The following is a 72,089-nucleotide window of genomic DNA, read 5'->3' on the forward strand; positions in this document are numbered from 1 at the left end:
TTTTTTCAGAGGCACATAGAGAATTACGATATTTTATAATGACACATAGAGAAAAGTCTCTAGAGTGATTGCCTGATTGGGAGACCTGTGAAGGAACGCAATGTGACAGATTTTTTATGCAAAATTGCAGACAACAAAGGGAGTGGACAAAGAGCCAGTAATGGACAACAAAAACTATTCCGTGACCAAACACCAAAGTTGCCATTTATCATTTTTGTATGTACATATATGTATAATTTATATGTGTTCTATGCGCTTTCAAATTTGAGTAAAGTCGATTTATCCCTGGACTAGTTGCTGATTTTAAAACACCCCTCAAACTATAATACTGGATAATATACCTTTTTAACTTTTAAAATCAAACAAAGTACCTCCGACTATTTTAAAGTGGTTATTTTGCTGGCACTCACCTGCCATTTGGTCTTTTTTTCTTTTTTATATATAAAATAAAAGATCATAACTTTTTATATGAAGTTGTATGAGTAAAAACTTTATATCACAGTTGTAGGCCTCGACATGATTTACAACTTTATAATTTATAACTTTTCTAAATTTTAAATTTTAAAATGACCTTATATGTTGACAGTTTACCTAATTAAAGTTGTCACTATCAGTATGATCTATAACTTTATAGTTAACAACTTTTTTATCGAGATTGCTTAGAGTCCAGAATATTTGTTTTAAGTTCTCTAGTTTTGAAATTCATTTTTTTGAATTTTTCAAAGATCTCTGATGTTGACGTAGTCTACACTCAACATATTCTATGACTTTATAGTTAACAGTATTTTTTTATCAGGGGTCATTTAGAGGCCTAAATTTCATTTTTAAATTCTTATATTTGGAATTTAATTTCTTGGATTTTTTTTTTCAAAAGACAAAAAATAAGTATCTAAATGAAATCAAATAAATAATTACAAAATTATAGATCACGTTGAAATCAACTAACTCTGGTATAGATTATGTCAACATCAGAGATCGTTTGAAAATTTAAAAAAAATTCAAAATTAGATAACTTAAATTGAATATATAGGGCTCTAAATGATTTCAGATAAAAAATTTATCATCTAAAAAGTTGTATATCTTATTGAGAATTACAAGTTTGATATAGACTCTGTCAACGTCCAAGATCTTTTGAAAATTTTAAAAATTTGAATTTCAAAATTTAATATCTTTTAATAAATATTTGAGCCTCTAAATTTATTAAATAGAAAAGTTATCAACTACAAAGTTGTAGATCGTGTCGATATGTACAACTTTAATATAAAGCCTATATTCCAATGACTTTATATGAAAAAGTTATGCCCTTTTATATATAAGAGAGAAAAACCAAGTGACGGGTGCGCCTCACTACCAAGTCAACAAAACCACCCAAGAAACCACTTTGGAGTGGTCAAAGGGGATACTTTGTCTGGTTTTAAAAGTTAAGGATGTATATTGTCCAGTATTATAAGGAAAATTAAAAAAAGTATTATAGTCGAAAAGATCTTTCAAATCAGCGACTAGTCCGAAGGGATGAATACAACTTTACTCTTCAAATTTCCGCTAACATAGATTCCACCGAACATAGCTCTCACTGTGACGTGAAACGTGATCAGCGTGCATGGGATAGGGCATAGAATTGTATGCCAATAGGCAACAACAAGCAATGGTTTTCCATAAAAAGCATTTGTTGTACTGGAAAAACACTAACTTTAAGACCATCTCCATAAGTTTGGTATAATTTACTTGCTAAGAACTTCAATTTTGTCCTTCTCCAATATTTTTTTATAGGGACAATTGTCTGGCGGACATCCAAAGTGATGGTCCTTTGCTCGCGGACACCCACTTTGGAGTATTTTGCCAGAAGACACTCTGGTTCGGTGAAATTAGGCCACAGGACACCGCGGACCGGTTGCAGCCGGTTGAGGAGAGAGAACAACGGTGAAATGACATTCTTGCCCCTGCCACTTTCTTCTTCCTCTCTCCCTTTTCTCTTTTTCTGTTTCTTGTCCCCGCCACCCTCTCCGCCTCCCGCACCCGCCCCCTTTCTTCTTCCCCTAGCTCTTTCTATTCTTTCTCGCCAGTGCCCTTGCCATAGCCGCGAGTTCAGAGCTCAGAGCTCGCCAGTGGCGACGCCTTGCGCCTCCTTGGTCTGCCTCCAGCCCCGCTCTGCCGCACCGCCGACGGCCTCAGTCTGTAGCCGCCCGTGTCCACCCACAGGTTGTGCGTAGGTCCGCAGCCACCCCCGCCGGTCTACAGGTCGCCCGCATTCGTAGCGGTAAGTTGCGTCCGTCCGCGCGCAAGTCGCGTGCCCGCTCGCACACCCGTAGGTCGTCGCCGTACTCAGGCCAAGCCTCGCCATGGCCACGAGCTTGGAGCTCGCGGGTGCCTAGCCTGTGAGCAGCAGCAGCGCACGCAGCAATGGAGACGCGGCGCTAAAGGTAGGCTCGGGTGTAACACCTCGGTGTTAAGCATGCACTAACATTCCATCCCATGAACATAATCATCATCACCTCATGCATAAGCATCATTCACGCAGTTCATTTCGAAAGAAATGAAGTATCATTTCATGTGATGCTTAAGTTGATTGAAAATTTATTCATGTTTCAAACAATGTGAAATGCCATGCTCATGTTTGGATGCCATGATTATTGTTTTGATCACTAAGATAGCTTATAAATGTTTAGGATACAAATTGGAGCCAAGTTCATATTCAAAGTTTTGCCAAATTTTGCTTTTAAACAATTCTTCAAAATTAGGGTTTTGAATTAATATTGATGTTTATTTTGTAATTCAAAATCTATTTGGAATTGGACTGTGGTCATAAAAGCAAAGTTGTAGATCTTAAAAAATGGAACAACTTTCATTTTTACACCAACTTTTAAAACTGCTTTGAAATTGCTCAAAATTTGCATTGAAGGAAATGGGGATAGAAAATAAATTAAAAAAAATCACATTTCACTACAATGGGCCGCAGCCTCGCTTTTGGCCCAGCCGCTCACGCCGGCCCGGCCTGCCTCCGCGCTGGCCTGCTCACCCAGCCTGCCTTAGCGCGCGCAGCGCCTGTTCCCATGCGCCGCGCCCGACCGCGTCAGGGTGCGCTCACGCGCGTGGCCGCCATGCGCCGGCGACGCACGCTGCGCGGCAGCCCCGGCCTGCCCAGCGCCCTCCTGTCGCACCTTCACCTGCCCGGCCGTGCTGCGCTCCTTCTCACTCCCCACTTCACTCTCTCGCTCGCTCAGCAGCAGCAACAGACACAGCAGCGCTCGCTCTGCCGCGCGCCATCGCCGGCGTAGCCGTTCCGGCCACGCCTGACCACCAGAGCCCGCTACGTCTTCGCTACGCCTTCGCCCTGGTCTCGCGCAGCTCGTGCTCATCACAGTTCGGCATGGTAAGGCCCGAGCCGGCTGCTATTGCTCGCCAGAGCATGGCCGAGCTCACCGATGAGCTCCGCTTCCTTGCCCGCCTTTCTTTCTTGCGCACGAGCACCGCACTACGCCGTTGAGTCTCCCGAGCACCTCCTCTCGCCCTACCATGGCCGGAGATGCTCACCGGCGATGACTCGCGCCGCCACTCCACCATGCATGGCAGCGGCCGGCTTCCCGTGCTCTTTGGCCCATGCCACGAGCACCGTAGGGTTCGCGCGGGTGTGGGGAGCACGCCGGTCACCTTCACCGGACCAAAGACCTCACCGTCGGCGAGCTCTCGCCGCCGATGATCTCCTCTGTTTTGGTTCGGCTGACAGGTGGGGTCCCGCTGAACCCCGGACCCGTTTTGTCTGTCCCTGTGTGTGCACACGCATGTTCAGATCCGGGTGCACCTAGCATTTTCGTCGGCTGGTTTTAAAAAGGATTTAAGAAATAATTTTTCAGAATTCTGTTAAATGCTTTGGAAATTTATAACTTGCTCAAAATTTGTTGAAACAAATTTTGTTGTGTTCCTTGTCACCAGATCTACATGATAAAAATATTGCATGTCATTTTTGAGATACTTTTCTGTAGAGCTTTATTTAATCCTTGATATTGCTGATATCTTGTAAAATGTGTAGTAAAACCTATATGTATCAGAAAAATATGCTTCCAAGTTTGTTACTCTTCTTGTGTAATGTACTTCCTAGGAAAAATATATGACATGCATGTCCTATAGAAAAATTGTGAGATGTAGTTCAAGTGCGTTTAATGGCTGATTTTTGTTATTTTTGCTAGAGAGCAAAATTTGTATAAAACATGCATGTGATAATTTTTGTACAGTGATTATTTACTGTTTAGAACCTAGGAAAAATACTAAGTCTATTGTTTTACACTTTTCATAATACAAAGTATTCTCATGCTCATAATTAGGTCCAAACTTGTCACTTTTGTGTAGGCTATTCCACTTATCTAAATGCCATAAAAATCTGATGGTAGACTACTTAAGGTAGTACTGTGCTATGATAACTTTCTAAGATTTTTCTAAGCTATAAAAATAGATGTTGCTATTCAAACCTATTATTAATTAGGATTTAATCAAATGTTGCTTTATGCATGATTAAGAAATTAGTGAAGCTTTGGTGTATCTCTGAAGCATTTAATGAGATGTGTTGACTTAGCATATTAGTAGTAGAAGAGAATGCAGTAGATGACATGTGCTTATAGTATATCTTCTTGGATGATGTTAACTACCTTGCATTCAAGCATATCCATTGTGCTCATTTCATTCGATGCACCTTTTGCATAAGCACTTACGCACATGCACCATACAGGATCGTAAACCGAGAGCCCAGTCGTCATACCCGAGGAGCCCGAGGAGTAGCTCGAGGTGCAGCCGCAGGAAGTGACCGAAGCAGACGAGAAGGACGTTGAGGAACTTCTGGAGTGTCTCGATCACCGCCCGAGCTCCTTCGAGAGAGGCAAGCCCTGGAGCATTTTTCTCCCTGGTTTGCAATTATTAATTAAATGCTTTACTTTAATTGATGCATTACGTTCAGGAGCTGTTTGCAACCGTTGCTGCATTATACCTTGTCTACCTTTGTTATACTATATCCTTGTTACCCTGGTATCCGTAGTCGAGTCAATGCTTAGCTGGCTTAGACCGGTAGAAGTCGGGTGATTTCCTATCACCTGCAAGCTATAGGTGGTTACCTGGATCTGCTTGGATAACTATGTAGTCATGGTATAACTAAGTGTTAATTTGAAGTTGAGACCGGACGGAGACTTACAGAGTTTTAGACTATAGTGCTTTCTGTCTGTATCGATTAAAGACCGACCGTTGTTGGGCCTCAGGTCATGTTGAACGCATGCCTTACATTTAGCTGGCCGAATAAAGTATCTTTCGACCGCGAAGCTGGGAGATTATTTGGTCTGAGTAGATTGCCCGCAGCGCACTGTGCCGAAGCAGGTGTGGTAGGACACGGGAGCGCGAAGATAAGACCAAAGAGCAGTCGGTCGGCCCCCCGGGTACATGTGGTTCCTGGTAAACTCAAGATTCCTGGATAGTTGACTCGGTGACCGATACCTCACTTTAGCGATGAGTGAGGTTTGTGTAAGGAATAAATCACCAGCTGGTTAGGAATCGATTCGAATCGCCATCGCTCCTGGATAGTGAGCACTTGACTTGAGTGACTTCATCGTAGTAATGTTGATGGAACACTTGGACAGTTATAATGAATATGACATTATGGAAGTTGTTAATAATCATTGGTTATCATTATTTGCTTAATCACATACTTGCTCTAGTATAGGTGCAAATATAGTCGACAGGTTAATAATAATTAACTGGACAATAATGCTTTTGGAAAGGTTCTTGAAATACTAAAAATGTCTCTTTTCACAAATGAGTCAGCTACCCTACTATAAAGCCCTTCATAATCCTTGGTGTCACTTTATTTTCGGTTATGTCGGGTAAGTCTAGCTGAGTACCTTCTCGTACTTAGGGTTTTATTCCCACTTATTGCAGATAGGCAGATGTATTACGGCTATTGTATCAACTGTCTTTATCCTACGATGGGTGATGCTTAGGACCATGGGCATGGTCATTCTGTATGTCTCGTCTGATGCTTTTGTTGGAGATGATCATTAGCTGGCACTATATTTGAACTCCGTGTGAGTGTGTGTGGTTTTGAACAAATGGCTTCCGCTACTTCTATTTGAACTCATTTTGTAATAACTATGTTTAAACTCTGATGTATTTGTGATGCGAACTTTTATGTAATATGTGATGGTGACCGCTAAACTTATTACGATCTTGGCTAGTATGTGAGTTGGTTTGAAATTCTTCATGATTTTACAGACTACCGGGTTATACGGGCTTAAGTTTGCTAAATCATCTGCTCTGACGGATGATTTTCTTACTTAATTTCGTATAATTGGTCGGTTCTGTTACATCGGGCGCACAACTTGGTAGTCGTGACCGCACCAAAGTCGGCCCACGGTGGCCCCACCGCAAGAGTCGGCAGCCATGGAGGACCCAAGCCGGGGCGTGCGGGCGGGGCTGTGCGCGCGCGACAGCGACCAAGGCGCAAGCACGCTTCGGCTGTGCGTGGGGCCGCAGGTCACGGCGGCTGCGGGGCATGAGGAGGCTACGGCGGCTCGTGAGGCAGCAAGGCGTGGGCGGCAATAAGCTAAGGTGGCTCGTGGGTCCGCAGGGCACACCGGCAGCGGGCCGTGATGGCACAGGCGATGGGAGCTCGGCAATGGTGGTCCTGGCACAGTGAGGGAAGAGGGTGCGGCGCTAGCACGACAAGTGGGGAGGGGAGCTCAACCAATGGAAGAAGAGAAGAGGAGAAGAGGAGGAAGAAGAAGATGACAGGTAGGGCCCGCGCGTCGGTGAGAGGGAGAAGGGCGGACCCAACTGTGGTTCAAGGGCATCGGATGTCCAAAACGAAAATTTCTCTCTCCTCAACCGGCTACAACCGGTCCGCGGTGTCCTGTGGCCTAATTTCACCGAACCAGAGTATCTTCTAACAAACTGCTCAAAACGGGATGTCCGCCAGCAAACGACCATCACTTTGAATGTTCAACAGACAATTATCTCTTTTTTATAATAGCTTTCTAAATGATTTTAAGAAGCTCTTTTACCAAATTGACTGAGGGCACTTTTTTTTCTCTTTTTACTAAACTCCTATACATGCTCTAAGGCCCAACTACCTTATACGTAATTGAGCTCAACCTCAGCCAGAAAATCATAAGACCAAACCTCAATCTTGAGGCTTGGGCGTCAGCGAATAAACAAATCAAGTTCTTTGATGTTGCTATCCAGTGGAAAGTTTACTGTCATCAAGGGTCTACTTTGCTGCCTCCTTTGCCCGCGCACTAGGAGACAAAACATAATGTGTAAGAATATCTCAGGCCTGTTTGGCCATTGAAATTGAAATTTATTCTAATAATCATAATTTAGACATAGATCAATAAAGTTAACATGGCTATTGAAAGCATCTAGGCCCCTTGTTGGGTTTCGGTGATTAATGATAATACAAAATTACTATGACTAACGTGTGTTTTGCAGAAGTAATTAAGTTAGGTCATGGTAATGGAGATTGATTGGGCAATCGAGGTGGTCATGCCCCTACGATGAAAATCGTTTTGGTTTTCAAAGGATGGACGACAAGGTTAAGGACGACTAGTTCTAAGTGTCTATTGGAGTTGGAGAGACACTTAGAGTAGTTTAGGACTTTGTTTTTCCTTTGGCCGTACTACTAAGGGGATATGGACGGGTAGCTTGACCTAGGTGAGTTTAGTGAGTTAGGTGTGATGTACACTTGTTAAAACTAGCACTAGGTAGCTCTACAACAGCCCTATGATCATATGGAGCAAACTTCATTCACATATGTTCGAGACTTGGAAGTGAATGAAGGGTCAAATGATGACCGGACGCTAGCTTCGGTGCGACCGGACGCTGGCCGTAGGGTCCGGTCAGTACATTTGATCAAGGAGATTGCGTTCGGTGCGACCGGACACTGGAGTGGTCAAGTGACCGGACGCTGAGAGGCAGCGTCCGATCGACTCCAGTAAGGTTTCAGAGAAGGAAATCTACGACCGGACGCGTCCGATCAATACTGACCGGACCTTGAGGATCCAGTGTCCGGTCGAGTACAGTAAGCATCCAGTGAGGGTTTAATGCGACCGGACGTGTCCGGTCAGTGGTGATCGGACCTTGCCAGCGTTCGGTCAACACTTAAACACTGGTGTATGGGTTGAACTGACCGGAGCATCCGGTCAACATGACCGGAGCGTTCGGTCACCCCGCAGAGGCACATAACAGTTCGTTTTTTAGGCTGCCTTATAAATAGAAGCTCCACTCGTGTGTGGAGTCACTTTAGATCATTTCAACAACTGAGAAACACGTTTGTGAGTACCAAGAAGAGCAAGGTTCTAGTGAGGTGATTGAGATTTAAGAATCCAAGAGAGTAGCCTTATTAGTGAATCATGAATAGCAAAAGTGTGCATCCACCGTTCTCATTAGGCTTCGAGTGGTCAAGTGAGAGTTCGTGCTTGTTACTCTTGGTGATCATCATCACCTAGACAGCTTGGTGGTGATTGGGAGCTTGGTGATCACCCGATGGAGCTTGTGGGTGACCCAACTCAAGTTGTGAGCGGTTTTGGGTGATTCGCCGCGACGGAGTGTCGAAGAATCAACCCGTAGAGAGCACTTGATCCTTGCGCGGATTAAGAGGGAGCTACACCCTTACGCGGGTGCTCCAACGAGGACTAGTGGGGAGTGTCGACTTTTCAATACCTCGGCAAAACATCGCCGCGTTCCTCTCTCTCCATTTACTTTGAGCATTTACTTTGAGCATTTACTTTGAGCAATTCAATACTTGTCTTTACATTCATAGAATTGTCATGCTAGAGTAAGTTTGGAACATAGGTTGCAAGTCCGTTGTGCGTTAGATTAATAGAAACATTTTTCCTATGGCACAAGGGGTTAATTGGGCTAACCGTAGGATTTAATTATTGCAAGAAAATTTAGAATTAGCCCAATTCACCCCTCTCTTGGGCATCTTGATCCTTTCAGCTATATGTAAAACTTACTTAATAGTTGAATACTGTTGTTGACCACATGTAGAAGACACTTATAGCGTGTTTTGATTCGTCGATGAGGAGAGCCTAGGTCGCATCTGAATCTAGGCTCCTGCTGGACAAGTCTATGGGGTGCGAGCTATTGTTTTTTTTTTGTCTACATGTATAGAACCCGACTAAGAAGAGGTGGTGTTTGCCGTACCATATGAAATAAAATACCAAGTCAAAACAACATCAGAATTAAAGGCCTTGTTTGGATATTATAGTATTAAGAAAACATAGTATTAATAAAGTGCAGGTTTAGAACTCATGGATGTGTAAAATCATGATTTAGAAAAAGGTATAGAGTAGAGTTTTTAAAACACTAAAACCACTACAATTGTAACAATACCATGGTGTTTTTAAACCATAAAATTGGTTGCATCCAAACACTTCATGATACTCTAAAACCAAAATATTTTACAAAACCATGATATATGTTTTTTTTTCTTCTAAAACCATAAAAATGCCTTGCATCCCAACAGGGCCTAACGGTGCAACCACAAGGGATTACTATACAGTATATTTTCCTTTTTGTAATTGGGCAGTCACATTAAGTTGACATAGTTGGTTTTTGATTCATAATGGCAACCAAATATAACACATAAATACATGATCATCTTCTCGTCGCAACTCATGTGCACTCACCTAGCTGAGGAGAAAAAACACAGAGAGGTGGTTCACTATAAGAGAGTTGTCGTATCAATATCCTGTAAATAAGGCGTTTGTATCTCTATATTGTTTAATGAAAACAAATATCATATAATTAGTCTGTCTACTACACATCTATGTGTTTTATGTAGTTTCAACACATGAAATTTTTTTCACCATAGGATTAAGATCTAACAGGCTCCACCATTCTTCTACCCCAGCCTCTAGCTTTCTTCTATCTCCAGACAATCACAAATCACAAGATCACAGATTCACGGATCACAAGAAATAATTTTCTTTCTATGAAAGGACAAATCGCAGATCGCAGAGGAGGCCACCGCCACCGCCGCCACTACCATGGCTGGCGCGGGCACGAGGAGGCGCGCCGGGCGCCGGGGCGATCTTGCCGGTCGCTGTCGCCGGCGCCGGTGGTCGCCGTTGAGAAAGAGAGAGGGAGAGAGAGAGTGAGAAAGAGTCGGGCGGTGAGAGGGAGGGTGTTTATGTGTTCGTTATGACATATGGGCCCCAGACGTCATAGATAAAAAAATACATGTGTGTGTGTTTTTTTACTAAAATACATGTATGTTGTATAGCATTTTTGTAAATGAATCTTGTAAGATCCTGGTTGAATCCGCAATTCGGAAGCCGCTCCCCAACCTGGCCCTGTGCTCTCTGATACCCTATTACAGTACCTTGTTTAGTTACCTCCATTTTCTTACCACCTTACTCATCGGTTACTCCTCACGGTAACACGCCGCAGCAGCGAAGGTGTTCGCTGGTCTGAAGCCGTTCAGCCAGCTGGCTGGTTTCAGGCATGCGGTACTGTTCATCAAACCAGCCGAACAGTGTTTTTCTCTCACAACAAACCAGCCAGAACAGTGTTTTTCAGCCAAGTTTCAGACCAGCCGAAACTTGGCTGAGAAAGGGAGAGGGGGAGCGTCAATCGGAACCGAATCTTGCGCCGCACGCCGAACTGTACAAAAATACAACACAGGCGGTGGTCCAACCAAATACCAATCGCTAAAATCTCCCCCTCTCCCTTTCTCTCTCTCGATCGGAATAGCGCAGGCGGAGCCGGAGCAATGGTTCATCCTGGGCCGCGTCGTCCTCGAGCAGGCACGGCGCCAATGCCTTGGTTGACCCTAACCTTGACCTCAAGCTACCGCTCGACAGGCCGCCGCCGCGCATCACCAGCCTCACCGCGCTCACGAGGGTTGGCGTCGTCCGCGGCCAGCTCTCCATCGTCGCCACCAGCAACAAGGACCTCCTCCTCCACGAGCTCGAGAGGCCCTCGGAGCCCAACAACCCGAACATCTTCTTCCTGGCGGTCGGGATCGACTTCATGCCTGATGAGCGGGCCGCCGCCGCCGGACGCAGCGTGTTCGACGTCACCGCCACGCCCCTCCTCAACCGCACCCCCGGATTGCCCCACTTCTCCGGCGTCAGGAACGTCGGCTTCCTCAGTCGCCGCGGCGGCAACGGCACGTACGTGGTCACAGAGCTCCAGGCCACCGATCGCCAACCGGACAACACCGTCCCCTTCATCACCTGCCGCTCTCACCAGGACCCGGAGAACGACACGTTGGAGTGGGAGTGGAACCAGACGTATCTCAACTGTCCCGTCCTCGACGACGAGGCCAACCCGCAGTGGAGTACCCACGACGTGATCGCCCACGACAATAAGCTCTGGTGGGTCAACCTCTCACGGGGTCTCGTCGCCTGCGACCCGGCCCCGGTCCAACAACTACTGCCGACGCTGGAGTTCGTGGCGCTCCCGGTCCTCGCCGGGTTCGAGGACAGGCACGAGCCGCCGGTGCAAATCGACAGGTACCGCATCGTGGGTGTGAGCGCCGGCGGGATGCGGTTCGTGGACGTCGCTCGCAGGCGCAACGATCCCGAGGGAGAGACGCGGGTGGTCGTCTGGACGCTGGACTTACCACAGCTGGATGAGTTGATCATCAGCGCCAGGTGGGAGGACAACCCCAGGCAGACGACGCTGGCGAACATCTGGAACAGCGCCAACTACGTGCCGATGCCGAGGGGGATCCCCGTGGTCGCGCTTGTGCACCCCAACGAGCCCGCCGCCGTCTACTTCTTCCTGGAGCAGTACGTCTTCTCCGTCGACGTGAATCAAAGCGCCGTCGTGCACTTCGCGGTGATGCCGGAGGACGGCGTGCATTTTCCACGTGTTTTCCATCCGCCTGTCCTGGTCCGAGCTTTACTTGCAATTTGAATTTCACATGAGATGCCTGATGCCTTCGTATGCACGGATGACCTAGCAAAACGTCATGTAGAGTAGTATATCTGTTTGCATCTATGGTATTGGTGCTTATCATGATAACGGTCACCTTTGATCCCCTTGTTAGTTACCACTGAGATACGGAATCTTTCAGCAATTGCATGACTACTACTCTACTGTCCATGTTCATCTTCAGTTGGGAGCAGGGGAAATTAAGGGAGACTAGTTCTGCGCTGATGAAATATGAATGATAATTAGTATAAAAAGTTGTAAAGCATGGAGCCCGTGACGTGTATGTTGCAATTTAACTTCTAAACAGGTGAACAGAACTCTCCAATTTGAAACTTGAAACCTTGCCTATCCCGTTTTTAATTTGAGCATGAACAACTTGCTACAACAAATTTGAGCTTAATAACGAAGCCCAAACTAAGAAGTAAACGACTGCATGCAGGTACAGAGAATGCTGCTACTAAATCGTTTCTGAGGGGATTCATGAACTGAAACATGTTTAGAGAGGCATTCCATCAGTTTGACTGTGTTTTCTGTTCCAGAATTTCATGAACCTGAAACCTATTTAGAGAGGCATTCCTTCAGTTTGACTGAGATTTCTGCTCCAGAATTTCCTCGCACATTTAGCGATTCTTTTAGTATATACTATTATCGTATTCAGTAACTCTTGACTGACACGTGGTGTATTACTTCTTTGAAGGTCCCATTACAGGTCGTATACGAGGAAACGGAACACCTGGCCCAGCATGGATGAGGATCCTGCTGAAGGATGAAATCCCCATTCACGGTGCGGTTATACTTCTCTTGGGTTGACCGCCTAGCTATATATATATATACCCGCACTATATATCTTTCAGTAGCAAACATGAAGTACTCCTCTTTTGTGCAGGTCGTGACCAAGTGTGAAGGTCGTGCGCAAAGCCGGCCTTTGTTGTTGTTTCATGTGTTGGCTGTGAGCAGACAAGAGTGTAGACAGGGATTCAAGTCTTTTCTGGTCACAAACTATACAATTCTAACTGTCACAAACTAACTATACAATTATAACTGTCACAAACTATACAATTCTAACTGTCACAAACTATACATGTAGCCCCGTTCGGCTTGCTGAAACTTGACTGAAAGTGGCTGAAAAACACTATTCTGGCTAAAATGTTGTGGGAGAAAAACACTGTTCTAGCTGAAAAAAAAAGCCGAACAAGCCGAATATAAGGTAAGCCGAACGGGGCTATCCATGCTTTCTACTTCTCATAAGTATTTGTTACCTCTATCCATGCTTTCTACTTCTCTTAAGTATTGTATTCAGTTTTGTTGATGCGTTATCTGTTGAACATTTGGTCAATTTACGATTTATATTAATCCATAAATATGACTTAAACAATAGTAACAGTACCACTAATCATACTTTAACAGCACCACTACTGCAGATAGTATTTAACAGTGCAGCAACCAAATGCGCTAAAACCGCTAACAGAATAGCATATGAACAATAGCGCACAGTGGGATTAGATTTATACCCTAGGGTGGGACTGCCGGTACCCGACCCTAGGGTGGGACTGCCGGTACCCGCGGACAGTGAGCCACCATCTTCTCCGTCGTTGGTGTTGGTGCGGCCACCAGTCCTCCTCGTGTCCATCATGTTGCAGAGGAGGTCGCGCCGGGAGACTCCTGCAGGTGCGGTGTCGGAGCAGTGGCATGGGAAGCTCCTGCAGGTGCGGTGTCGCAGCAGTAGCACGGGAAGCTCCTGCAGGTGCGGTGTCGCAGCAGTAGCATGGGAAGCTTCTGCAGGTGCGGCGTCGGAGCAGTAGAACGAGACTCTCCCGTCAGGAAGCAGAAGCCCCCGAATAGGAAACTGCAGACGGGGCAGCAGTCGCACCGGGAAGCCGGCGCTCCCCAAAAACTTGATTCCCCGCCTACCCGTGCAGGTACGCTTGACGGGGGAAGTTCCGGAGGCTTGCTACTGAAGTTCCCTGTGCGCGTAGGGAACTCCGGTCGGAGATGCAGACGAACAGCTCAGCGCTCAGATGTTGCGGAGAGGAGGAAGAGGAAGAGTCGGGTCTCGCACACCTGGAACAGGGGCGCCCTCCCCTCATTATAGCCGCGCAATTCCCCATCTGTCCGTTAGGCCCTGTCGGGGGAATGAACCTGGACAGGGTGGTTGGGCGTTGAGAAGCCAGGCCACGGCCCACGGCCACGGCCAGGCGCGTCGCGTCGCGCGCGCGCGGGCGGCGCGGCTCGGCTCGGCGGCGGCGGCGCGCGCGTGTGGCCTCCCGGTTCTCCCTCTCAACTTGTCTATATGAGAGTCCTAAGACTCACTATTTAAGTTGATAACCTTTTTAGTGAATTTCTCATATGGTACTAATCACTTTTCCACTTAACAATAATTGTGGGCCTTTAAAGTTTATTTGATTAATTAGAATAAATAATGGGCCTGGCCCAAATTAATCTAACAATCCCCACCAAACTTCAAAAGTCCACAGTTAATGTCTTCAGATCTGAGCTTGTTTGATATACCAGTGTTTCGATGGAGACTGTTAAGTTGAACATCCATCTAGAAAAGGAGTTTACACTCATTTACAACTGACCAATGGACTATGCCTTGAATTGACAGTTTTGTGCAAAGTGAGGCTCACTCGATTCCTAAACTGATACTAGGCTGCCTGTAGCATCCCCTCTGGTTGGAGCATATAAGTCATACTCCTGGCCTATTCATGAGTATCTAGATATCACCAAAATCTCATAGATTGCGACTAGCAATCGAACTCACATAGGTGTGTTCCTTTAAGATGCCCTGTAGGCCGACATCTTTGCTTCTCATTAAGCCACTCGGATCATATTGAGGTATTTACCATCCTGCCATACAGATAGGAAGAGAAGTACATTACTCAAGAGATTGACCTTTATTAAAAAGGGTCTCTTCCCTCAGTCTACCCATAGCTTGTTTCACCATCCTAATTCACGGGATCTCCGATCACATAGGACAGGTTGCCACCACGATAGAACTTCATGTGGGTCTCAGTCCCATCTCACTCGATGCACTATCTATCACATTACGTGATAGTCCCTTAGTAAATTAATCTGCCAGATTTTTAGACGTATGGACATAGTCCAATGCTATTACTCTGGAGTTTCTCAATTTTCTGACAGATTTTAACCGCCGCTTTACATGCCTAGTGGTCTTCATGTTGTCCTTTGAACTATTTATCTTGATAATTACTGTTTGGTTATCACAGTTCATAGAAATTGCGGGCACAGGTTTTTCAACCACCGGCAAATCCATAAGGAGATCACGGAGCCATTCAACCTCAACAGTAGCGGTATCAAGTGCTGCAAGTTCTGCTTCCATTGTTGACCTTGTTAAGATGGTCTGCTTGCAAGACTTTTAGGAAACAGCGCCACCTCCAAGTGTGAATGTATATCCACTTGTGGCTTTTAACTCATCAGCATCAGATATCCAATTTGCATCACAATAGCCCTCGAGTACCTTCGGGTACCCCGTATAGTGAATGCCAAAGCTCGACGTTCCCTTTAGATAACGCAATATTCTTTCAAGAGCACGCCAGTGATTATCTCCTGGATTTGAAATAAACCGGCTTAATTTGCTCACAGCAAATGAGATGTCAGGCCTCGTTGCACTAGCCAAGTACATTAGCGAGCCGATGATTTGGGAGTATCTTAACTGATCCCTCATTATTCTTCGGTTCTTTCTCAGGATCACGCTTGGATCATAGGGAGTGGACACGGGCTTGCAGTCACTACAACCAAAGCGACTCAGTACCTTTTCCACATAGTGAGTTTGTACAAGTGTTACCCCACCATTTTCTCCCCTTAGAAGTTTGATGTTTAGTATCACATCAGCCACTCCCAAATCCTTCATGTCAAAGCTCTTTGACAGAAAGTCCTTGACTTCCTCAATCACATTGAGGCTTGTCCCAAAGATTAGTATGTCATCCACATACAAGCACAGGATTACTCCTTCTCCCCCACCATAGCGGTAGTACACACATTTGTCGGCTTCATTCGCAACAAAACCAGCAGATGTCATAGTTTTATCAAACTTTTCATGCCATTGCTTAGGTGCTTGTTTTAGGCCATACAAAGACTTCAATAATTTACACACCTTTCCTTCTTGACCTTCTACTACGAAGCCATCAGGCTGATCCATGTAGATCTCCTCATCTAGCTCCCCATTTAGGAAAGCCGTCTTAACATCCATCTGATGAACGAAAAGACCATGAGACGCAGCCAGGGCAAGCAGTACTCGGATTGTGGTCAATCGGGCCACTGGTGAATAAGTATCAAAGAAGTCCTCGCCTTCTTTCTGGGTATAACCCTTAGCCACAAGCCTTGCCTTGTACTTTTCAATCGTACCATCAGGCCTAAGCTTTTTCTTGAACACCCATTTACATCCTACAGGCTTGCACCCGTAAGGACGATCAACAATCTCCCAAGTTCCATTGGTCATAATTGAATCCATCTCACTTCGCACTGCTTCCTTCCAGTAGTCAGCGTCGGGAGAGGAAAATGCCTCAGTAATGGTGCTTGGAGTGTCATCCACGAGGTATATAGTGAAATCATCACCAAAAGACTTTACAGTCCTCTGTCTCTTACTCTTTCGAGTAGCTCCACTATTACCCTTCTCTGGATTCTCAACACATGTTTGTTCAAGATGTTCTGTTGGCGCCATGGGGGAATCAACAGGTTTTTGACTAGATGTGCTAGGTTCATTTCCTCTCATAGGAAATTCATTCTCAAAGAATGTAGCATCTCTAGACTCAATCACTGCACCAACATGCATGTCAGGTACTCCAGAGCTTACAACTAGGAATCTATAGCCGACGCTGTGTAAAGCGTAACCGAGGAACACACAATCTATAGTTTTTGGTCCAAGTTTGCGCTTTTTGACGATTGGCACATTCACCTTGGCCAAGCATCCCCAAGTGCGTAGGTATGAGAGAGTCAACCTTTTCTTTTCCCATTCCTCGAATGGTGTTACTTCTTTATTCTTTGTAGGAACTCTATTCAGGACATGACATGCCGTCAATATAGCCTCACCCCACCATTCGTTGGAAAGTCCCGCAGTGTCTAACATGGCGTTAACCAAATCAGTTAGAGTGCGATTCTTTTGTTCGGCAATCCCATTGGATTGGGGGGGAGTATGGAGGCGTCCTCTCATGAATAATTCCATGTTCCTCGCAGAATGAATCAAACTCATGTGAAAAGTATTCTCCCCCACGGTCAGACCTCAACCGTTTGATTTTTCTTTCCACTTGATTCTCTACTTCAGCTTTATAGATTTTAAAATAATGCATTGCTTCATCCTTTGTTTTTAGCAAGTACACATAGCAAAATCTAGTGCTATCATCAATAAGAGTCATGAAATATTTCTTTCCTCCTTTGGTCAATACACCATTCATCTCGCACAGATTAGAATGAATGAGATCTAGCGGTGCCAAATTTCTCACCTCTTTCACAGCCTTGTGAGGCTTGCGAGGTTGCTTCGCTTGAACACAAGCATGGCACTTAGACCCTTTGACCAGATCGATTTTAGGGATTAATTTTAAACTAGCTAAGCGCGTCATACAACCAACATTGATGTGACAGAGTCGGAAATGCCAAACATTAGACTCATTATCATTTCTCACATGGTTCACAATTTTATCATAAGAATTCATCAAAGAGAAGCGGAACAAGCCTCCGCTTTCATAGCCTTTTCCAACAAAGGTTCCATACTTGGATACAACATATTTATTGGACTCAAATACAAGTCTAAAGCCATCTCTACATAATAGAGATCCACTAACGAGATTCTTCTTGATGGAGGGGACATGCTGCACGTTCTTTAGCTACACGATCTTTCCCGAAGTAAACTTCAGATTGATCGTACCAACACCAAGTACAGCAGCATGCGTACCGTTTCCCATCAGCAAGGAGCAACCTCTTTGTTCCTGATAAGAAGAAAACAAAGAAACATCAGAACAAACATGAATGTTAGCACCCGTGTCAACCCACCACTCAGGCGAGAGACAAACTAAAAAAACTGTAGGTAGATGATTACCGTACCCAGATCCTCCAGATTCGCTAACAACCATGTTTGCGGACTTCTTCTGCTTGTCCTTGCGGTCAGGGCACTCTTTTGCCCAATGGTCAGATGCACCGTAGACAAAGCAAAGGCCCTTTTCTTTTTCCTTGCCCTTCTTCTTAAAAGTTGCAGCTTTAGGTTTGACTGCAGGCCTATTTTTCTTCTTCCTCTGTGCGGCATAAAAGTTCTTCTTTTGCACCAGATTGGCGCTAGAACTTTCCTCATGCGCTTTCTTGCCATGAGTGTCCTTTGCCCTAGCATTCTCCTCCACACCAAGAGTAGCAATGAGATCAGTCACAATGAACACTTGCCTCCTGTGCTTTAGAGTAGTGGCAAAGCTCGACCAAGTAGGTGGCAGCTTAGCGATGATACCGCTGGCCACAAACTTGTCAGGCAACTCACACTCATTGTTCTAGAGTTCCTTTATCAGCATCTGTATCTCATGAGCCTGCTCTACTACAGATCGGTCATCGACCATCTTGTAGTCATAGAACTTCTCCATGATATACAATTCAGTGCTAGCATCGGCAACACCGAACTTGGCCTCAAGTGCATCCCACATGTCCTTGCCAGTGTCCATATCCATGTACACTTGCACCATGGTTTTAGCTAATATGCTGATGAGACCCCCCTTGAACAAGTTATCTGCCTCATTGAACTTAATCTCCTCCTCGTGAGAGAAAGGAGGTTCAATGCGCTTTCCCTTATCACGTGCTCACAACGTATACTAGTGAACCACAGCTTAGAGCGGACACGCCACACTTTATAGTTAGATCCATCATCTTTCAATGGTGATGGTTTTAGTGACGCAGCAAAACTAGCAGCCAAAAATGACCTATCAAGTTTTTGGATTGTTGAACATTTGGTCAATTTACGACTTATATTAATCCATAAATACGACTTAAACAATAGTAACAGTACCACTAACCATACTGTAACAGCACCACTACTGCAGATAGTATTTAACAGTGCAGCAACCAAGTGCGCTAAAACCGCTAACAGAATAGCATATGAACAATAGCGCACAGTGGGATTAGATTTATACCCTAGGGTGGGACTGCCGGTACCCGCGGACAGTGAGCCACCATCTTCTCCGTCGTTGGTGTTGGTGCGGCCACCAGTCCTCCTCGTGTCCACTATGTTGCAGAGGAGGTCGCGTCGGGAGACTCCTGCAGGTGCGGTGTCGGAGCAGTGGCACGGGAAGCTCCTGCAGGTGCGGTGTCGGAGCAGTAGAACGAGACTCTCCTGTCAGGAAGCAGAAGCCCCCGAACAGGAAACTGCAGACGGGGCAGCAGTCCGGGAAGCCGGCGCTCCCCAAAAACTTGATTCCCCGCCTACCCGTGCAGGTACGCTTGATGGGGGAAGTTTCGGAGGCCTGCTACCGGAGTTCCCTGTGCGCGCAGGGAACTCCGGTCGGAGATGCAGACGAACAGCTCAGCGCTCAGATGTTGCGGAGAGGAGGAAGAGGAAGAGTCGGGTCTCGCACACCTAGAACAGGGGTGCCCTCCCCTCATTATAGCCGCGCAATTCCCCATCTGCCCGTTAGGCCCTGTCGGGGGAATGAACCTGGACAGGGTGGTTGGGCGCTCAGATGTTGCGGAGAGGAGGAAGAGGAAGAGTCGGGTCTCGCACACCTAGAACAGGGGTGCCCTCCCCTCATTATAGCCGCGCAATTCCCCATCTGCCCGTTAGGCCCTGTCGGGGGAATGAACCTGGACAGGGTGGTTGGGCGTTGGGAGTTGGCTGCGGCGGCTAGGGTTTTGGTTGGGCCAAGCAACAAAACCAGGCCAAACCAAGCCAGCCCACGGCCACGGCCACGGCCACGGCCACGGCGCGTCGCGCGCGGCGGCGGCGGCGCGTCGCGCGCAGCGGCGGCGGCGCGCGCGTGTGGCCTCCCGGTTCTCCCTCTCAACTTGTCTATGTGAGAGTCCTAAGACTTACTATTTAAGTTGATAACCTTTTTAGTGAATTTCCCATATGGTACTAATCACTTTCCACTTAATAATAATTGTGGGCCTTTAAAGTTTATTTGATTAATTAGAATAAATAATGGGCCTGGCCCAAATTAATCTAACATTATCAGCTGTCGTTGGATATACTTGTGTGGTTTCAGAGCTTGTTGGATATATTCATATTCATATATAAGGTGTTGATGTTGCCCATATGATTGAATAATTGTTGCTGGGTGAAAGAATTTTCCAACCCAAACAGGAACAATCCCCACTGGTGGTTTTGCTGAGTGGCCTCGTCTTCTTTCTCCTCCTTTTTTTTTTCTTTTCCAAAGACAATGAATATATTGATAGAGATTCAGGTTGGATCTTGCCATGGCAACTGAACATCAATCCAACATAAATGACAGCAGGATTTACTACGTGATTTCCTGGAGGTGCTACATCTTCAGCGTAGTCACAGCACTCTGCCTGCAATTCAGAAAAGCCCCCAAAAGCTCCAGCCAGTATGATGTAAATCTCGCTCCATAAATCACTTTTTTCACCTTACTAACTCGACATCAGTTCATTACTACAACATTAGGGAAGCCAGTTTTGATAATGTCGTCATTACAGTTACTAAATGGCTTCATCAGTATGCATGTCGTCGCGGGATGTGCGTGTCCAGTAATTCTGTATCTCTTCTATCTACTCCTAAAAAGCCTATACAGGAATCGTCAACATCGTCCCTTCGCCCCGCTCGCTCCATCGCCCACACGCCTACGATCTGCGTGCCCTGACAAGTGAGGCCCACCTGCTCGACCCCATGCCTCCCAAAAAAACGCGCTTCTTCCTCTCGCCAGCTCAGGCTTCCTCCTCCGGCCGGCGCGGGCGTGGGGGGCGCGGCCGGCGCAGGGCGCTCTCGACCAGGTCGGCGGTGGGGCGCCGCCGCGAGTGGAGGCGAGCGTGCGTGACGGTGGCCGCGCGTGGAGGCGAGCCCGGGGGTGGCGGCGGCCATGGCGCACACGGCCGTAGCCCGGGACGGACGCGGCGGGGCACCGGGCGCTTGCGGCACCGAGGCGAACGGCATCGGGGCGGGGGCGGGCACTCAGCCGCGGCCTGAGCGCGCGCTCGTGGATCCCGTGTGGCCGGAGGCTAGCCGGGCTGGGGCGTCTCGCCGGCCACGGTGGGGGCGAGGGGCAAGGCCGGCCACCGGTGATTGCTCGAGTTTAACCATCTAACTCTTGGTGTTCCGGCTAGCCTCTGGCAGTCCCGTCATCCTCGTTGACTCATCTTAGTTGTGCATGCAGCAAGGATGACGAGCCGTCGGGCAGGGCGGCCTCCCGAGCGGCCTGGGCGCGCGCGGATGGGGCCGACCAATTAAAATGTAAATTTCTTTTTATTTAGTGCACTGTATGAAATATGATGCCATTTATGAAGGACTCCATCCAATAAATTGCTATCTTAGATAGCGAGGGCACTGTATTAACTACAGAATTCTCATATGGGTGCTTACATGATGAATGGAGAGAGAAGTTTGCTTCATCATGTCACATTAGCATTATCACTCTAATTTTAGCCTGCTCAATTCCATAGAGATCATTTTTGGATGCTTAATACTGAAACATGTGTGAAAACATGGTCGTATGAGCCATAAAACTTTAGTCATTTAAATATTTAATTATTTATATTTTTCCCTTTGTTCAGCTTGAGTTATTGCACTTACATCGTCTCGAATCATTCATGTTTTCAACTGTCTTAATGTATGTGAGCAAGAAGTAGAAAAACTTTTGTGCTTTGAAGAGCCTATGGGTAACAGGCTCATAGTGCTGTTACCCTTAGAAACTATCCCGTAACAATGAGATCACAAGTGCAGTTCTAAAAGTGTTGCTTTGCAACTGGAGAGAAAACCATAGTGGCTAGGTAGCTAGCCAGGACTTGCTAATCATGGATTCTATCAGCCAGTGTTTTTTTGTTCCTGAACTTCCTCCTTCAAATCTCTCTTTATTTTATCATGAGATAAGGATGTAATAAACAGAAAGTTGATGCAATCCCAAACATCTTCGGTCTGCAGTATGCAGGAAGGATTATGCACTTCTATTGCAGTCTCAACCTCCCTAGGTGTTGCCTGAGTCCCTATCATTAGAGTGACACTTATGATTCTGATTTAATTTGCCTTTATCATTCTGATTCTGCTGACCTAAATATACACATGCATTTAGTATATTCCTGGGTGTATTTTCCTTAATATAGTCAACTACTCATGTTAGAATTGCTTGGATTATTCTTGAGTTAAGTTCGGATTAGTCATTTTTACCAATTATATATGATGTCCATGAACAAGAGTCTAAGGTGCAAATTGGATTATCCGAAGTCATGTTTATACTACACATGTGCCGTGTCCCCTAAAAATGCAAGTGCTTGTCTGTGAGGCACCAGAAGGAGCTCCTGCTTCCTTTCCTACCAGCCATCCCTTTATTGCCATCAAGTATTAGATTGCATCTGAAAGAACACAATCCCTCCCTCCCTCATGTAGGCATTGCATTAGTACTAAAAAAGTCAAAAATGCATTGATCATTGATTTAATGATGGCTACAACTGATATAGGAGCTATGTCTTCAGACAATTACATTGATCCAATCTCCTCCTTTTTCTTTTTTTTGTTCAGGCTATCTGATCCAACAGGAACTCTGGAGCCACTTCCAAGCCAGGACTCGGCAGCCACAAACATGAATGCTAATTTGAACTTCAAGCAGATGAAAAGTGCTATACTGGAGCATTTTCCTTTAACTTATTTGTGTAATATTTTAACCTTTAGTGTTATTTTTGCATTATGGGTTCTACCTTTGGCTCTGGACCAGCAAGAGGAAGCTCATTATCCAAGAGGCAGAGGATACTTATTTTGTGAGCTGTTTAAGAGAACCAAATAGCAGAGGGGCTCTACTCGCTAGCATTCACATACATTGATTTCTATTTTTTTCTCTACCAAAATTATTGTCTAATTTGAAATAAATATATATTTTTGGTGCTTTCATCATAGCTGTTGATTTAAGGCCTAATATTGAACCGAGTTATTTGTTAGTTAGTCTTCTAAATCATGGGCTGGTGCTAAATGGTTGAGTCGATTCTTTGTGCAAGAGTTGTGTTGTCTGTATATGCAATCAAGCAAAAAGACAAGTTTGTACTAATTATTTGTCCGTTGATTTCAACTCACTTTTTTTTTTCTTATTCTATTGAGTTGAAAACACTTTTTTTTTCTTATTCTTATTGAGTTGAAAACACTTTTTTTCTTATTCTTATTGAGTTGAAAAATTTTTAGGCTTGTAACTACTCTTAATGTGTTTAAATTTTTGAGACTCCCGTAGCAACGTACGAGCCTGCTAGTCCATGGGAAAAACCTCCACCGAAACTGCTCCCCATTCCTTCACAGTTTCATCGCGCAGCAACCCGAGGTGGCTTTGTAATTTTGCCATTTTCAACATGAGCTTCACAAACACAGCCACCTCCGTATTTTGTTTTTGTTTTTTTTTCTAATTTCAGCCTTGTGCTCCTGACGGTCTGACTGCTCTGATTGGCTTTCACAGCTCCTGAGGAAGTTTGTGGTCGCCGAGGGTGGCGACGACGCGGACGACCCCACCAGCCTGTTCACCTTCCGCTCGGACGCCAACGCGTAGGCGGTGGGTCAATTTGGTGCATGGACTGCGGAGATGTCCGTCTGGACGCTGCTCCAGCATCTAGCGCCCAAGCTTGCTTGTCGTGGGAACCACGGTGCCGAACACCACGCTGCTTCATCGATAAAGATGAGCTTGTTGCAAAGGTTACCCCGAGTTGGCGCTGCTGCACTGAGCATAGCGAGGTTGTGCATTCCCTCTCCGCGGTGTTGGCCGGCCCTCCTCCATTCAGCTGGCGACACGTTACCCCTTGGATGCTCGCATGCATGCTGCCATATTCGCTTGAGCATGGTATGATATATACCACCGGTTTTGACATATTCTGCGTTTCGTCTACATCATTCCTCTACGAATTTAGCAATTTTCTCGAGCAACGACAATAGGATGTGAGAGGATTAAGATGAAATTTGCCCCTCCTACGTAACACGGGAGATATCTCTGGATCCCTTGGTGTGGTTGGATCAAGAAAGTGTATAGTCATACCAATGTGATTAAAGACTTAATCATGGTGTGACTAAAGAGTTAGGGGGTGTTTGGTTCTTTAGTCGCTCCTAAAATTCATGTCACATCGAATGTTTATATACTAATAAGGAGCATTAAATATAGATTAATTATAAAACCAATTACATAGATGTAGGCTAATTTGCGAGACGAATTTTTAAGCCTAATTAATCCGTCATTAGCACATGTTTACTATAGCACCACGTTGTCAAATCATGGACTAATTAGGCTTACAAGATTCGTCTCGTAAATTAGTCGCTAAGTTGTGCAATTAGTTTCGTAATTAGTCTATATTTAATACTTCATACATGTGTCCAAACATTTAATGTGACAGGAATTTTAGGAGGTACTTGTAGAAACCAAACAGGTCCCTTAGTCACAAGTTGTAATCCGTAATAAGATCAAGTGAAGTGTTGAACTATCACAGGGGTGGGAATCTTGTCTTGGGTTCAATTGCTATCGTATCACAAAAGGATTGGGACACGTGCATATCAATGTTTAGCCAATTTGATCTTTATATATATGTGAGGCCCTGTTCGCTTGAACTACCTCAGGCCCTGTTCGTTTCAGCTGAAATTTGGCTTATGTTAATTTGTTGTGAGAGGAAAACATTGTTCTTTCGCTGAAAAATACTGCTGACGTAGTTCTAGTGTACTGCTAGGTGCCACTACTGATTAATGATTGAAAAATGGTTTTTGATCGTGGCTGTCTACACATGAACCTAATGGGCCACACACTTAAGGAGTTAGAACAGTTGCCTAGATGATTGACTCTAATGCAGGTGGAAGATTGTTTGTGATGGGTCTAAGAGTCAATCATACCCGTTGTGGGTTGGATATGTAAGTGGGCTAAAACATGATAATGATTCATTAATATATTATTACTAATGGGTTTTTAATGAGAGGCAACTTTAACGTTTAAAGCTCCATCAAGGTGGAACGTACAACATCAATTTAACCATACTACTGCTTAATGCAGAGATATATAGTTCTCCCTATACGAATGTATCAACACCCCATGTGAAAGATAACTTGTCTTTCCAAGGGTTCCATCTCCGCACGTGTGGATGCTGCTGCTGTTGTTGTGGCCTTGATTAGCGACGAATGGATAAGGCAGGTGGATGTGTTGCTACTTCCACTACATTGACACATAAATGGTATCTAACGACGTTAGACTAGGCTACTTCAACTCTTTTTTGGCATACGATAACAATCTATGATCACCTGCTCGCACGTTGTATACGGTAACAATCTATGATCACCTACTCGCATGTCTTGATAAAATAAGGTAGATAATTTTTATGCTAGGATAGCATACCCATTACTATTACCCTACAGATAGTGTTCCATAGTTCTTCCAATGTATCAAAGTTGCCGAAGATCGAAGTGTATTCCATAAAAATTATATTTCGCCTTGTAGCTTAATCACTCAACGGTTCATTGCAATTACACAGGCATTGAGGAAGCCAGTTAGTATATTCCATAGAAATTATATTTGGCGTTCTAGCTTAATCACTCAACGGTTCATTGCAATTACACAGGCATTGAGCAAGCCAGTTTGATAATTTACAGAGTATAACACAATATGCGAAAAAAGGTGGATCCAGACAGAAGGAAGCTACAAGTAGGCACCGAGGGTGCAGCATCTCAGCACCACAAACTACAACAAATCCAAACAGTATCTCATCAGTTGAGAACTTGGCCTTGCCAGGAGCTTCACTTTATCAGGTGTTGAAAATCCCCGGTGGCATGTACTTGCTTCACCTGTTTGTCATACTCGTCCTCTCCATCGTATTCCTCATCCTCCCCATCCTGCTCGTCATCCTCAGGTTTCTTGCCATCTTCCTGCTCTTCTTCCTCAGCCCAACCAAAACCAGCCACCGGAGTAGATGATTGGGGATGGCGTGCGGGCCTCCTCTACGATCTTCATGATCTCTTCGACGGTTTGATCAGAGAAGGTGGGGGCACTATTGTCCTTCTTGTAGTACTTCGCTTGTGCAGCTTCTGTAAGCTCTCTGGGCAAATTCTTCAGGAACCAGGGGTGATTCCTAATCTCCCTAATTGTTATTCTCTGAAGAAATGAGACAATATGGCATTAAGGTGGTGGTAAACCATAGTAAAATGATCGAGGCTTTGAAGGATTCACTGCCCAACAGTACCTTCGCAGGATTTGAGACGAAGATCCTAGCGAGGAGCTGTCTGCAGTCTTGGGATATGTGGACGTACTCTGGTATCTGGTACTGAATGGACACTATTCTCTGAAAAAGGATATGGGTGCATAAAATTTTAGAAGATAATTTCAAGGTGCAAGAGCCCAGGATTTAGGGTGAACTGTTACCCCAATCGTTTTTCTGAAATTCTTGGGATCATCGGGGTCCTCAAAAGGGTATGCACCAACCAGCATCACGTAAAGAGTCACTCCACAAGACCAAACGTCTGCCATCTGCAGCACACATTACAAAATGTAATGAACCCCATCATGAGAAGGAGAATAACGGGGTTTGACTTGGGTCATGGTTTCGACTACTTATGGGAGCGAAAAAAATCCCCTCCGTGCCATGCCAAAGCACAGGTCTAAGACCCAGCTCAGATTCTCACATGGACAACGGTGCCACTGTGTGTGGGTGAGGCAAGGGTTAAGGGGGTTTCTCGATCTGCGTGAGAATGTCTTCTCTTGAGTGTTTGGTTCCACGGACTAAATTTTAGTCCTTGTCACATCGGATGTTTGGACACTAATTAAGAGTATTAAGAATAGACTAATTACAAAACTAATTGCACAGATGGAAACTAATTCACGAGACGAATCTATTAAACCTAATTAGCCCATGATTTGACAATGTGGTGCTACAGTAAAAAAATGTGCTAATGATGGATTAATTAGGCTTAATAAATTTGTCTCGCAAATTAGTCTCTATCTGTGTAATTAGTTTTGTAATTAGCTCATGTTTAGTCCTAATTAGCATTCGAACGTCCGATGTGACAGTAGTCCCTGGATCCAAACACCCCCGGAGGCTGTCTTGCCCCCTGCAGGTCGAGTTTTCTTTTTGAGAAGGAGAAGATCACGAACAGCAGTTTCAAGGAAGTAGGTGCCCTTACAATAGTATAGATAAAAATGTGAGCTCAAATATAAAGGAAGCATGCTATAGTCCAACAGGCAAGCACAGAAGCACTTGTATTTTATTGTGCTTAAACAGAACATTTAAAGACAAATTTTCCCAAGGCATGTGCTGACATGAGTTAAAAGCATATCCACTGGTGATGAAACTTCTATCAGTTGTTCAAATATAAGAGAAGCAATGAAACAATCACGCATCACTATGGACTGGGCAATAAAAACCTTGAACATATACAATTATATCAATGGATATATTAAACAGTATATGGCTACTTCACAATTTTCTGTCACTTCATAAGACCAATGATGACAAATCATTTATAACAATTTCTCGCCGAAGTAAGCATGGGCTATAGTAAGACTAAGACACTCCAAAGATACAAATGGAATGGAAAATGGATAGGTGAAGATAAAGTGAATTCCACCACAGGAGGTAGAATTCCAGAGTAGCCCCAAAGCAAATGACAGAAGTAGACACCTTTGAAATTTGGCAACGCTTCTAGAAACCAAGAATGCATAAATATTGAGCAATGCCCATTGCTTAAACTAATCTTGGTGACATCCTAAGGTTTCTCTTTTTCTTCTTTTGAAGGGCGGGCCTGGTGCAAGCGGTAGAGTCTTACCGCCTGTGACCGGAAGGTACCCGGGTTCGAGTAGCGGTCTCCTCGCATTGCACAGGCGAGGGTAAGGCTTGCCACTAACACCCTTCCCCAGACCCCGCACAGAGCGGGAGCTCTCTGCACTGGGTACGCCCTTTTTTTCATCCTAAGGTTTCTCTTTCACACGCACAGGCAACAAATTTTAAATTCTGTAAAGGAAATTTTGCGAGCAGTTTGGTATGACATTCCAAAAAGTGAGAAACAAAGTATAATAATCAAAGGTTAACAGTATCTACATCAGGCAGGAAAGTAAAGAGGATGAAAAGAGAGCAAAGGTAAAGGCAAACAACACTGAAGGACCACAGGCAACCAACGGGATATCCAGTCTAACATGTTTACATCACATGAAAAGATAAGGCCTGAGGGGGCAGAGATCATTGCACACATGAACTAGAACAGGAAAAATGCTGAGAAAATGATCATGCAAAAGGAACATCAAAGTATGACACATGGGAACAAAATAGGACTTATAAACATGCCCACGGGACATCACCACAATAAGGAGTTTATCATGGAGCAAGGATTTCATTTCTTGTTAGTGATTTATCTTTTCATGTATCTAAAGAGATGAAAATGGCATTTTGGAGTTTCTGCGGGGGTTTAAGAGAAAAGTTTGCTGGGTCAAGGGTTCACCAGAATACAAAGTGCACAAGATCTCTTTTATTGATCCTCACTTTAAGCAGATCATTTAAATTAAGCACGGCAATAAGATTTGCATCAACAGAATCTTATGCTTTTCTCCACATATCAAACTGGTCATCATAGATAAGACGACATGTAATAGAGTATGAATCTGATCACAATTAGAATATATGCATGAAAGAGAAGCAGGCATAACCCACTGGGGCAAAGTTCAACAATCAGACAAGTTACGTGGAAAAAAAATGGGCCCAGTGACACAGAATGAAGATTTCTTTAGACAAGCTGCCCCCCATGCTTCTTTGACAAAATTGTCAACACAAATAATTGAAGTACTTGGAAGTTGGAATTTGGAATCTCTCTACAGAGATAGGGATAACAAGCCAATCCTGGCGTGTGGGGCCAGGCCCACACCCTGCCTACTAGGCCTAAGGACGAAAGTCCAAAAATCCAAAATCACTAATTAGAGAAGGGTTCCAGGAGCCTGGTCCATAAGGCAGAAACTTAGGCCGTACTGGGGCCACATGGCAATGCAAGTGGTGCTGTCATGCACTGGGTCTAGGAACGAAAAGGAGCTGTGGGAGGACTACTACAGTACGGTCAGCATCACAGAGCAGACGGGCAACGACACACAAGCAGAGGCGATGCAAACAAAAGGTTCAAGAGAGTGCAGGAGGTACCGTAGCTGCAGTGATATATACGTAAGTAAAAAGGATGAATAAATCACAGCACTGACCTTGCCGTCGTATTCCCGGCGAGAGAGCACCTCCGGAGCAATGTAGGCCGGAGTTCCAACCGTGGATTTAGGCTTTGAGTGCAGCAGCGATGACTGGGGCAAAGAAAGGTGTTAGCAGCGATGACTGGGGCAGTATTTGTTTAGTATTGACTCATTCTCTTTTTTGAGAGCGATTTTTCCACAGAGCTGGAGAAAAAGGATCAATTTTGCTTCTCTTTGTTTAACAAGGCAATAAAAGGCACGAGTTCAATAAGCAGTGCGAGTGTGAGAAAAGGCAGCACAGTTTCGTGTCAAAATTTTGGTCTTCCCAGCATGGCAGGCTAAGCAAGAAAGGCCTCTTTCAGTATCCCTTGAAAAGGAAATCTCACAAGCAAAAGGAAAACAAAAAAAAAGGGTACCTTGGAGTAGCCAAAGTCGCAGATCTTTAGGCGCGGCGCCGGGCTGCCATCCAACAGCGTGTTCTCCAGCTTCAAGTCCCGGTGACAAATTTGCTGTGAATGAATGAATCCAAACAAAATTTGCAGTCGCACACCTCATCAGCATGAATTTTTTTCCCCCTGGGTACCTTTTTGTTGCATAATAAAGAAAACACTTCGCTTTTACTTGGTTGGTGTTCTCACCATGAAGTGGCAGTAGCTGACACCGCAGATGAGCTGCTGGAAGAAATACCTCGCCTAGTAGGATTATTAATAAAGAAAATAGAATAAGGAAGAGAAAATAGCACGTCAAGCCCAACCCAAATGGTTTTGGTTTGGGGGAAAACAGCAGAAGAGGCTCCCGAGTCGGAGCCGCCTAATTGGAGCAAACGGGCGATCACCTCGTCCTCGCTGAACCTCCCGGCGCTGCAGATCCGGTCGAAGAGCTCGCCGCCGGCGGCGTACTCCATGACGATGGCGAGGTGCGTGGGCGTGAGGACGACCTAGAGAGAGAGAAAAACGGGGGCCCTAAATGATGAAACGAACGAGAAATTAAGGAGAGAGAGAAAAAAATTCTCCACCGCCTGCAGCTGCAGCAGGGGAGGTGTGCAGGAAGCACTCCCCGTCCGGAAAATCCGCCCACCGTTTGGCTCTCACCTCCTTGAAGCGGATGATGTTGGGGTGCCGCAGCGAGCGGTGGTTGATGATCTCCCTCGCCACATTCTCGTCAATCTGCGGTTCCGCAGAGAAAAGAAATTAACCCGTAAATAAGGACCGAAATTTTCCGGGGAGAGGGAAGGGAAGGAATCGAACGCGAGGACTGGAATCAGACCTTGAGCCCCCTCGGGATGTACTTCATGGCGACGAGCTCCTTGGTGTCCTTGTTGCGCATGAGCCGCGCCACCCCGAAGTTGCCGGAGCCGATGTCCTTGAGCAGCTCGTACCTCTCCATGGATAATCCCTGGGCCGCCGCCGCCGACGCCGGGCTGGCGGGATTGGAGGCCGGCGCGTCGGGAATTCGCTGGGGTTTTGCCGTCGCGAGAGGCGGAGAGCGCGTGGGGAGGGAACGGGGGGACGAGGACTGCAGGAGGTGGGAGGGAGACTGGCCTGGCCTGGCTGGTGGATTCCAAGCTTAACGAGGAGGCTTCTTCTCCTTCTCGTTCGGTTACTAGGATACTTGTTCGCTTCACTACCAAGCCACGACGGAAAGCGACTGATTTATCGTGGGCCCCCTTTGGCCCGGTTAGCTGGGGCGGAAAACACGGTTCTCGCTCAAATGCCGTGGGAGAAAAATACTCTTTTGGTTATAAAAAAAATTAAATAAGCTAAATTTTAGATTAGCTGAACGTCTTTTATTGTAAAAAAAATATTATTTATTAATTAAAAAAATATAGATTATAAGTGAAATTAACGGGGCGACTAGTCTACTAGTAGCGCGGCCGGGCCGGGGTTGCTTTTGCTTGTGTGCTTTATCTCCGCGCTTGGGTTTGCACGCGGTTGGCTTTAGGAGATGGAGATGAAGGACTAGTTTAGGCGTACGATCGCGGGGGTCACACTAGTTTATTCGCGGTGATTAGACGACGTGGCACGCCGTGTGTGTGTGCATGCGGCAACAGGGAATGGAGGCACGATAAATTTTTGATCGGGTCCTCAGTCCTGGAGGCACGATGATGGTGGCGCGTTGACGCTCCTCGCCCCAGATCTCCTCGGTGTTTCGCTTCTCTGCGACGGGCTTCCGTTTACCAGTTTTTGCGCTTTCCTCGGGACTCGGGTCATCAACCGAACATGAAATTCCTCCACTTCAGAGAGAAGCGGATGGCAAAAAGGAAAAAAAAAAACGAGAACATTTGATTGGTAGGCTCCGTTGGGCTTATCTTATATTCGGCTTGTTCGACTTGTTTTAGTCGGAACAGTGTTTTCTCTCACAATAATTCAGTCAAAACAGTATTTTTTAGCCAAATTTCAGACCAGAGAACGGGGCCATAGTATCGAAAGGCAATTAGTAAATGGGAAGGTGGAGTAGCAAAACGTTCGAGAGGCTTGACACACCCGTAATCCGGCTAAGTGTTGGAAGGAAGCAAATTGCTCAAACAAGGAGTCCCACTTGTGTGGCGACTTTGAGGATTCCAATCCCAGTGGATTCTCTTTTTTTCCTAAAAAAAATCGCTACTACCGCCGTCAATAAGATTTAATATTGTCAGTCACACAGTTAGATCCCTTGTACATGTATATATCGGAGATAGTATGTGTGATCTATAGGCCGCTTTTCATTTCATCTGCAAAGACTCCAAGGTATAGTTGTGCTATCTAGGAGACTGGTAACTAGGAGTCCCGCCCCTCCCCCGCCTTCCTCTCCGTCGCCACGCCCGGCTACATCCCGCGTTGCTCCACGCCCCCACCATGTTCCCATCCACTTCGCTCGTCAGAAAAGGAGAGGTAGGGAGGCTTGCGTCTGCGCCCCCATCCAGCGCGCCTGTCGGTAGAAAGGGGAGGCCTACGCGCTGCGCCTAGGGTGTATGCTAGATTGTTGCTCTCGACGTCCCCTAACCCGAGCTTACTGGCTACTGGAGTTCTCACCAGGTAGGTTGTGGCTGCTAGCGGCGTTGTATTTCAAGTGTTTCAGACGTTTCAAACTTATGTTTCAAGTGTTTCATCTGAGTATTGCAAATAGATCTAGAATGTTGCATATGTTGCAGGCCTATGTTTCAAGTGTTTCAGTTGTTGCAGACGTATGTTTCAAGTGTTTCATGTGGATGTTTCATATGTTACAATGGCTCTATACGCATGTTTCAAGCGTTTGTTTCAAGTGTTTCACATATTTCAGACTCATGTTGCAAGTGTTTTATCTGGATGTTGCAAAAGTAGATCTCGATGTTGCATATGTTTCAATAGGTTTCAAACGTATGTTGCAAATGTTATCTGGACGTTTCAAAAGTAGATCTGGGAGAGCACACGTTTCATCTGTCCGCAACCGCCCTACTACTGCTACTGGAGGCGCCGTCGTGGGTCACCGTGCATACGCCTGAGGCTGGCAGACTCCTTCATAGCACGCATTCGCAAGCGGGGTAGGTGACTAGGACCAACGTGGGGCCTGGGCATGGGCGCGGGGTTCGAGGCTCAGGATGGGCTACTGGAGCGCGTGATGCAGGCATCCGGACATAGGGGCACTGATGCTAGATGGGATGCAGAGTCGAGTCATGGGATACAGTGCGGGATAATGCACGGGAGTTGCATTCAGACGCGCTTGAAAGGTTCTTGTTTGGTTTTGGTAATTGAGTGACAACCTAGGTGGACTAATGTGTTTAAATATGAGATACATAGGTGATTAGTCCATAGGTACATTTGTGTGAGCAACTCATACCATGACGGTGAAGATGGCTTAGATTTGTTGCAAGGCTCACACATATGATAAAGGAGCTCATTACATATGAGACGACATTGAGTCATGTGACTAAGGTGGAGATAATCAAGACAAGACTTGGCTTGATGGACTGGTGAAAGGTCCTAATATGGCTAGAGGGGGGGTGAATAGCCTATTTAAAAATCTACAAATCAACTAGAGCAATTTGATTAGTATGACAAATAGCGTAATGCAAACTTGCTCTAGCTCTACAAGGGTTGCAAGCCACCTATCCAACAATTCTAGTTGCAATGAATACTTAGGCACACAAACTAGCTATGTAAATACTCACTAAGAGCTCTCAACCTTGCTACTCTAAAGAGCTCAACTAGATGAATGTAAATAATAAAGCAAACTCTCAATTCTAATTATACTAAAGAGCTTGTATCAACTAGTTTGCAAGAATGTAAATGAGTGAGTAGAGTGATTATACCGACGTGTAGGGGATGAACCAAACACAAGATGAATATATAGCCAATCACCGGGAGAATGCAAATGACAAGAGACAACCGATTTTTCTCCCGAGGTTCACATGCTTGCCAACACGCTAGTCCCCGTTGTGTCGACCAACACTTGGTGGTTCAGCGGTTAAGAGGTGTTTCACAAACCTCGTCCACACGATAGGACACCGCAAGAACCGACCCACAAGTGAGGTAACTCAATGACACGAGCAATTTACTAGAGTTACCTTTCGGTACTCCGCCGGGAAAGGTACAACTCCCCTTACAATCACCGGAGATGGCCACGAACAATCACCAACTCGTGCCGATCCTCCACCGCTGCTCCAACCGTCTAGGTGGTGGCAACCACCAAGAGAAACAAGCGAAATCCGCAGCGCAACACGAATACCAAGTGCCACTAGATGCAATCACTCAAGCAATGCACTTGGATTCTCTCCCAATCTCACAATGATGATGGATCAATGATGGAGATGAGTGGGAGGGCTTTGGCTAAGCTCACAAGGTTGTTATGTTAATGAAAATGTGCAAGGGTTCTCCTTTGAGCCGGCCATGGGGCTATAAATAGAGCCCCCATCAAATAGAGCCGTTATACCCCTTCACTGGGCAAAACGCGCTCTGACCGGACGCTCCGGTCATACTGACCGGACGCTGGCCCTCAGCGTCCGGTCGCCCGATGGACGCCACGCGTCACCGGCTTCAAACGCTGTTCGTCAGATTTCAACGGCTACGAAGCTGACCGGACACTCCGGTCAAAACTGACCGGACGCTGAAGCCCCAGCGTTCGGTCGTTTCCAGTAAGCTCCCCGAGGCATGTTTTTCGACCGGACACGTCCAGTCCATCTTGACCGGACGCAGACCAGCGTCCGGTGCTCAACCCCAGCGATTGTGCAGACCCGTCAGTTTGACCGGACGCAAAAACTAGCGTCCGGTGCATCTCAGGTCCAGCGTCCGGTGTAACACCGAAACTGGCGACCTCTCTGCCAGCTCGACCGGACGCAGCCTTTCAGCGTCCGGTCGCTGAGTGACCCAGCGTCCGGTCAGTAGACCGACGCCAGCATCATTTCGACCAACTCCATTTCAACTCTAACTTCTTCACCCTTACTCAAATGTGCCAACTACCAAGAATTTTGCATCCGGCACAATAGAAAATAGACATTTCATTTTCCCGAAAGCGCCGAATCCCGCCTCGCAAGCTCGGCGGGAGGGAGAGAGGGACCCAAACCCATCTCAACCCTGCAAACACCTTGTGCACATGTGTTAGCATATTTTCACAAATATTATCAAGGGTGTTAAAACTCCACTAGATCCTAAATGCATATGCAATGAGTTAGAGCATCTAGTGGCACTTTGATAATCGTATTCCGATACGAGTTTCACTCCTCTTAATAGTATGGCTATCTATCCTAAATGTGATCACACTCACTAAGTGTCTTGATCACTAAAACAAAATGGCTCCCACATTTTATACCTTTGCCTTGAGCCTTTTGTTTTTCTCTTTCTTCTTTTCCAAGTTCAAGCATTTGATCATCACCATGCTATCACAATTGTCATGATCTTCGTCATTGCTTCATCACTTGGAGTAGTGCTACCTATCTCATAATCATCTTGATAAACTAGATTAGCACTTAGGGTTTCATCAATTAACCAAAACCAAACTAGAGCTTTCAACTGGTTGCAAGCATGAAGGGCAAGTTAGAGACTTTGGAGCGATGGACTGTGTGGCGGTGAAGCTTGAACAAGACTTGGCGTCGATGGACGAAGGCAACGGTGAAAAGCATGTGAGGTCAAAATCGATGAACCAACAAGGTCGTGTGATGATATGAAGTGGATCATATCATTTGTTGATCAAAGTTGGTGCATGTGTTGCACCAATATTGAAGGAGATGGAATGGAATGCGCAAGACAAAGGTATATTTATAGGGCGTTCTATTTCACCGGTCATAGGTGTTTAGAGAAGTTTATGACTGGGTTTAAGATATATGGCCATACTATCAAGAGGGATAAACTTGTTTGCATATCGGTCATCTAGTGCCACTCAAGTGATCTAACTTTGCATCATTCCTATGATCGAGTGACGTGGTGAAGAGATTTCTAATCCTTTGAAAAATAATTGTGAAAATGCTAACACACTTGCACATGGTGGATGAACAATTGGTAGGTGTTAGCACATTTGCAAAGGTGGTGAAAATAGAGAAGAAATAGCACATAAAATGGTGATTTTAGTGGTGCTAACTCTCAACAAGAAATTCTCCTTTGTCAACAAGAAATTCTTATTGAGCAACTAGTGGTGAGGGGACATGTCTGCATGTGTGTCAGTGAGAGAAGTAGCTCAACCAACAATTCTCATTTCTAACCAAGAAATTTTGGTTGAGGAATAGTGTACAAAAGAGTGACCGGACACTGGCTTTCGTGGTGATCAGACGCCTCCAGTCAGTGACCGCAAACACGGGCAGCTTGGCTAGGGCGATCGGACGCTAGCCCTTGGGCGCGACCAGACGCACCTGGCACAACGTGCGCAGTGAGGACCGAACTCTGGGAGAGTCCATTCAGGGCTAAGCGGACGCGTCTGGTCTCAAAATAGAGGCTCTAGGAGCTCTATAGTTCAAGACCAGACCTTGATTGGGGTGAGTCCTAGTCATGGTCTATAGGCGAGTCCGGTCCTAGGTTCTTGAGCACGTTGGCTCAGCTAGACTCAGGAGTGGCACATTCCGATTGTTTTGGATAGGCACGTCCGGTCCATTAGCTGATCACGCACGAGCGAAGTAACCTGTTGGAGTCCAGCAGTCAGTTACAAAGGAGCTAGACACGTGGAGTTCATCCTATGACTGAACTATGCTATAGGAGCGTCCGGTCATGTTGAGCAGCGTGACTGATCATCGCGTAGAGTGCCTAGTGAAGGGGTTACAACGACTCTATTTGCTTGGAGGCTATAAAACCAAGCACTAGCCGCCCTTGGGCTGGTTGCTGAGCACTCTTGAGCCTTGGGGGCTTGTGTAGGTGTGCTTGGGAGCCCTCTAACTCACATACGCTTAGTATTGATCATCCTGATTGGGTGTGAGTGCGATTCTAGTGCGATTGCATTATGAGAGTGCATCGAGTGGCACTAGGTGATCGAGTTGCAAGCCGGTGGTGCTTGTTACTCTTAGAGGTTGCTACCTCCTAGATGGCTTGGTGGTGGTCTCTGTCGAAGCACACAAAGAAGATTATGCGGTGCTCCAGAGAAGTGATTGTGAGGGGAATTGTGCTCACCCCGCGGGAGCCACGAAGAGCAACTCTAGTAGAGCAAGACGTGAAGGACGATAAGTGGTCTAGCCAGGTCAAGTGCTAGAGCTTGTGGTAAGAACTCCACGTGGGAGAGTGTGACTTGTGGGTCACCACTAGCAAGAGGATCGACGACAACCTTGGAGCTTGTCTCAACAAGGACTAGCATGTTGGCAAGTACGTGAACCTCAGTATAAAAATCACTATGTCATCATTGTCTTCCTATTGGTTTGCATCCTCATTACTGTCGATGTTTCACTACCAATAGCCTGCCATGGGGGTACCCAGGGTAGTATGTTCGGGCTTCAGCGTATGCAGAACTCGATGGTAAACGCAAGGGACAGTCAATTTATCCTGGTTCGGACCCTCGATCTTTGATCGAGTAATAGCCCTATGTCCAGTCAGTGTTAGCCTTTGCGTTGAATTGATCATAAAGTGTTGTGTCGTACAATTGTTCTCTGACTCCCGATCTAAGGAGCCCTGCCCTCCTTTATATAGTCAGGAGGCCAGAGTCCTAGTCGGTTTACAATGAGAGTTCCTAGTAGGATTACAGAATAATGCTACTACTAAGATTACAGGGGAAGAATCCTAGTTAGGCTAGTTCTTCTCCCTTCCTTGTGGGGTATCCCGTGGGTCCCGCACCAACAAGCCCCCGAGCACTTCATGGTTGAGTTCTGGAAGCCTCGTCTTGTTCCTTCAAGTCTTATCAAGTAGGAACAAGCGTCGTTCGAGTGCTTTCTTGAACGAAACCGTGCAGCGCTTCGTGAGATCTTCGCGTGGTGTGTACCTTTTTGAAGAAAAAAGTACCCCCATTTAGATGTAGCCCCCGAGCCTCTTGCTGTTTGGCACAAGGAGCTTGAGGGTCTTTTCTTGAAATCTTCCTGATTCTTCGTTGAAAGGTTCCCTGAGCATATACCTAGTTTCCTTGTTGAAAAGAGCTATGATTTAGTTGTGTTCGTGTTCTTTTTGTCGAAAAGAGCTCGGATATAGCTATGTCCGGGTTCTTTTTATCTTGTGGCCTTGAAGTCGTCTGTCTTGAAGAAGTGTTCTGAGTGACGTGTGCTTTTTTGAAGGAAAAAGTGCACTCACTGAGTGTAGCCCCCGAGCCTCTTGCTATTTGGAACAAAAAGTTAGGAGGGTCTTGAATCTGAGTTGTTCGAAAGAACTATATACCTCTCCTTTTGCAGCCCCCGAGCATATATCCGGGTTGTTTTATCCAGGAAGAACTCGGATGCAGAGTCTTGACATATTCTCTAGTAGTCTGCCATTGTCAGATGTAGTTGTATGGTGGTGGTTGAGTGTAAATGCCTTTTGTTCACGAGTTGTACTGTGTTGGTATATTCTTCCGAATATGCTCGTCTTCGAGTACTGTTCCCTCTCGCCTGAGTCTTCCATTATTGAGCCCTATCTTTTCACTATGTCCTTTGTTAGGCTTATTTTGTTGGTACTCCTAGTCCATGTGCACCGCTCCTTTGATCTATAAATACCCTCCTGGAGTGCTTGTTTTCATCCATTGAACATTCTGTTGAAACCTTCGTAGTTATGAATATGGTAGTTTGTGAAGTAGAGCAGCCCCCAGGCGTATTTTGTAGTTCTTGTGTGTCTTGTCATAGCTGAAGGAAGTCTTGTGATAGGAATTAGAGGTAGGCTAATCCCACAACAGCAATGTACCAGGATGTACATGGCAGTAGTTAGAGGAAGTCTTGTGATGTGGGCTTCGTTCCTTCATCTCGCAGTTCTAGGTTGATCCTCGCCGCTTGTCTTGAGACTGTCCGGTGCAGATCAACACCATATCCAGCATCACATCGGACTTAGGTAGATAGATGCCTGCCGGCATTCTCTACTCCATGTTGTCCCGCCGTTCTGCTGATTTCCGTCTTGGGTGCACTGCGTCCGTCCTTTGAAGAAAACAGTGTAGCCGAGTGCGGTTTATTCTACCGAGTAGTGATTTGGGACATGTAGTCGTTCCAGAGCCTAGCCATGTCTAGGTTTCTCTTTGCTACTTTGCTTTTCGTGGTACCAAGTTCGTTGGGTCTTATAAGATTTGTAATCTTCTATTTTTGAAGTTACTTGTAATGAAAAGAATCTTGTCTTCTGAGTTGTCTTTTATTTTTCTACTGTAGTCCCAGTTGTTCATGAGATTCCCGAGTTCTTTCCGTAAGAACCGAGTTCTTATGTTCCTTGTGAGGTAGCCCTTCTTTTCTTCATGGTTGACGGGTTGTTTTTTGCAGTAATCTGATAACTCCACCGTAGTGCTGGATGGATAAGTCTGAAATCTACCCGTTGAATTGTACTGTTGTGTGGATTTGTGCCCTCCGTCATTTTAGTTGTGTTAGTAAATGGACCGCTGTGTTCTCACACGGTGCTTTAACGGGCCTGGTGGGCCGTTTTTATCGCTGTAAAATCTATTTAAAGACCCTTCATCTTCTTTTTCTTTACTGCCCTTCTCTTGCCTTGAAACCCTAGCTTTCAGAAATCCGCCGTCGCCATTGCCGCCGCCATCTTAGCGCCGCCGTCCAAACCTTCTCTTCCCCTAGTTCCTTCTTGCCTCTATTAGTACATGGGTAGGAAGAAAGCTGTGAGCAAGTCCTAGGCAACCTTCGTGGACGAGGAGTTATCTCTTTCCGTGATCGAGAACTAGGAGTTTGTGGCCATGAGGGCTGCCTAGAAAGCTTGGCCGGCTCCAACAACAACTGAAGACCAGCTCCGCGAGCTTGCCAGCGATGGTCTGATCTAGAGCAAGGGCATTACTAAATGGAGAGTCCTAGGCGAGCATCGAGTCCCTGCTCTAGGTCCTGGTGAGATCATCCTCTTCGTCTCTTTTATCCATACCGGTCTTTGCCTTCCTGCTTTCGCCTTCTTTCATCAATTTATTGGTTATTTTGGGGTTAGTCTGAACCATCTAACTCCCAATGTCGTCCTCCATCTTTCTGTTTTCATACATCTTTGTGAAGCTTTCCTTGGAATTCCTCCTTCTCTTTCTCTTTTCCGTCACTTCTTTCGTCTGAAGCCTCAACCCCATCGTGAAGATACCAACGTTCTTGGCGGCTGTGGGATTCAGTTTCTCCAGGGTCTGAAAAGCAAGTTCTTTGACTATGACCTGGCTGATTCTATGAGGGATTGGCACGCTGATTGGTTCTATGCCACCAATTTGATTCCTTCTCTTGCCGTGCATTCTGGATCTGGTCCCTCGGTTAACGCCCGGTGGGAAAAGAACTCCTTGACTCTAGTCGAGCTCCAGGCGATCCAGCCATTTCTTGAGCGGATAAGCACTCTAAAGCAGCAGGGCTTAACCAGTTTCAGAATCGTCTCTAGTTTTCTTCGCTGTCACGTCCAGCCTCTGAAGGAGCGAGAGAACTTTGGCTTCGAGTACTCTAGGGCTGAGGATCCTTCGTGAATGGTCCCTGCTCTTGAGTTGACCGACGAGGAGGTTCTCGAGCGTCTCCAGAAGATGCTGAAGGGAGCAAGCATTGTCCCGCTTACTATCTCCGAGTTCTCTACCAACAACCCGTCTCCAGCTATGAGTAGCTTTCCCTTCTGGTGGGTACTTTCTGTATTTTTTTGCTGTATCCGTTTTTGCTTAATTTTCCTTGTCTTGTTGTTTTATTCTTTCCGTAGGAATTATGGCGCAACTTTGTTGACCCGATCCCTCTTGATGCCCCCCTGCCATGGTGAATACTGGGGAGAACCTTGCTGGGGCTTCTGTAACTAGTAAGTTCCCAATCACCACTGAGTTTCCTGGAGTTTCTTCTGGAGTTGTTGATGTATATGAAGAATATGTTCCTCGTCCAGTCCCTCGAGGTCCTCATAGTGTCTCGAAGAGGGGGCGAGCGGATGGTTCTTCATCTAGTTTACCTTCTTCCAAGAAGTCTCGCCAGCCAAGTACTCGTCTAGGTACTCCAGTTGTAGCTAGCATGCTCTTAGGTGAGCATATTAATACACTCTGTCCCTTTGTCTTCTTGTTTTTGTCTTGAACCGAGTACTTTTGTTCTTTTTTTTCAGCTGGTACTATGGTGGCCTTGGTCAAGACTGAGGAAGAAGAGGGCGATGATGCACCCCTTATCACGCGGCGGTGAGTTATTTTCTTGTTCTGCTACTGCTGAATCCCTCCTCTTTGTTTTGACTTTGGTCTTAATCTTTTTGTAGTAAGCGGTCGTCGGGGACTAGTTCTTCTGAGGCTCCTGCACCGGGTTCTTCTATGGCTCCGGTGCCGAGTTCTTCCATAGCTCTGGTGTCAGGTTCTTCTGGGGCTCTGGTACCGGCTATACCGCTCCTATCGCCTAGTGGCGGGGATGTTTTTGCTGCCGTGGTTCCTCCTGCTAGGTCTTCTTTTTGTTTTGCGAAGAAGAAGATAGCCGGGTGAGTGGATTCTGGTTTCGTCTCTTTGCTTCTGTTCTCCATTTCTCTTGTTCTCATTGGTGAGTTCTTTTATCAACTTTCAGGCCTTCGTCTTCTCTCGTCTCTCCATCGACTTCTTGCCAGCCCTCTGTTGTGCCACCAAGTACTGAGGCTCGAGACTCACAGCGCACTGTTAGTGAAGTGGTTGTGGGGGTGACAAGGCCTTCTGGTGACGATGCTACTGCTGTCTTGGCTGCCCTAGAGGTGACCATGGCCATTGCGGTGGACTCATCTAGGGAGGCAGCCGGGACTTCCCATGATGTGTCTTTGGCCTTGTCTTCTCCGCATCGGTCGTCTTCTCCCTTCGCTCCTCTTTTTGCTAAAGATGTGGTTCATCAATTTGATGCCACTCATCGGTTGTCTGAGTTGACCGCTTCTTGGGGAGAGTTCGCGACCTTTGCGACTTCTTTTGGAGAAAAACTCCAAGTAAGTTTTCTAAAGTTCTTTCTTTGGATGTCTGTCTTTCTCCTGTTCTTATGCCTTCTTTCTCTCTTTCTTTTTTGTTCAGTCCTTCTCTCGGGACCATACCAGCTTCTTCTTGTCGGAAACCGAGAAGAAGTTGTCTTCTGAGTTGAGCGCCTTGAAGGCAGAGCTGGATCTCTACCAAGCCGAGATGGAGGCTAAGTGTAAAACGCATCAGAAGGAGGAACAAGGTCTCTGCGCCCGGGTTGTTGAGGCCGAGAAACAGAGGGATGCCGCTATCCAGGAGGCTCTAAAGAATTAGGAGGCCATGAAGAACTTGGAGGCCATGAAGAAGGAGTGCAACGGTATTGCGGGCTCTTTTTGTTTCCTTCTGCATTCAAATTCTCCTTTCTGCTGACTTGTTGTTTATTGTCTTGTCCAGCTCTCCGGGTTGAAAAGCAGAAGCTTTCGAAGGGCGTTGATGAAATGAAGACTCTTGTTCATATGAGTCACAACAAGGCTGAGGAGGTAATTACTCATGCTGAGGAGGAACTTGCGCTTGCTAAGTTGATTAGGTGTGGAGCTGATAGAGATCTTGTGCAGGCCCAAAAAACTATTGAAGACTTGTCTGGCAAGTTGGCGATGGCTACTAAAAACTTGAAAGCTTTGTGGAAATCCTTTCGTTCAGTAGCCGACGTTCTTCGAACTCCAGCGGATGATGGGCAATCTTGGGCTCAGTTAATTCCTCGAATTCTGACTCGTTTCCAAGAGTTCGTGAAGAGGTGTGCCCAACTATGCACCAAGAATGTCCTGGCCTAGGTTTGGGTTCTTGCTCCAGCGGCTCCTTTGTCCAAGATAGCAGAGGAAGCTGATAGTTAAGAATACATTGATGCCGTTGAGAGGATGGGGCCTGAGGTTGAAGACTTAGCTAGTAGAATTGTAGATAATCTTAATATTGTTATCTCTTCTCCTGATGATGACGCTTGATGTATTTGACCTTTATGCCCGTGCCTTGTAATATGACATTATGCTTCTTTTTAAATGAAGATTTTTGTTGATGTCTTCTTTGCCTGGATGCCTTGTTTATTCCTTGGATGATTTATCCAATTGGTCAGAGTTACTTGACTTGCCAAGTACTTTGTCTTGCTTTCGTCTTTGCCTTGTAAACAATTCTGCGCGCTATCTTGACAAACTTTCTTGATTTGTCGAGTACTTTTCTGTCCCATGTAAACAACTCGTTATTTATATAGATCTTTGTGTTGACAACCTTTCTTGATCTGTCGAGTGCTTGTCTGGCCTTCTTTTGTGCCCTGTAAACAACTCGTTATATGTAGATCTTTGTGTTCTTGGGTATCGTCTGGCCTTCTTTTGTGCCATGTAAACAACTTGTTATATGTAGATCTTTGTTTTCTTGGGTATCTCCAGTGTAACCCCCGAGCCTCTTGCTATTTGGAACAAGTAGCTGGAGGGTCTTGTCTTGAAATTGCTGTGATCTATGCTCAGACTTAGTTTCAGTCATTTTGCTTTTTGTTTCGGGTGTTAGCTTGTTAGCTACCATCATCGGCGGGCTCAAGCATCTTTTTAGCTATTTTGCTCTCGGCTGGGATGCTCAGGCGTATTTTCAGCCATTTTGCTTTTTATTTCGGGTGTTAGCTTGTTAGCTACCCTCATCGGTGGGCTCAAGCGTCTTTTCAGCTATTTTGCTCTCGGCTGGGATGCTCAGGCGTCTTTTCAGCCATTTTGCTTTTTATTTCGAGTGTTAGCTTGTTAGCTACTCTCATCGGCGGGCTCAAGCATCTTTTCAGCTATTTTGCTCTCGGCCGGGATGCTCAGGCATTTTTTCAGCCATTTTGCTTTTTATTTCGGGTGTTAGCTTGTTAGCTACCCTCATCGGCGGGCTCAAGCATCTTTTCAGCTATTTTGCTCTCGGCTGGGATGCTCAGGCGTCTTTTCAGCCATTTTGCTTTTTAGAAACAACTCGGGGAAAGCCATGATGAGACATATGTTTGTCGAGAAAGAATCATCTTTATTGATCATTAATATTGATATGTCATAATGATACATATGTTTTTGGTGGGCGCTATCTTTGTTGATCATGAACGTTGATCCCTCGTGTCTTGTATACATATTTTCCCTTGAGTTATTTTCATGCGTAGAATCTTCGTAGCTGACTGATGTGCCATGTATTGTTGACTTCTTTTCTGTCTTCAGTTATGAGCTTGTATGTGCCCGGTCCGATGACTTTTTTGACGATAAAAGGATCTTCCCATGGACTGAGTAGTTTGTGGCGTCCGTCGGTTTTTTGTATTCTTCTTAGTACTAGGTCTCCGACTTGTAATAATCGAGACTGGGTATTCTTGTTGTAGTGGCGTCTTAGTCCTTGGAGATATCTTGCTGATTGCAGGGTAGCGTTTATTCTAACTTCTTCTGTACCATCGAGTTCTAATCTTCTGGTGTGTTCTGCTTCTCCTTCGTCATACTGTTCTATCCTTGGTGACATCCAAATCAAGTCAGCAGGTAGTACGACTTCTGATCCATAAACTAGGAAGAAAGGCGAGTATCCAGTGGCTCTGCTTATTTGAGTTCGTAGCCCCCATACTACTTTGGGTAATTCTTCAATCCATTTTGATCCATAGTCTACTAGCTCTTCATACAGTCTTGGTTTCAATCCGGCTAGTATGAGTCCATTAGCCCTTTCTACCTGTCCGTTGGCTTCTGGATGTGCGACTGATGCGTAATCTATGCTGAAGCCACAATCCTATGCCCAACTTTTGAATTCTGTAGCTGTGAAGGGAGAACCTAAGTCTATGATGATTCGATTGGGCATGCCGAAGCGGTGCATAATGTCTTGGATAACTCGACTGCTTTGGCTACGCTGTATTTTACGAGTGGTTTGTATTCGATCCACTTGGTGAACTTGTCAATTGCTACAAAGATGTACTCGAAACCGCCCTTTGCTTTCTTGAGAGGTCCTACTTGATCCAGCCCCCAGTAGGAGAAAGGCCAAGTGGTGTCGATGTTTCACAGGCTTGGAGCCTTCATTGATATCAATTCTATGCTTAGCCAACTCTCTTAGGACCCCTGGCATGTCGGCTGGCTTCCAAGCGAAAATATCTTTGTTGTCCCAAAGAAAGTTGGTGAGCGCGAGTTCCTATTTTGCTGATAGGTGTGCACTGATGGTTGCCATTTTTGAGGGATCACCGGTGCCCTAGGTCGATTTGCTTGACGCCGGCTTCTTTTGGTGGTGCCTAGGATGCTTGACTTTTTAGCCTGGTATCTCTAGTTCTTCTTTGCTTATTTCTGCGACAATAGTGGCTATTTCTTTTCTTTCATCATTTGCCTGTGCTCTTGCTACAATTTGAATAGCCTGAACATCACAGTAAAATGCACACTTTAAATCACTCCGAAGAGAAAGAACACCATTAGGCCCTGGCATCTTAAGCAATAGGTACGGATAATGCGGTATTGCCATGAATTTTGCTAGTGTCGGGTGCCCGAGGATCGCATGATATGATGAATCGAAGTCCATGACTTCAAACTTGATGAACTCTGTACGGTAGTTCGAGGGAGTTCCAAAGGTAACCGGTAGAGTGATTTGTCCAAGTGGCATTGCTGCCTTGCCAGGTACTAAAAGGTGTGCTTGTTGGTGTGATCATCCCAGCGAGTTGTAGTCCCATCTTCCTTAGAGTTTCTAAAAAATGATGTTGAGTCCGGGTCCTCCGTCGATTAGTACTTTCATAACAGTCATACCAGCAATGGTTGGATCTAGAACCAGTGGGTAATGACCTATGTTTCCTACGCTGGTCCATTGGTCTTCTCTTGAAAATTGATTGGATACTCTAACCAATTGAGATATCTTGGTGTAGCAGGTTCTGCTGCCATGATGGTTCGTAATGCTAGTTTTTCTTGATGTTTGCTTCTGGAATCTGGAACCCTGGCAAAGATTACTGCCACTGTCCCTCTGAATTTTTGGAATCCCTTGTCTTTAAGGTTGTCTCCTTCTTTTTTTTTGATTGTCTTCTTTACTGTTTCCCTTGCTATCTTTTCTAGTGTATCTTTCGTTGAAGGTGTAGCAATTTCCAATGGTGTGCTTTCCATTGGGGTGCAAGGGGCAACGTATGTTCTCAATGTTGTCATATCTTCTGGGTTTGGTAAATTTCTTTGATTTGTCAGCCATTGCTACTATGTTGTCTGGACCACACTTTCTCTCCTGATGTCTGCTATTTCGAGGAATTTGCCTATCCGGGTTGTCTCTGTTGTTTCTATTCGGGAATCTTTCTCATGTCTTCTCTTCTGCAGTAATCATCTTTTCCACTGTTCTTCTGAATTCTTCATTGTTTCTTGGGTTTTCTTTGCAGAAGTCTTGAAATTGCCACCTAGCTATGATTCCGTGAGAGAAGGCTTCGATTACTTCTCGTTGTGTGATGTCATGTACTTGAGCTCGTAGTTCGCCAAATTGTTGATAGTAGTTCCTGAGACTTTCACCGCCTTTCTGCTTGAGGCCTTTTAACTCTGCGTGGGTGATTGGATGTGTAATAATTCTCGTAAAATTTTCACAGAAAGCTCTTTGCAAGTCTTCCCAATTTCTGATTGATCCTAGATTCAATTTGTCAAACCATTGAAGTGGCATGGTTTCTAGGGCCATGGGAAAGAACAAGGTTTTGATGTCATTGTCTCCTCCGGCCAATTCGATCGATTGTGAGTAAATCCTAAGCCATTGCTTTGGTTTGGTCTTGCCATCATACTTGGAGTGGTTGGATAGCTTGAACTTGTGAGGTAGTTGTATTGAAGCAAGTCTGTTTACAAAACAGGGGAATCTATCGTGCGTTCTAGCTTCCGTATATTCTGATTCTGCACCCCCTTCTTGCCAACTATCATCTTGGTGAGAGTAGTTCTGCGTGGCTGTCCGAGTAGGTGCTCTGCTTCTGGCCCTTCTTGGTTGTTCGACTCGGTTGTTTTGACTATGATTTCTTCAGCTTTCTCCATTGTGACTTCCACTTGGTCCAAGTCTTTCAAAAGTGGACTTCCTTTGATTTTGATCTTCCTGTTCATGAGATGTTGCCCTTCCATTGTGTGTTCTAAGGACTGTTGATCGGAGAAAGTCCTAGAGCTGTTCTTGTTTTTCATTGGGATATGAAGTCATCCTGAGTTCTTCTAATGCTTCTCGGATCTTGTCGTAGGGTGTATTCGTTGCTCGTCCTTCTTTAACCTCTTGCTCTGATTTTCTTCTGTTGTACTCGGCTAGATCTGACTCATATTTGATCCAAGTGTCCTTTTGCTGCTTAGCACGGTGTTGACATCCTTGTTTCAATTTGTTCTTTCTTTCTCTTGCTTGCCTCTGACCCTCAGTCTCACCATCGTGCCCCTGGATAAATGGTGATATGTTGGATTCGAATTCATCTGAAGACCTCACGTCGGGTACTTCTGGAGGGATCAATGGTGATCGAGGACGGTGAATCATGAATACTTCTCTAGCATGAATTATTCTATCATCGTCATTGATTTCCATACTGCCAAAGCTATTGATAACTTCAGTAGAGGTTTCAAGGTCATAGACCGAATCTCCTTCTTGGTAGGGTAGAGTTGCTATTGTCATATTGTCGATTAGTTGGGTGCCGTCATCTTTAGGAACGGTACCTGGCCAGTGAATGATGCAGTCTTGAGATGTTATAGTTAAAACGAGGCCTTCCTAGGCTCCCTTTAGTGGCATTCTAAGCACTGGATCGAGGAATCCTTCGGGCCATGTCTGATAAGACGTTGCCATGTTGTGGAGTCCAAACAGAAGAGGTCCCGACTTCTTTAAAGTATTCTGAGTGTACTCCGAGTAGTATTCTTAATAGGTTGACGTCATGTTTCGGAGCCTTGTTAGAAAAGAACTCAGTTTTCTGAAAGAACTCGGAAAAGACTTCGTCTCAAAAGCGGAACTTGAGTTTGAATCGGATGCGTGAAGTCACGGAATCCGAGTTGGATTGGATATTACGAGCTGCGCGAATCTTCCGGCAAGCTGATTTGTCGTTGTCACCGAAATGGAAAAGTCCTGATAATGATCTGAATCTTCAAGGAGATGGCCTTAGAGCTTGCCCTCATCGTCTGCCTCGTGGATCCATGAGCCAAAGATGAAAGATGATCCCATCGAGAAGATCATGCTGTCGAGGTCCATCGAGCTCTCGGATGCAAATTTGCCAAAGGCCCTTACCTGCGCGCTAGCTGTCGATGTTTCACCACCGATAGCCTGCCATGGGGGGTACCTAGGGCAGTATATTCGGGCTTCAGCGTATGCAGAACTCGATGGTAAATGCAAGGGATAGTCAATTTATCCTAGTTCGGACCCTCGATCTTTGATCGAGTAATAGCCCTACATCCAGTTGACGTTAGCCTTTGTGTTGGATTGATCGTAAAGTGTTGTGTCGTACAATTGTTCTCTGAACTCCCGATCCAAGGAGCCCTGCCCTCCTTTATATAGTTAGGAGGCCAGAGTCCTAGTCGGTTTACAATGAGAGTTCCTAGTAGGATTATAGAATAATACTACTACTAAGATTACAGGGGAAGAATCCTAGTTAGGCTAGTTCTTCTCCCTTCCTTACGGGGTATCCTATGGGTCCCGCACTGACAATTACACAAGCTTGTATTTACCTATTCATATATTATGCTTGTGTAGTTGCTCTTGTAATTAGTTAGCTAGTGTAGCTTGCTAGTTACCTTCTTGCTTGTGTAGCATAGAAGTAGCTCCCTTGCGTGACTAATTTGGTTTGAGTAACCTTGTTAGTCACATTGCTTAGGTTGTGTAGCTAAGTAATTTGCGCTCTATGATTTTGCTTGTGTAGCCTTGTTATTAAGCATTGCTAGTGAGCTTAGATGGTTTTGTGCTTTTGCTTACTAGTGGATGAGCTTGATTGATCTTGAAGCTCCTAGATAGATTTGGTAGCATGATCATCCATCTAGGAGCTCATCCACTAAATGCTATCTAGGAGCATTTGATGTCCCTATCTAGGAGCTCATCCACCAAATCTAATGCAAATGTGATTGATCTTAATTCATATGAGGAGCTCCTAGATAGATTTGGTAGCATAATCAAAGCTTTAGAAAAAGAGATGGCTAAAACCGAGAAATTAAAAAAATAAAAACTCTTTTCTAAAGAAAACATGTGAACAACAAAAGCATCTACTTTATGTTACTACTTGTTCACATGAGGAGCTAAAATTGGCTCATGAGAAACTTAGTGTTGCTCATGATAACTTGGTACAAGACCATGTTTTTCTTAGTAATAAGCTTTCCAATGAAAAAATTAAAACTAGTTAGAGCTCTTCACATGGGTCAAATGATCAATCACATAATTTTGCTAACCCTTGTGATGCAGGCAAGAATAATGTATCCACCTCTTATGATGATTTATTAGCTATGTCATATTCTTCACATATAGATGCTTGTTCTACTTCTATGTCTTGTGAGACTAACCTTTTGAAGGAGAACAATAAGCTCAATAAACAAGTGAAGAAATTGAGCAACAAGTTAGAGAGGTGCTACAACTCTCAAGCCACCTTTGAGCATCTATTGAAGACTCAAAAGAAATTTTGGTGACATGAGTGGCATTGGCTTCAACAAGAGAAAGATCACGAGCAAAAGATGGGGCAAGATAAGATATGAAAGAGAGATAAAGAAGCAAGAATAAGAGAAGCTCTCTCATTTCATGTGCTTCAAATGCTATGAAGTGGGACATCTTGTAAATGGTTGCTCCAATGATGAAAGGCTCAAGTTGAAGAAGGAAGAAGAGAGGCTAAAGCATGTCAAGTGCTTTAAATGCCACACATGGGGTCATCTCACCTCTATGTGCCTAACCAAGGAAATTGGTGAAACAACAAGTGAAGCCTCAACCAAAGCCATAAGTTGAGCAAGAAGAGAAGCCCTAAGTTCAAAACAAGATCAACCATGAAGATGGTGGTGATTTGATGATGGTGAAGAAGAAAACACGAAGGGGTGGAAAAGCAAGAGAAAGAGCAATGCATCCAAGGATTAATCAAGATATAAAGAAAGTGAGCAAGGACAAAGAAGAAAAGATGAAGATGATTGCTCACATCAAGTGCCATAGTTGTGACATATTAGGCCACCTAGCTTCGTGTTGTCTAAACAAGCTTGAGAAGAAGGCTCAAGCAAGTAAGAAGAAGCAAGGCAATGAGAAGCAATACATGAGCAATAAAGAAAGGGCTCAATCCAAGAGAAATTGCTACTCATACTACTAGGAAAGGGGACACATGACTAATTCATGTCCCATAGGTAACACTTCTAAGCCCATTTCAATTAGTAATGATTCTATGCTTAGAAAGGATGGTAATAGTACCTCTATGGTTGCTATTGCAAAACATCTCGCTACTCATACTAAGGATATGCCTAAGTATATTGCACCTAACTTGAGAGGACCCAAACTAATTTGGGTACCATCAAAAAGTGGATGAATGTGTGTAGCAGGTAGCATCGGCGTTGGAGGCTTGATCCAATGGAATTATTATTATTCATCATATGTTGAGTCAAATTATGGAGCTTAGTGCATATCCTATCCCAATGTCAAGTCAAAACAAGCGAAGTCCAAATGCTACAACATACAAGTACAAAATTCATGTTGTGGGTGATCTATTAGATATATTTGCTGGCTTGCAAATATTTGTAACACCCTAAAATTTGCATCTTTACAAAATAGCTTAAATTTGATTTATCTATGCCTTTATGTGAGCATTCAAATATTGGAAAATAATAATTTTATCAAACTAGAATCAAATATAAGGTTAGTAACATGTTGCATACATGCTGGTACATTGGTGTTTTTGTACGGCTTGGTTTTGGCCAAATCTGAAAAGGACTGAAAACCCCATTTGAAAAATAGCTTTGAAAGTTTCTAAAAATAAAAAGGAAAGGCTTCTAAACCTCTCCCTCTCTTCTTGGGTCATTTTCTTGGCTAGCCTAGCTCTCTCCCCTTCCCTCTCTGCGCACCATTTTTGCTCACCAAAGTAGCGCCACCACACCTGCTCCTGCTTCGCTCATTGCAGCCGCCGTCCCTAGTCGCTCACCGCCACGGGGATTGGCCCCAACTGCGTTCGCCATCACGCGCACTCCAGTCCTGGCACAGACCATGTAGACTTAGGAGCCCCGTAGCACCATCTTCGTTCACGCCGGTGAGCTCCTCGCCGCCATTCATGGCCACCACTACGTCGAACCTCCTTGTACCGGCTGACCAGGTTTCTCTCTCTCTCCCTCCCCCTTCTAATCTTCAGGCGCTCGTCTCTAGATCAGTGGACCAAGATCATGTCATACCCCTTCAGCTGCAATTTTTGCTAAAGAGCCCCTACCATTCTTCATGTTTATGCCCACTGTCCCTATCTCAGTTTTAAATTCATATTTTATTTATTTAAATTCAGTAATTAGTTCACAGTAATTACAGAAATGCCATTCAGAGCCTATATTCCTCATATCTTCACCGTTTTAGCTCTAATTTCAGTGATTCTCACGTCTATGTGTTCGTAGTGTGTAGAATAGTTTTACCAGCTTTTCAACATGTTTTTCCACTATTGGTGTACTATTCTAATTGTAGTTCTTGTTTGCTTCAGTGCATGATTGTCTCTGGATGCTTGTATGTTGCTATATTGATCGAGTATAGATGGTGAGCAGTACTTCGGAGATCAGGAGCATTATTTTGAAGACTAGGACCAACAGGAGCCTTTTGAGCGAGGCAAGTATAGCATAGGGATTATCCTTATTGTCCTATTCACCTTAATCACTTCTAATCATATGCATGTGTCTACCTTGATACCCATAGAAAGTTATCCTAGTTTTTAATATCCTGATTTCTTGACACCTTGGGAAGATTGCATATGGGTAGCTAATGCTAGTGCTCAATTAATTATGATCATGAATTGTAACTTGATTAATGGAATATGCAACGAAAAATAAAAGATGCTTTTTAGCAATAAGAATTAGAGGGTGAGAGCATTTGATTTTATATATGATGATCTTGTCCTCCCTAAGGACTTATCTCTAAGTAATCACCCAGGGACTTACAGTACAACTATGAGTGCTATATGGCTCTAGCCTTAATTCAAGTATGAGGACCTTTTCTAGCTTGTTAGTGATTACCTAAAAGGCGCAAAAGAGGCATGACATGATGGGTATGGTGCGGCCTCTGTTCCTATGTGTGCTGCTGCACATGTGTGCCATATCGAAAGGGGGGCTCTATATCTACTATCTACTTGCCACGGAAAACCTAGCGGTGACTAACTTGTTAGACGAACATTTAAAAGACTTCATAGTGAACCCTGTCGACCTTCCTTGGAAGTGGGTCAAGAGGCTGATCACCTCGGGCGAAAAGGTAAATCATGGCTCATGGGTAAAGATGTACAACCTCTGTAGAGTGTTAAAAACTATTATAACAGCTGTGATCATAGACACGAGCGGCCTAGACTCCTTATGGAATAATAACAAATGACCGATGATGTTTTTAAATGCTATCTCATTATTCATGTTATCTGTTTGATGTGATTAATTCGGGGCATTGCTAAAGTTGTTGCTACTAATGCTAAAATTTGACTCATTAAAATGCTTAACACTGTAAACCCGTGTCTCAGCCTTTCTGAGCCTCATGAACCCCATGTTATATTTATTAAGTATGAGATGTACTTATGCTTGTTTATTTTCATTATTTGGATAAAAATCCCATATGGGTAACATATTATGGCGGTTGTGATGAGTTTCTAGAGGATTACTAGACTTGTGGTTCACGAGTCAACCGTCCCTGTGGTTTTTGAGGCTTTGCCTGAAGTTTAGAATTTGAGTTTCCACTACTTTGATAATTTATTTGTTTCAATGCATGGATTATCATCCGATATGTAATAAACTCTGAGCTTGATACAATGTAATTTGGCATCTTATGTGTGTGATTGGTTCCTAGGCACACATAGGATTCTACATTCGATTTTGTCCTTAAAATCAGGTGTGACAATATTTGAGTTGAAGCTTGATACAGATGATTGTGAGCTAACCAAGGTATATTTCTAGTTGATCTTATTCATTTGGGTGCATATGAGTTGATTGAATTGGATATATATGCATATGTTGCTTGCTATGAGATGTTTGAATGGATTTAATGCCTAGTAATCAAGTTTGGATTGATTTAATTGGATAAGTTCGTAAGATGATCTTTAGTAAGTGGATTGAATAGATATATGTTTTGTGAAAATATTTAAACAAGTTGATTTCAAGTTTGGTTCAAATTGAAGATAGATAGCTCAATATGTTGAAATCTGTCATTTATTGAAAATCTAAGCTAGCTGAGATCAAGTTTGAGTTTGAGTGATCAAATCTAGTTGGATTGGCTTGAAATTTGATATGCATGCTCTAGACTTATGGTATAAGTTTTTGTATAAATTTTGTAGGAATTGGATAAGAATTGCTTTGGTTTTGGAGTGGATTTTGTTAGTTATAGTACAACAGTTTTTAGTATGTAGCAGTGTTGGATGATATGAAATTCGGTAGCAATCTAGAAGTCAAATGAAGTCCAAATTTCAACAGGTGCTAGATGACTTAGTGAAGTACATCACCACTAAATTTCGTGGTAATTAGATCTATATATTGGGAGATATGGATTTTTCTTTAAAGGGTATAGAATCTGCCAGAAAAGTGATAATTGTTGGATTGATTTAGAGTCACTTTTGATGAAAGGTCCTGATGAGGACATGACACCCATGCATATGACCATATTTGGCATATGGTATGGAGGGATAGGACGCCAGCAAGGGTGTCCAAGTCAAGAAGGAGGCCCGAGGCTAATTCGGCTTGAGTCCCCGAGGTGGAGGTCCAAAGCAACTCAAGTTCGAGTCTGCCTCGGCCTCTAGGATCAGTCTGCCTTAAACTGGTCACCCAGGACGTATCCAGACTCCATTTTCGATGATCCACATATGGTTGGAAAGATAATTTGATAAGGAAGCTAATCCAAGTGGTCTCACATCAAAAGACCTTTAGAATCAACAGGAATCATCAAAACAAGTCAGCATCTAGAATCTTCCAGGTGCTGCGACACTGTCTTTTGGTCCGTTGGACCGTGTATCGTGTTTGGGCCCATTAGGGGGCGTGTCTAGGGTAGTCGATGACCCTAAGACCTTTATAATCATACATCACTGCGGTCATTAGGTCTTGGGTTTTGCTTAGATTAATCTATCAAGAACGGTTTCGCCGTTCATCGGTGTGTGAGACCCCAACTTTATGAGATTAATCATTTATCTGTAATTTGGTTGCTTTCTTTCTTGTTCTTGCTTGTGTTTTTTATTGCATAGGCAGGGATTAGCCTTCTTGGCAAGGTCAACCGGATCCATATCTTGGTTGATAACCAAAGGAGTTGTGGTGCTAAGATTGCAGGGTTCGATCTTTCAATCTAAAGCCGGATCAGTGTGTTATTCTCCACCACAACAATAGTTACCTCTACCTGACGGAAGATCGGGATCCCCGTTCCCATTAAGTGGTATCAGAGCTAAGGTATACCATCAGGTTCATATTTATCCCCTAGTTTGGAGTGTTTCACATTCGTCCCATAGTCCAGTGTTATACTTTTTTTTCCTGTCCTAGAACCTTCCGTGCTATAGCCTTTGCATATTTCAGTTTCAGAGTCCATCGTGTTGAGTTTGTCTCCTAGTCGAGGTCTTGTTGCTGGTTAAGTCGTGTTAGAGTTCAGTTTGTGTGTTTGCCCCCATCGTTTCTATCAAATCTTTGCTTCTGTGACTAATTTTGCGCGCATTGTTCCCGTTTTGTCCTCTAATTCGAAGTCCGTTCTTAAAACTGGTCTAGTTTTCGCATACGAACTCCGATTTTGACGTTCCATATATCAAAATCGATCAGAAAAAAAATTTGGATCCATCCATCCCCCAATTTGGGGTTAGAAATTTTTATTTTGGTCAAAAACTGGTCATAAGATCCTCTTTTCGTGGTCACAAGCTTTTTGTCGTTTTTGAGCATGTCTTCTAAAAATTCCACAGGCCACGTCTTTCACTTGTTTAGGACTCATATTTTTTGTGGTTACATTCTTTTGTGCTCCTAAGTGAAGGAAAAATATCAAAAAAATAAAAGAAAAAGTTGAAATTTCCTAAAAAACAACGACAGCATAAAAAAATAAAAAAAGAGAGGGGCAAAAGAGGAACAATATCTAGAGGAGCACATAGAGAAGGCCAAAGTGAGCTGTATTAGCGTGTGCTGTCTGGTTTCTTATTTGTGTTGCTGTTGCCAGCCACCATACTTGTTTTTCATACCCCTGTCACCTTGCTATCCACCATACTTGTTTGTTACACACCTAGTATTTGGAACATTTTAGACCAGCAATGAGAATAAGTACTTTGGACTATAATTCAGTATTACTTTCTGTTACTGACTTGTGTGCTAGATATACATATTATTCTTTGTGTGCATTCCAAGCTCCACAAACTCTTCAGATCAGTACAGAAAAATGGCCTTGCAATCTCGATATCACTGCCTCATAGGTATCACGAACCAGCCATCGATTGTATCACCCACTACTTGCGTTGGTAAGAACTTTGTAAGAGCTTGGTAAGACGCTTTCACTTGCTGTGAAAAGTGACACCACGGCAACCACGTAGTCATTTGATAGGGATAATACTTTTGTGTTAGTCTTTTGCTGTCTTCTAACAATGACAGGTTGTTCGTATCCATCGACTTATGATGGTATAGGTGCTGATGAGCACATGAAGTAGGGAAATTGCCATAGATAACATATTTGCTACTCGCTTTATGTGTCCAAGGAGGAAGGTAAAAAATGCAGCTAGTAGTTTTGCTGACATTCTGCTTTATCTTGGTGGAAGTCTTTAGATCCTTCTGATAAACCTCAAACTTAGAATGATATGAAACTCCTTATACGAGAAACCTTTGTTAATCCACCTCCTATTTTGACCTTCATATGCTGAGGTGCACCATTTAGAGGAAGAGTCTATTGTTATTCCTCTTACTATGACTAACCTTCTGTAGGATAATGTCTATAAGCGAGAGGATGACATGGAAGAAAATGAGAAGCTCACAACCTCATGTAAATTCAGAACCATTACTTCACAATGCACCTATTACTCCTGCTAAAAACACAGGTAATGCTCATGGTGCTACACTCACGGAAGGTGAGAAATGTTTTAATGTACTAAATTTTTCCACAAACTATGCTATCATAGAGCAATTGTTAGTGGAGCCCTCTCTTGATTTATCTCTGTCCCATGATAATCTGCTTGAAGTTCCTTGTGATAAAGATGAATTGGTTGATGATGCTTCAGGTCTCTGATATCACTTGATGTAGACTAGGCCTCGATCTTTCGAAAGGTATGATAGAGTCGATTGGTGGAGACTCGACGTTCATGATCTAGGCTTCAAACCAAGACTGATTCGGACCCCCGCAACCGTTACACCACTGCTTCGCTGGTTATCAACCATGCAAACGCGATTGACCTCGTCGAGAAGGCTTTCCTGCAAGCGAATCGAGAACATAAGCAAGAATAGGATGAACGCAATCTGAAATTACAAATAAATGAGGCTTATGATAATAAGGAGTACAAGTCTTTATTCGAAAGGACTAATCATCACAGGCGAACAAGATCAAGAACTGGGGCCCTGGTTCACAGCAAGCAGCCTTGGCGGCACAGTTGTAATAAAACGATGTCTGTTTTATGAGAAAATCAAGAACTAAACAAAACCCAAACCCTAAGAAGAGCGACGGTTGCTATTTATAGTCTTGGGCGTCACCCCCCTGGACGCACCCCCTAATGGGCCCAAACATGATACACGGTCCAACGGACCAAAAAGACGGTGTCACAACATCGTGGCAGATTCTGGACGCTGACTTGTTTCGACGATTTCCATTGATTCTGAAGGCCTTTTGACGTGAGACCACTTGGATTGGCTTTCTTATCAAATTACCTTTCCAACCATATGTGGATCGTCGAAAACGGAGTCCGGATACGTCCTGGGTGACCAATTTAAGGCAGACTGATCCTGGACTCCGAGACGGGCTCAAACTTGAGTTGCTTTGGGCCTCCACCTCAGGGACTCGAACCGAATTAGCCTCGCGCCTCCTTCTTGACTTAGACACCCTTGCTGGCCTCCTACCCCTCCATACCATATGCCAAACATGGTCATATGCATGGGTGTCATGTCTAGGCCCGAGGCTAATTCGGTTCGAGTCTCCGAAGTGGAGGCCCGACAAGTCGAATATGGGGTAAGCCGAACTGGACAAAGAAAGGAAGAGGTCCGTAGTGGATTGGCACGCCAATGGCTACGGCGCCGTCGCCCTTTGGTCCGGTAGCTAGTAGATCGGAGGAGGGAGTATTGGAAGGTGATTGCACCGCTGCCGGCGGACTCCGCAAGAGAGAGATGAGCATGAGGACGGAAAGCGGACGTGCATGACCTACTGCCCTACATGCGCGTGCAGGACCGGCCAGCCCACATCGCTGCAGACTGACTGCACATGCTCGGCCTCACGCGAAGCCAAGCGCGGCTGCTCTGCTATGTTTTGCAAACGATGTCATGACGCAATCAAAACGGCGTCGTTAGAGGGTGTTTGGTTTCGCCCCTAAAATTCATGTCACATCGAATGTTTGGATATATGTATGGAGTATTAGATATAGACTAATTACGAAACTAATTACATAACTTGCGACTAATTTACGAGACGAATCTTTTAAGCCGAATTAGTCCATGATTTGACAACGTGGTGCTACAGTAAACATATGCTAATGACAGATTAATTAGGCTTAAAAAAATTATCTCGCAAATTAGCCTCCATCTATGTAATTGATTTTATAATTAATCTATATTTAATACTCTTTATTAGTATCTAAATATTCGATGTGACATAAATTTTAGGAGCGACTAAAGAACCACGCGGTGACTTGATGGGACCTCCTGCAACAAGCTCGGCATGTACCAGGCGCCGGTGATTTGATGCATGGTGGCTGGCGTCCATGCATAGCCACGCGGACGAGAGACATGTGACATCATTGCGACGTCACATTGATGGTATATGTACGCGGTAATAAGCATCAACTCAGGGCATGTTTAGTTTCACAGATTTTCTGAATTTGGCACTATGTAAAAAGAAGATTTCCCGTCACATTAAACTTGCGGTATATGCATAGAGTATTAAATATTGACGAAATCAAAAACTAATTGCACAGTTTGGTTGTACTTTGCGAGACGAACGTTTTAAGCCTAATTAGTCAACGATGGGACAATTATTACCAAATAAAAACAAAACGCTACAGTGTAGCTACAGTATCACCGAATCCGGCGGCGCCGAATCCGGCCTCCAACTAAACATGGCCTCAATATCTCGTTTAATCGGTGGCTTTGCGCAACGCACGGGCATATATTAGTACTAGAATTAAAACCGCAAACAAGGTTCTGCGGGAAGATTTGCAACTTTGGTTTTGTTCCGCCTTCCGCCGGAAAGGTAGGGGCAAAGACACCATCAACGACCGAGACCGCGACGAGAAAGAATGAAACTGCAGGCCACAACGGCGCCACAAAGCCGGGCCGCCGGTGGGCCGAAGTCCAATTCCCTACCAAAACGAGGGGGCGTTCCGTGATACGGCGACGAGCCGACGGTAAACCGGTGGCGGAAAGTGGGGTCACGTGGCATGGAAGGAACACGTGGGGAGGAGCGCGTCGTCGAGTACGATGCTTGCATTGCACCCGCTGCTCGAGGATCGGCAGCTCTGACTTCTCCAGGCCGCTTGGATAGCGACGTCTGCTGGCCCGCCTCTTGCGATCGGAGAAAAGAATTTCACATCTTCTTCTGTTCATTCCTCTTTTCCGAGAATCTCGTTTTCCTAACCTCCAGATAACGCAGAGAAGTTTGGCTACAGAATTTTGGTTGAAATTGGATGAAAAACACTGTTTTGGCTCGTAAAATTTTGGCTGAAACTGGATGAAAAACACTGTTCTGGTTGAATTGTGGTGAGAGAAAACACTGTTCCGACTGAAAAAAGAAGTCGAACAAGCCGAATATGGGGTAAGCCGAACGGGGCCTTTCTGGACGGCATGGTATTACTGCATCAAATTTCTCTCTTTTTTTTGTTGATGAGAAAGGAAATAAGCTTCTTTCTGGAATCTGCATCAAATATCTGGGCTGGAAACGTTCTTGTCGGCCAAATTACGATAGTGATCTACTGAATCTTGGAGTAGTACATACAGCGGTGAGAAGATATTTTATGTTCATGTTGAAGTTGGAAACACGCTCGTCCAGTCAAAGACAGCGCCACTCGCCCACTCTAGTACACACTAAACCCGGAATTTCAAATCGGACCGAATTTCAGCATTAGTTTTTGCCGTTTGTTATTATATACTACAAGAAGACCACTAGTTTCACGGCAACTTTTTTCCACTTACAATCCATGAAATGAAATGTATCTCCTCTCTCCAAGGCAAATAAAATTGCTGAATGTTGGCATCCAATCATTTGCTTCCACTATAGTATTTTGATCCTCCCGCATTCTGATCTGTTTCTTTTTTTAATCGCAGGGTAAAGTTTCCCGCCACGAACGCAAATGTGACATCTCCATCAAGTCAATTCATATGCAAGCAGACAGGAGAATATTTGGGCAATCAACTGTGTTGCAGTGGCAAGCACGAAAGCTACACAGTCCAAGACCTGACAAAACCCCCCAAAAAATGAGAGCGAAAACCTCTCAACTGTGTTGGGATTCGCTGGGTGACCGAAATGTCAACTGCTCCAGTACACGTGTGTAGACGAGGGTCCAGATTTACAGCCACCGTGTGTGACAGTTGCACCAAACCATGTCCCGTCCACGGTCCACTGATCTAATCTGATTTGATGCGCCTGGGAGGGTGGTTAGCAAATCGCCTTCATCCATCAGCCGTAGCAGGCAGTCAAATCAGCTCATGCACTAGTAACAGTTAATAACAGGAGAGGAAAACGGTGCTTGTTTAGTTCCCAAAAAATTTCCTAAAAAAGTGCTACGGTCGTCATCACATCGAATCTTACGATACGTACATGGAGCATTAAATGTAGATAAAAAAAACTAATTGCACAGTTTGGTTGAAAATTGCGAGACAAACGTTTTAAGCCTAATGAGTCCATAATTGAACACTAATTACCAAATAAAACGAAAGTGCTACCGTAGCCAAATTCCCAAAATTCGCGAACTAAACACAGCCACAGTTACGAGGAGAGGAAAAATCTCGGGCCACAACAAGCAACTAAGCTTTCAGAACCATCTATCACGACGATGGAACGGCTTGATGTGCCACCGTCACCATTTCAACAGGCCTCAGCAGCTAGCACACCGGCATGTCGGCCAATAGCCCAATAGTAGCACCAACAAAACAAAGAGATGCAGGAGCCTGCCCAGACAGGCACAAAGATGGCACCATCGCCTCGGGCGCAAGCAAACAAACACAAGCATCACAATTCACACAGAAAATACCAGACAAAAATCAATCCAATCTAGGTGTCTATAGTTCATGGGTGCAACTGCAAATGCAAGGTTTAAAGAATGACATGATCTCTGCCTAATGCCCTATTCACATTTCTAGGTGCAATCGACGTACAGTAAGTCCTACGGGGATTATTACCAAAACTTACTGTATTGTAAGGGCCTGTCTATTGCCTGGCTGCTGCTGGCGGATTCCCCTTGTTAGCAGCACCATTCACGGCTGTGCTAGCCTGGCTGCTGGGTGGTGGATTTGCCACTCTGTTGGCACCGTTAACAGTCGCACCAGCCTGGCTGCTGGACAGTTGTACCACAGCCCTGTTAGCGTCGTTCACCGCAACGCTAGCTTGGCTGCTGGACAGTGGATTCACCACCCTGTTAGCACCGTTCACCGCCACACTATTCGGCTTGGCCTGGCTACTGCTGAATGGTGGATTTGCTTTGCTAGCACCTTTCGCAGCCACGCCAGTCTGACTGCTGGCTGCTACTCCCGAACTGACAACCGTGGCAATGCTGGTTGCTATTTGGTTACCTTTCGTGTTCACGGCATGCTTCAGGGGAGGCGCTTGGCGACCAGCAGGGACAGGGGTGGCTGCCCTCCTTACTAGTGTTTTATTTGGGGCATTGGCATTGACTGTGTCAACAATGCCACGCGGGGTCCCTGCTGCCGAATGTGAGACAGGAATTTTAGTCTTCTTCCCAGTTGCTGCCACTCCAGCAGTTACAGGGTTACCTTTCCCAACCGGAGTTACAGGGTTACCTTTCCCATCCGCGGGAATCAGTTTCAGTGGCTTCTTCTGGCTGCCAACAAGACCTTGGGCTTGGGAAGCACTGTTGGTACAGTTGCTTTTATTCGGATCATCCGTGTTTAAGTGTCCTCCTTGAGAAGCAACAAATTGATCAAACTCTAGCATGTCTTTATCTTTGGGATCTACTATCTCAACCTTCATCTCAACCTCTAATGTATCTGGCTGCTTTGATTTGGGATCCATATTTTCTTGTTGCATTGCCTTGGGATCTGCGTTTTCTGGCTGCTTTGCCTTGGGACCCGTGGTTTCTGGTTGCTTTGCCTTGGTATCCACAGTTTCTGGCTGCTTTGCATCTACAACTCCTGGCTGCTTTGCATCGACAACTTCAGGGCTGCTTTGCATCTTCAGGAAACAAGTCATCTATCGTAATCGCACAAAATTCAGAGTCATCCTCCTCGTATGGGACAGGTGCTAGTGTGGTACTCAATGCCTTCTTAGTTTCCAACGAACATGCCCCAGCAGGTGGTCTTGATTGATTAACTGCAGTAACTCCCGAAACACCATGAACTGCGCTAGCATTTAGAGGTTCTAGGTGCTGGGAGCCCCCAGGTTGTACTCCATGCTCAACCACAATCGATGCCTTAGAGCTTGCAGAAGATTTCAAAGATGTTGCTCCTAGAGATTTTATGTGCACAACATTCTTAGATTGTGCGGCTTTTAAAAAACTTGCGGCAGTTGAGGCTGTGGCAAGTCGCCCACCAGCAGCAATTGCTGCTGCTTGTATTGAGGAAGGACTGATGGTGGGATTTGCCTGAGCTGCTTGCTTCTTCCGTGTCTTATTTGAAGCATTTGACAATTTTGGTGGCGCAGCTTGGGCAGGAGCTTGTTGCCCTTGATGAAGTGGAGTCTGCACTTGAGCTGCCACACGCAGAGGCATAGCAACTGGGACAGGGACTGGTAGCGCCAGTGCCGGTGAAGGGGTTGCTGCAGATCTTACTTCTGGCATCTTAGGAGCAAACGCTGTAGACTTATGCTGAATGCTTTGTTGATAAGCTCCTGCATGCACAATTTACGTAAGAACCACAAAGACAGGACAGGGTTACAACAGCTGCGATGCGTAAACAAAGCTACAGAACAATGCTTGAGTTGCTGATAGCTCAGCATAGAAACATTATGCTAAAATATCAGCTTTCATGGCAAAGCATCAAAACTCTATAAATACCTGATCTACGCATAGGACCGACAGCCAATGAGAGTGCCTTGAGAGCTGCTGATCTTTCCTCTGAGCCAACAGAAGCATGCTTAGTGCTAGCAGGCTTGGTTGATCCTCCTGGACGCTTTAGCGCCCATCTCTGAAAGGAATGGTACATATTAACCTTTTTATAAAATATTCTAATGTACGATATCTACATTAGGATAAGAGGAATTCTCAAGGCAACACCAAAATAGTAAATACTACCTCCGTCCCTGAATAAATCAATTCATAGACTTGTCTTAAGTCAAACTTTCCTAGTTTCCTATGCTTCACCAAATTTATAGAAAAAAGCACAATTAATTATGACACCAAATGAGCACATTATGAAAATACATTTTGTGGTGTATCTAATTATACTAATCTGGTGTCATAAATCTTGGCACTCTTTTCAATAAATTCGGTCAAACTTATAAAGGTTGACTTAAGACAACTGGGATGGAGGGAGCAGTATTAAAAACAATAAAACGCATAAAATAAGCCAACCAATTTGACCTAGTAATAAGAACAAACATTGAACTCCAGGATATAAAGGGACGGGGAAAGGTTTGATGGCAGATCTGGGAACCCAGGAGTAAGACATAATTATTCAGTTAAGCAACAAATGCATGCATATGGACACTCTGCGTCTCTGCCATTTAAGTATAATCGAGAAGTATGCGACCATAGGTTAAGATGGCTTCAGGATAATTCCCGACACATGTAAATAAGGATGCAATCATGCAATATGGTAGAACAGTGCATGCTATTACACAATTGATAAGGTGAACACAATATTACCTGAGATAACTGATCAGGCGTTCTTGTACTATCAAAGTTACATTTATGCAAAATATCCTCCCAATTTCCTTCACCATACTTCTGTACACCAGCTGCTAGGTCTGCATCCTCCTCTTTAGACCATGCTTTTGGCTTCTTTCTCTTTTTAGAAGCTCCATTTGGATCCAAATGACCAGGAGAGGGTCCTATATGAGATGACTGTTTTGAATTGGCAACAGGACCTACATTTGTTATACGATGGCTCTGAGCAAGTTGTTTCTCAGATGGAACCCGCACTATCTTTTCATTTTGGGTGTTCAGCACAGGAGGATCCAAGTTAATGCGGTGACCAGAGGCCTGCTCACGTGAAGATCCGGATATTAGCGCCTGCAAAATGTATTATATATTAAGAGTATCTAAGGTATCAATAAATTAGAAATGCATATAACATGATAGAATAGAACAAGACATGATAGCATAATAACACATTACGAAACCACATAGGACTACGAAACCACATAGGACTACTAACAAGTATCAAACTTACATGATTTTTTCCAGTAAGTTGCCATACAAGGATAACATTTATTTTCAATAAACCAAATACAATGGACATTTCATGTCATTCTGCATAGATACTCCCAGTTACAGAGCTGACATAAGCAAGCACTATCAGTCCCTCACTAAAACCCTCCATTTCATCTCCATTTTAGTAGCTACGTTTTTACATTGGCTCGCCAAGCCTGACACAACCCTCCTCCATTATTTAGGGCTGGGGACCTGCTATGCTGAAACACCATAGGCACCCCAACATAGGCGGAGTTCCCTCACTAAAGCCCTCTTTGGAATACAAAGTATTTTTTATGGAATTCTGGGAAGATACTATGGTTTTGCAAAATACATTGGTTTTCGAAAGGTAAGAGGTGTTTGGATGAAATAGTACTGTAGTTTTTAAAAACATGGGTATTGCTAAAACTGTAATCTTTTTAGAGTTCTAGAACCTCCAGTCAGAACCCTTTTTTTTTTCTAAACCATGATTTTGCTGTTACCAAAGTTCTTCAAAACGACCAAGTAATGAACATTGAGCTATCAATGGAATGATGTTTGGGGCATATCATCATCTGAGGGCAGTCGCAGCATCCAACACCTTCACATTACAGAACCTTAAATCAAGACTTTCTTGAGACATTCTATGAGACCCATCTTGTAAATTAATAATTAAATAAAATGGAAGTTCATATTCATAAATACTGAAAAGGAGAAATAAATGTCAGCGAGCGATCGTAAGAACTCAATTTTCATCAAACAAAAACTTGCAAGTTTTCTTTTTATTTATAAAAAAAAATCAACTACATTTCATTGCCATCTGATATCTAGTGGCAAAGTGAAGCTTTATCATCCAGTTGCTAACAAGGCATCAATCAAACTTTTGAAGAGTCAACATTGTGTATCAACCATAATAAAAAACAGACTCAGACTGAGAGCTATATGCCTATATGTTTGTGTACTATCTAAAATACAAAATGCATACCAGAATAACTATTGACTTACGCAAATCAGGGACCAGGTCAACTGCTATACAGGCTGAGATGTCAGGCCAGCCCATCTGGCCTGTAATAGCCTAATAGGTATATGTAATAGCACTATCCTCGCTAGCCCAATCAACATTCCACCCAACACCTGATCACAGTTCTTTTCAGCCCATGGCCATTGACAAGCACACGCCCACATGTGTAGCAAGCATCATCATTCACACCAGCATTTCCCCTCTAGCATCCGGCCCTGCTCCTCACCCAAATCCCAACATGGCAAGCTACCAGCCACCCCAACCTCTTGCCGCCACCAATGAGCAGCCCCTCCAACACTACTGATGCTCCCACCACTGGTTGTCTCTCCAGTAGTTCAGTGTATGCCTAACTGAGCCTGAGGTGTGCCTCAGCTTGTTACTGCCTTTCATGGGCTGTAAAACTGCCATGACTCTTGCTGCCAAGCATCACTGCCACCTACTGGGCGTTAGTGACCGGTGCATTCCACCCTTGCTCAACAGACTCCCAGTTCTCTCCAACTACCACAAAGCTGCCTCTAGACTTAAGATTTGTTCTTAGTATTTGAATTTCAAAATATTGCATTAAGTTTGATGGAATCAACTCAATCAAGTGGAGCTTCTATAATCATTCTGGATAAGATTGCAGCAAAAGATCTGTTTGAGCAAAGCCAATCACAGCAGCGCAACACTTCTGAATACTTTTTTTTTAGATAAAGGAACAACGTTCTGGCCTCTACACTTATGAATAAGTGTATGCAGCCAAATACTTGATCATGGTAAAATAAGGTATTGAAAAATGGCAGAGCAAATGCTACAAAAGCAGTTGCCTCTCGCTCATCCTGGATATTTTAGAGCATCAAAATCAATTCAGTGAAAGAAAAAAAGATGACTAAACAGGATTTGGCATCATGCATTCAAAAATCAAAATGACCATCCTGCTGTATGCTTTCCAAACAAGAAGTGATACCTTGGCTAATGCAGAGGCCTCAGATAAAGCTTCCTTGGTCGGGATGGGATTGGGTTCAAGCTCCAATTCCAGGTCACTGTCATCACCCTACCATTGTCAAGAAGATTGAACATAAAAAATAGGTATAGCACCAATTACGGAAGGAGCAGCCAACAAAAAAACAAACTGAATTCAGGAATCCCAGCTACTTGACGCCTTGCAAGCCAATCCAAAAGGAGCAGCAAAATCTAGGCTTTGAGGAGTGGGTAGGATTACAAACCAGAGGCTGGTCGCCGGCGTCGACGCTATCCTCTAGGTCGTGGTGATAGGCGAAGTGGCGCCAGAGCATCTGGTACTCGCGGGCGGAGGTGATCCCCGTGGCCGACTTCCCCACCACCGCCCTCCAGTCGATGCGCCGGCCCTCCGCGTGCTGCGCCACCTCCTGCAGCGCCGTCAGGATCGTCCCCGGAGCGTACCTGTGGGGGGGGGAGAAGGATTGCAAGCGGCGCGGTGAAGTAAAACCCTAGGCGAAAGCGAGCAGCCCGGGGAGAGAGCGGGAGGACGGGCTGAGGAGGAGGCGGAGGAAGGACGGACGGACCTGTGGAGGAGGAGGTAGAGGTCGTCCTCAGAGAGGTGGCGCTTTCGCTTCCCCTTGCCCGCCGCCGGCGCCGCGGCTGCCATCTCCGAACAGGTCGGCGCTTGGTGGGGCAGCTGCTGTTCTGTTCTTACCCTTTCGTTGTTCTCTCTATTCTCTTCTTCTATTTATTTGTTTTTGGATTATTTGTGATTTAGTGCAAACAGGGAGAACTGTTAGTGGGAGCATCTCCACCAAATCTCTATATTTTATTTTATTTACATCTAAAAAATCTACAACGATTCGCCCCCTCGCTGCCAGGCCCGCCCGGCGCTGGCGCTGCCCTCGGACGCTCGCTCGCGCCAATCACGCCCCGTGCAATCACCGCAACCGCAGCCCCGGGTCGTTCAATCACGGAGTGCCGAAGTGGAAACTCAAATCACCGCGCAATAACTGCGACTCTGCCCCTTCTTCCAGTCCGCAGCTGAGGCCGTGGCCGTATGCATCCTGCAACCACTCTCCTCAAGTGGCCGGACCAGAGGAAGTTTCATATGCGGTCTACGGAATCACCGTCGACCGCGCCCGTTCTTCTTCAAGGAATCACCGTCGCCCTGATCTCCATCATCAAGGTCTAGGACCTTGCATCGTTGGGCTGGCGTGAAGGCTGTGTCCGTCAGGAGTTCGTCGAGGACTGCCGCCGGGAAGCGTCGCGTAGGTCAGCATCTTCTGGAGCTGGACTCCTTCTCGTCTCTCTCGTGCGTGCTAGCAACACCCTCCCGGCCTGTTTTCTGCGTCGCACACTTGTTTATGCCTGAACCGTGGTTTCATCCAACCTTAAGGGAAAGCCAACGCCATCATTCTTTACTGCTCTCGTGCGTGCTAGCAACACCCTTAGGCGTGTGGCTACGTGTGTCTGCATATGTCTAGAAACAGCCATCTGCCATCAACTTCCAGAGTCAGCATATCTATTCTCAACTTTTGCGAATAAAATCCACTCCATACGTGTATATGGTTAATCCTACATTAGCCATTTTGTACTATGGCTGAGCTAAGTCAGCAGTCAACAAGTTCGATTCTTTTGATACCGGTTCATCCAAATGATAGAGCCCTTCAATACTTGAGTTTGTTTTATATAAATCATAGAGATTAGTATGTATTGCTGTGAATTAATTTGTTTTTTTCAGACGACTTTAATAGATTTCATAGTCTTTGGTACATCCTTTGTTAGTTGACGTTGGCAGTGCTCTCCAAACATCTGAATGCCAACAATCTGAAATTGATTCTTCTTCCTTGTTTCAGCCTTTTGTTCCAGATGACTTAGATAGTTTGTTGGTTTCAACGATCTACCACGAGTCCACAACGCTGCAGGAGGCCCTAGGGGCAATCCAGGTTTTACCTATCTCCACTGTTCATGACCCGCCAATGAATAGTTAATGATTCGGTACTTATTGTTCACCTGGCCCTAGGGGCAATCCAGGTTTTTACCTCTCTCCACTGTTCATGATCCGACAATGAATAGTTGTATGGTGACTTTATGGATCAGTTATAAATACATGGAATTTTATTTTATATTATCATGCAATCTAAGTATTCAGTTTAAACTTTCAACAATATTAATGCTACCTGAAGTTTCAATCCATGTTCCGCAATTTCTAGAGAACAATCCATGGGTAAGAATTGAAACTCTACTAGTAACCAGCCTTGACTGAAAAAGGATGCAGCAGCATCGTTGCCATATAATTTTTTTGATTTTGTTGTGCTTCTTTTACTATCTGTCTAATCAAGATTCAGTGCTGACAATTGGTATGGAGAGACAAACAAAACGAAATATAAAAGAAGAAAATGATCTCAATTCGGTATAGATTTAGGACCACGTGCTCTACTAATGCTTGACTGGAGCAAATTGACGAACATCAAAGATGGTGTTCCACTGTATGCATTTGCAGGCACATAGTTCCTTCAGCTTCAAAAATAGTTTCTGGATATAAAAGAGAAAGTGGAACAACTTTAGAGACCGCATATGAAACTTACTCTGATATGTCTTATTAACAGTCCATTTGGCGAAATTTATTTTGTTAATTAGATTGATCACAGTTGGTTTTGTGGATGAATATACATACTAATCTGAGCAGTGATGGGCTACCTTCTCAGTGAGCTTAGGCAAATATCACAGCTTAGGCAAATATCAACCTAACTGAGTAGTGATGGACTACCTTCTCAGTGAGCTTTTTGTTGATTATCAGTAGACTGATGAATTAACTCATCATAGTGGATCGTGTGATTAGTTAACTCTATTCTTTCTGATATTTCCTTAGGTTGCTGAGAATTCCAATCACTGAGTGAAGGTCCCTGGAAGATTGTGAGCCTTCACTGGGTAATTATGTACACACTTTCTAGATATGGTGTTTAGCAATGTACTTCCAAGTAATGTAATGAGGAATTTTTTTTAGTTTTTTACTTGATTCACCTTGGCAAACTAATATACATCCCCATACAGTACTGAAGTTGTCTACCTAAGAATTTCAGTACTGGAGTTGGTAGAAATTTCAGATCAATTTCAAGTTCTAGAGTTTGTAACTCACTGATGAACCCTGTTTCTTTTTTTAAAAAAGAAGTTATCACTGCATTGTTAGGTCTATTTCAAAACTGCAACATGACATATGCCTTCTGCTGGTTGTGTAGTTACTACTACACTTGGCCTGGTGCAGCATGAATAAAATTCAGAAAAATTATAGTGCACTTGGTCTACTGCCACCTCTTTGCTTCTTGCAAGCACACAACCATGCTATAGAAACTAATTATCATCCCATAGATAAAATGCAATGCATTTTCATCTCTTAACCTGCAGCAGTTTCTGTCATATCCCTTTTCTGAACTTTGTTTGGGTATAGGGTCAATCTATATACCATGACCTGATGGTTTTGTTATACAGAAGCGTGAATTATGAGAGACAGGTTATGTATGCTGAAGCAAACAAAAATTGTCCTAATGCCCTCTTTATGCTTGATCCTGGACTAAATTTGTTGCAGAGGCATGTCTAACAAAAAAAAATTCACATTTTGTTGGGTTATGTATGTTAATTATTTTTCTTATCTCAGGGATAGTTTTTACCCTCATCCCTTTTGAGGTCCCTGAAGAAGAAAATGTATTGATTATTTTTCCTTTCTTTGAGACATCTTTGATTTCAATACTGATTTTCATTATAGCCTTTAAGTGCTAATTGCATTATGGGCCCAACTGCCACCTTTGAGAGTTATATATACCTCTTGCTCTCTTTTTTGTTCGGTTCATTTTATGTGTGGCAAGAATTCATAATAACTTCGGGATGGCATTTGTGATAAATTCATAGCTTCAGCGACTTTGCAAATTATCCAACGAGGGTGTGTATCAAAGCTCTTGCTTTCAAGTACAATTCCTGATTGGACGTCCCTGTAGTATTTAGGTTGCTTCTGCAGCTTTCATTTTTTTTAAGGCCTCCATTTTTTTCTCACATAATAAACTATCAAAATCCAGTTAGGAGCAAGTAACGCTATGCAAATATATGTTTTTTTGTGGTAGATAGAAACATGCACGATTGAGACAAATATCCTCAGATATAAAATATGCAAAATCGTTTTGTCGTGGTAGACAAAAGGCCTGAAACTAAAGTTACTCTGAAACACAAGACTAAATTGATCCTATATAGTTACAAGAATCAGTAATTACAACTATCAGCATGACAGGTCAAGGATCTAAACCTGTGTTTTTATTTAGATAAACAAGCAATATATATGCACCTAACCCTGTTTTTTTGAATTATAATCGTGGAGTTAAACCAACTTGATAAATCAGCTGCAAGATGAACTGAGAGAGTTGAACCTTGAAACTGAAAATTGCAAGCGCAGGGCAAAGGTCATGTCAAAAGCTTCAGAAAAAAATCTAGCATAACTAGGCTGAGGCGATTGTTGGGATATGTGTTCTTGAATCTTGAGAGATTAGATTCTTAGTTATGAGATTAGAATTCTTAATTGTATAGTATATTGTAAAACATATATTGTGAAACACAAACTTGTTATGATTAAGGTGAATGCTCGTGTGTTGCAACGGAAAAAATGCCAGATAACATGTATTGTAAAACACAAACTTGTAAAAAAGTATTGCTTATCTCTCTAAAATCTCTATCTCTATCTCTATCACTACAACTAAAACATATTGTCCATCCGACACTCGCCCCACGCGCGATGTCCACCCTGGCTTCGTGCAATTGCCCCCCCACAATGGCCCACCCAGCGCTATTTCTTCCCTAAAGATGCCACTCCACACGGTACAATCATTTTTAAGTTATCTTCTATCATTTTGACAAAAAATTTCCTGATCCATATTGCATTGGAAATTTTAAGCAAATCATGGTACATGTTTATAGTAATAATCTTTATATTCCCGGTGCAACGCACAGGCACTTACCTAGTTGCAAATAAAAGATCTCTATTTCCTGTAAAAAATACGTTATCTAAAGGTAAAAAGCTAAAGCTCACTCGTGTAATTTGAGTCTTTCTCTCAGTTGAATTTTTCTGGTCTTCTTCCCCAACTCCGGTGACCTTAGAAAAAGGAGGGGACCGGGGGATGCAGGTCGGCTAGGCAGTGGGGGCGGGTGGTTTCGGGTCCTGGAGACGGTGGAGGTGGCCGAGCCAGGTCGGGGGTGGGGGCGTCACACTCGTTCTAGCCGGAGTTGGAGAACATAGTGGCGACGGGAGGGGGAGGGGAAGAAGGAGGTCGTTGTGGGTGTAGTAGGGTCCGCGCCGCGGTGGGGCGGCGGCGGGCGTCGAGAGGAGGAAGATGAATAGCGTCGAGAGGAGAAAAAATCGATTGATGGATCACACGGGTGACATATAGACAGATCGTATCTAAAACCTAAATAGTATAAGTTAAGGTTTCCTCGGATTTTATTTTAAAAGTATCGATGTTCATCTTCAACCTTGATCTTTTGTCTCCGCCTGCCACACCTCCGTCTCTCTTGCCCACCACTAGGCTATAGATGATCTCCCTAATGACCTCCCTGTCCGCCGCTTACCCACTCCTTCCCCGCCCTTCCGTAACATCATCCCAATCAACTGCCTTGCTGGTGAACACCTCGACCCATCGTTAGCTCCACCCAACTAGTTGTTCCCCACTGCTCACTTGGCGGCACTCCCGCCACCTCACTCGTCACCATTCAATACCACCATCGGTAGGGCTGGCCGCCACTGTCGGGTCCCTTCCTCTCTTAAGGTTGCTAGCCATGGAGTCTCCCTAAAACCTGAAATCCTAATCCTAAATTCCCCTTAATTTGTCCGCCACCCCGGTCTCGCTGCTAGCCGCTCCACCCACTCCGCTTCCTCCCTCCCTTAATTCTAGTGTAGCACTCTCGCATGTGTGTTGCCTCTAGTAGGGACGCACACGCGCTGAATAAATATTGCGGGTTTCATCGCTCTTAAATTATATTAAGGAACTTAGTGAGAATTTCGGTGGTTTCATTTAACCGACAAGTTGTTTGTGTAATAAGGTAGTGCATGTGTGCACAAAATAGACATAATAAAATAAACAATCACGCTTAGGACTAAAATGAACTATCAATTTCCCTTTCATTCTGTTTCCTCTTTTTGTAGTTGTGATTTTTCGCTAGGAGGGGACAACATTAGTCAGAAAACATTCATGGATGGTGTTTATAATAATGTAAAACAAAAAAATGGAAACATTAGGTCTTTGATAGCTGGAGGTGTATCCAGCTCAGGCTGACACATACAAGCCATCAGGGGCGGAGGATAGGCCAGGCGGACCTAGGACATGGCCACCCCTAGGATTTTAATTTTTCTTAATAAACATACAGTAATCCATGCTAAATTTGATTCATGCCCCCTGCCCCCTGCCCCCTTAATTCATTGATAGCTCCCCTTAAGATATTGTTTAACCCCTGCTGAAAGCCCTAGTTTGATTTTAGATAATTGATTAAACCTAGGACTAACCTTTGATCTAAGTGTGTAGATTAGAAAATGTGGTCCAATCCAAGTTGTGAAACATGGTGGCACTCAAGTGATGATGTTGATCACATGAAATGATGAGATAACCACATGTGATGATGATCAAGTGCTCAACTTAGAAAAGAAAAAAGAGAAAAACAAAACCCTATGGAGATCAAGGCAAAGGTATAATTAGGAATTTTGTTTCGGTGATCAAGACACTATGGAGAGTGT

At 44.5% G+C, this 72,089-nt stretch overlaps 3 pseudogenes; 1 reads left to right on the plus strand and 2 right to left on the minus strand.

Annotated features, from left to right (window-relative positions):
• The first annotated feature begins 6,414 nt into the window (after positions 1–6,414).
• LOC136465692 (uncharacterized) lies at positions 6,415–11,928 on the plus strand (annotated as a pseudogene).
• Positions 11,929–25,548: 13,620 nt separating this feature from the next.
• Positions 25,549–30,816, minus strand: LOC136467125 (serine/threonine-protein kinase SAPK7-like; annotated as a pseudogene).
• A 29,195-nt stretch (positions 30,817–60,011) lies between these two features.
• On the minus strand, positions 60,012–66,234 carry LOC136467126 (uncharacterized; annotated as a pseudogene).
• Positions 66,235–72,089: the final 5,855 nt, after the last annotated feature.

This window comes from Miscanthus floridulus, chromosome 7 (genome assembly GCF_019320115.1).
Source record: "Miscanthus floridulus cultivar M001 chromosome 7, ASM1932011v1, whole genome shotgun sequence".
NCBI classification, from domain to species: domain Eukaryota; kingdom Viridiplantae; phylum Streptophyta; class Magnoliopsida; order Poales; family Poaceae; genus Miscanthus; species Miscanthus floridulus.